The 70633-nt window shown below is 44.7% G+C and overlaps 3 protein-coding genes across 10 annotated transcripts in view; 1 reads left to right on the top strand and 2 right to left on the bottom strand.

The window, feature by feature from the left end:
* The window catches only part of POMT2 (protein O-mannosyltransferase 2), a 39823-nt gene extending 16926 nt beyond the window's left edge, over positions 1-22897 (bottom strand). For 3 of the 5 annotated variants that reach the window (XM_084841706.1, XM_084841721.1, XM_084841713.1), the window contains exons 1-13: positions 22631-22897; positions 20598-20682; positions 18927-19031; positions 17141-17249; positions 15189-15297; positions 13526-13685; positions 11170-11276; positions 9814-9896; positions 5620-5729; positions 3369-3435; positions 1403-1472; positions 867-945; positions 258-409 (exon numbers count right to left, since the gene is read on the bottom strand). In XM_084841706.1, the coding sequence (XP_084697832.1) occupies positions 258-409; positions 867-945; positions 1403-1472; positions 3369-3435; positions 5620-5729; positions 9814-9896; positions 11170-11276; positions 13526-13685; positions 15189-15297; positions 17141-17249; positions 18927-19031; positions 20598-20682; positions 22631-22827 (1433 nt within the window). In that variant the 5' untranslated portion in view covers positions 22828-22897. Of the gene's footprint in view, positions 1-257; positions 410-866; positions 946-1402; positions 1473-3368; positions 3436-5619; positions 5730-9813; positions 9897-11169; positions 11277-13525; positions 13686-15188; positions 15298-17140; positions 17250-18926; positions 19102-20597; positions 20683-22630 lie in introns of those variants that run through there. The other 2 variants (XM_084841737.1, XM_084841729.1) reach the window with 2 other exon arrangements.
* Positions 22898-27054: 4157 nt separating this feature from the next.
* GSTZ1 (glutathione S-transferase zeta 1) lies at positions 27055-51189 on the top strand. Of its 2 annotated transcripts, none has more exons than XM_084841690.1 (9): positions 27055-27224; positions 32115-32166; positions 41755-41822; positions 43652-43732; positions 44140-44265; positions 45823-45898; positions 47141-47193; positions 48734-48783; positions 49520-51189. In XM_084841690.1, exons 1-9 carry the CDS (start codon positions 27204-27206, stop codon positions 49644-49646), a joined length of 654 nt encoding a protein of 217 aa, XP_084697816.1. In that variant the 5' UTR covers positions 27055-27203; the 3' UTR covers positions 49647-51189. The 2 variants fall into 2 exon arrangements, with proteins under 2 accessions (XP_084697816.1, XP_084697821.1); XM_084841695.1 differs by lacking the exon at positions 27055-27224 and adding an exon at positions 31522-31569.
* Positions 51190-51637: 448 nt separating this feature from the next.
* LOC146357169 (uncharacterized) lies at positions 51638-70289 on the bottom strand. Of its 3 annotated transcripts, XR_014788777.1 has the most exons (15): positions 69885-70090; positions 67816-67992; positions 67084-67189; positions 63848-63949; positions 62820-62912; positions 62494-62710; positions 61206-61229; positions 59700-59822; positions 58855-59042; positions 56869-57068; positions 55264-55355; positions 54526-54580; positions 53355-53411; positions 52761-52858; positions 51641-52660 (listed from the first exon to the last, which is right to left on the bottom strand). XR_014788777.1 is itself a non-coding variant. In XM_084841441.1 (13 exons), the coding sequence occupies exons 1-13, from the start codon at positions 70088-70090 to the stop codon at positions 52395-52397; spliced, it is 1854 nt and encodes a 617-aa protein (XP_084697567.1). In that variant the 5' UTR covers positions 70091-70249; the 3' UTR covers positions 51638-52394. The 3 variants fall into 3 exon arrangements, 2 of the variants coding, with proteins under 2 accessions (XP_084697567.1, XP_084697576.1); XM_084841441.1 differs by lacking the exons at positions 53355-53411; positions 62820-62912 and having other exon boundaries at positions 51638-52660; positions 69885-70249; XM_084841450.1 differs by lacking the exons at positions 53355-53411; positions 62820-62912; positions 63848-63949 and having other exon boundaries at positions 51638-52660; positions 69885-70289.
* Between the last annotated feature and the right edge of the window lie 344 nt (positions 70290-70633).

The raw sequence follows: 70633 nt of genomic DNA, 5'->3' as shown, positions 1-70633 counted from the left end.
TAACGATGGTCTTCCGTACTTCCACCACATTATCCCATTCTATGAGAGCTGTAAGGGTCTTTCAGCAGCGCATCTGCTCTCTATTCATGACACAATGTGGCCTGAAATGCACAGTATCGCATATGAGCAGGTGCACATGTGTGCAATCAGGAGCCAAGAGGGATGTGGGTCCTTCCTTTGGCTGGAGGTTGGTCTTGATGGCTTTTCAGCTCCATTAAGCTCTACAATTCCATGAAAAAGGATTTCTGAATACTTACCATTTGGGTAGTGTCTTTCCAGTTGAACCCAAGATGCAGCCTGTAGCCAAGTGAATCAGTCGGATTTGACTACGTAGGACTTTGATACGTTTCCCAGCCTTTCTTCCCACAACCTCAATTCGCCAGATGTCATTGGAGTCCCCAGTTCCATTCTAGGAAACAAACAAGTTCCTGATGCAAACTGAAATTTTTCCAGTGCAAATTACCCTAATTTTCTGAAAAAAATTCCCATTCAAAATCCACTAACTGCAAGCAAGCAAACAAACAAACAAAACAAAGTTAAACAAATTCTGCTTCGATATTCCATGTTTTGGCACTTTTTGTGAATCACCCAGAGAGCTTCGGCTATGGAGCAGTATAGAAATATAATAAATGAAATGAAGATGTGCCACCCTCAGTATTTTCTTTTAATTTTAAGAGTCTCACACTGCATTGTTTTTTTTAAAAAATCTGACTTATACATTCCACCACAACCTCTGTTCTTGAATGAAAAACTACAGATTTTGAACAACTTAAGAGAAAGAAAAATATAAGAGGAGAAATAGTCCCTCACTTTAAAAATATATTTCAAGTGGCAGGCAGAATCAAGTATTCTCCTTGTTCACTTACTATGCCATACCCAGTGACCTGAAGATGCTTTCTTGTCAAGGGGGCTTCATGCTGATGACTGTGCAAGTTTCTAGAAGTCCTAAAGTTAAAATAAAATCAAACTCTTTGATTTTATACATGGAATACTTTAAGATGTGAATAATCTTTGACACAGTTGAATACGATGGCATTATAGGGATGCTTTGCTAAGTGTGTATCCACCAACATGCAATGTATCCACTATTTACAATGAGATATGCATTCCCTCCCATGGTAATAACTTTCAGATAAGTAGCCATTTTGGTCTGTCCCAGAAAAAAACAACAAGCCTTAAAGACTAATGGGAGATCCAATCAAATGTGTGGATATATGAATAGGAATTATTCCACAATAAATGTGAAACTCACAGAAGAGAGTAACTAATAACAGATACTTGTTTCAATGCCTGTTCTAACCAAAGAGTTGTTCTTGGCAGATCTTACTACCATCCTGAACTAGGATTACTAGTTCAGCTCAAATCTAGAGAGCCTTTAACATTCCTTTTATTTCTTACTTACTCTTTGTGTTCCAGACGGATAACATCGCCATGCCTCACAAACTCCACAGGAAAGGAAGGGTCTGAATGATCTAGTGAAACAGAACAGGTCATAGCATGAGATCTGAGGAGAATGGAAAAGATGTAAGAATGCTGATGCAAAATAAACTGGGAAAGCATTATTAAATATATATTATCTTTTTCCTAAACCTATAATTTAGCTCAAGTGCAAAAATACTAAACTGTGCTGATTATTTTGTGATATCATTATGATAAAAAGCTTCTCAAATAGTGAATAACATGTATTGGCACTAGGAGAGCAAGAAAAGTGCTAGCGCATGCAAGTGTTAAAAGAAACACTTTTAATACTAACATCAGTTTCAAGAAAACATTGACTTGGTAACTCAAAACATGCAGGATTCTAAATTGTGGATCACACACCAGCAGGATGAACTCAGAGCTATTTTCAGCACTAATGACAAGTTTCCCTTTGCAAGCTTTAATTTTGATCCAATCAGTCTTTCACTCAGGGTGCTTCCAGATGAGGCTTTTATTGTACAATTGCCCTGGCTGATTTACAGAATTTTACAAGGGGTCCAGAAATATGTGCTTCCATCTGTGACCCTGCTGTGTTTTCCCACCAATTATTCCATCTTTTTTTTAGCACAAAAAAACAGGTAGAGAAAAACAGAAGAGCTGCACAATGCCTTTTGATTGGTAGCACTAGGAGCCCTCCATCTGGAAGCACCCTTGGACTGATTAAACAACTGCAAACTAGGAACTGAGTTTGTGTTTATGCTTCTATCAAAAAGGATAGATGCACTCTATTTTTTCATTTATTTATTATGATCTGTAAATATGTTAATCATCTGGTAAATTGGCAAAGGTGCAGTCAGCAGACATGAATCTGGACATATTGCAGGGAAGTAGAAAGCTCTGACTGCATTACAGGATTAGATCAGCAGAGACTACATTTTATTTTACAGTCTAGAATGGGATAGCCTTGCTTGCCATTGTCTGAAGACACCACCCAAATGTTTATCCAACTCCAACGCATTGCCACCGCCAGCACATACCACCAAAACAGGAAAACACTCTGAAACCTGCCTCTCACTTCTACCAGACTCTTCAAAAAGTGTGCAACCCCCTTTAAGCCTCTGCTGTGAAAGTAAACAGAACTGGGAGGACAGGAGCATGATTTCTAGCTCATCAAATTGCTGTGCAATGGCCCCCAAACAAAGAACTAGGCCTCCTATCATATAATTGAAAGGGATCTTGGAGGTCATCGAGCCAAACCTCTGGCTCAGTGCAGGATCTGCAATACAGGATGTACCTACAGCCTTCGCTGAGATGGCTATCTAACTTCCACTTAGAATACCTCCAGCAAAGGAGAGCCCACTGTTTCCTGAGGCAGTGGTTCCAATGCCAAACAGATCTTACCAATAGGAAGTTTCTCCTAATGTTTAGCTGAAAACTGCTTCCCTACAATTTCTACCCATTGGCTCTAGTCCCATGCCCCTTGGACCAACAGTGAACAAGTCTGCCCTATCTTCTGGATGACAACCCTTCAGATATTTGAAGACCACTGTCATGTTTTCCCCCAGTCTTGTCTTCTCTTCTCTAGGCTAAACATGGTTAGCTCTTTCACCTGTTCCTCCTCAGACCTGATTTCCATTCCCCGCGCCATCCAGTCACCATCCCCTGGAGAGGCTCCAGTTTGTGAATATTTTTTCTTAAAATGTGACACCCAAAACTGGACGCTCTTGCAGGGGTACAAGCACACACCACTTTATAGAATGGGGGAAGGAGAACCATGTGTGCTGCCTTGAGTTCCTTGGAGGAGAAGTGGGATACAAATGTAACAAATAAAGACTCAGGGTAACACTACAGATGTAGAAAAGAAACCACAAATCCTGGGGAAAGATACCATTTTTCTTGAAGAAGGAACAAAGAAGTTACATAATCCGCTTGGCTTGTCCTCATTTTACCTGTGATCAGGTTGTGTTTCTTTATAATCCACAAGTTATTCAAGTCCTTGTGTAAGTATGCAGTGACCTAGGAACACATAGGAGTCATTGCATTTCATCCCTTCAAGCATCTTAGGGTCTAGTTATCAACAATAAGTCACACTTTCTGCATCCACTCCTGACAAATACCATGTTGTACATTTCTGAAAGAACCAGGTTTGTAGCTGATGTTTAGCAAACAAATTAAACTACAGTTTATTTTTATTGATAGCAGCATAGTTGCTGCTTTTTTATTTACTGCATTTAAACTATGTTTTTCTTAGTGTTAAGTACACTTGTATTGCTATTTTCCAAAGAAGTCAGCCAAATAGAAATCATCCATTTTTCAATACATTGAAGAACTAAGATGTATCATTGGCCTCATGGATGTTACTTTCACCCCATAACTGACAATTCAATGATACTTCTTACAGGGTCAAGGTGTTTTGTGGTTTAAATTGTTGTATACTGCCTTGGGAGGGTTTTCTTTAAAAGGTGGCTTATACATCTTTTAAATACATGAACAAATAAACAATCACTACTATACATACACACAGTTTTAGCTATTCTTTAACATTTGTATTTTTCAAAATAGAAGACACAAACAGAAGTGAACATAGACAGTGCCTTAATTTTTGATGTAAGACTATTCTTATGTTATAGTAAGAACTTAATAGTACCAGAACTTAAAGAGTATTTAGAAAGGGGCTGCGCATCTGCCCCTACAGCTCTTTCAGGCTGTAGTTATTCTTTTCTAACTATAGGTTTTTACATCACTGTGTTGCACAAACGAACATGATACAAAACAATATTTACAATCACCTCTGATAAAGTCAGCTGCATCTGAATTGGGGTATGGAACCGGAAATCTACACTGAGACATTTTAAAGTAACACCCATGCTCATTACATATCCTCATCCCAAACTATACTGGCCTTACAGCAGTAAGTGCTCATTAATTACTACTGTGATTTTTATGGCAGTTTTCTAAGATTTCATCCTGCAACGTAGACCCCCCTGGGCCGCTGCCATACAAAGGAAGTGCTTACCCCGAAGACTTATCAAAGGTTGTGTGAACTCCACCAGCACCTTACATAAGCTAGTGGTGCTAAAAACAGCCCTCCTAGATTAAAGCAAAGACATATCTGGTCCGGTAAATGGTTTCCCACAGTGGCCAACCAGAAGCCCCTGGGAAGCCCGCGAGCAGGACAGTGCAGCTATAGCCCTCTCCAACTGTTGTTCCACAGCAGCTGGTATTCAGAGGTATGCTGACTCAGATCCTGAAGGTACTACATAGCCATCATGACTAGTATCCACTGATAATACTAATACACCTCTTAAAATATCACAGAAGCTTTCAGCCTGCAAATATTGAATAAATACCCACAGCAGTGAGAAAGTAATGAAGTAACATGAAACAATTGCTCCTATTGGAGGACATCTGGCAACTCAAACTGCAGAGGCCTCAGACAGGGTTTGACTTATCAGCATTCTAGGAGTATTTCTGCAAGGCACTCCTGTGTCTGAAACTGTAACACAGGAAGAGCTTATATACCTGACATCATCAAAAGCAGAAGAGCATTTAAACCTATCCCATATTTTAGTAACATTAAGGTACAATCCTATGGGTTGCGCTCCCAATAGAAAAGAGGGCTCTGAGTTCGGGGCCCTCCGCCTATCCTATGCCCTCCCAGAAAGACCCAGGCAGGATGAGAGGAGGATGGGGGTGATTTTGCCTCTGTTCTTCCATTTAAAATGCAAAATGCAGCTAGACAGGCCTCTGAGCCTATCTAGCTAACTTACCTTTCAGTGGATGGCGGGCGGGAGGAGAAAGCCCATAGCATATTGTGTATCGCAGCCTCTTCCCTCCCACCCACCAGCATGCCCCCTTTTCACCCTCTCCGACTTCTCTTACAAGGTCACAGTTGTGACCTCAAACAGATCCACGAACAGATTTGAAGATTTGTCTACAGAAGCGGAGGAGGTGATCCACAGCTTACTATGGCACCCCAGATGCTGCCTAAGGTCCACAGGACTGCTCTGTTAGGTTGCAATCCTATGCATGTTTAGACAGAAAAAAGTCCTACAACTCCCAGCATTCCCCAGCAAGCATGGATGGCTGGAGAATGCTGGGAGTTATAGGACTTTTTGTCTAAACGTGCATAGAATTGTGTCCTTAATGACTTACAGAAACACCAGCAAAACACCAGTGGCATTCTAACAATTCACTGACCTGCTGCTGCCGTGCACCCATGCCCTCAGGATACAGATGCCAGTGCGAATGAAGATATCCACCTGCCATACGAAGGTTCTTCATTGTTATCACAGAGCCATATGCTAAATCTAAGGAAGAGAACAGTGGCTTGAGACAGCTTACTTTAAAAGGTCATATCACAGCTATGGTTTTGCTACACTGTAACCTAAATGGAAATCTTTATACTGGCACCTCTTTATAAAAGCACTCACATAAAGCCACCCCCGCATGGAAGGGATGGTCAGTTATTATCATGGCTGAGATTCTAGTGTGGTGTGAAACTACTGCCCCCACAGGATCACTATGTGGTTGCCAGGATGGTTTGGTGTGAGTGCAGCTATCCTTCCTTACCCCACATTGCCTTGCATTAAACCAATTGTAGTTTCACTGAGAAACCTGTACGAGGGTCAAGAAGCAACAGTAAGAACCAGACATGGAACAACCGATTCAAAATTGGGAAACGAGTACGACAAGGCTGCATATTGTCGCCCTGCTTATTTAACTTATATGCAGAGTACATCATGAGAAATGCCAGGTTGGATGAATCAAAGTTGGAATTAAGATTGCCGGGAGAATTCTCAACAACCTCAAATACGCAGACGATACCACCTTAATGGCAGAAAGCGAAGAGGATCTCAAGAGCCTCTGGTTGAGGGTGAAAATGGAGAGTGCACAAGCTGGTTTGAAACTCAACATTAAAAAAACGAAGATCATGGCATGTGGCCCCATCACTTCCTGGCATATAGAAGGGGAAGAAATGGAAGCAGTGACAGATTTTATTTTCTTGGGCTCCAAGATCACCGCAGACGGTGACTGTAGCCATGAAATTAAAAGACGCTTGCTCCTTGGGAGGAAAGCTATGGCAAACCTAGACAGCATAGCAGAGACATCACCTTGCCGACAAAGGTCTATATAATCAAAGCTATGGTTTTCCCAGTAGCAACGTATGGCTGTGAGAGCTGGACTATAAGGAAGGCTGAGCGCCAAAGAATTGATGCTTTTGAACTGTGGTGCTGGAGAAGACTCTTACGAGTCCCCTGGACTGCAAGAAGGTCCAATCAGTCAATCCTAAAGGAAATCAACCCTGACTGCTCATTGGAAGGACAGATACTGAAGCTGAAGCTCAAATATTTTGGCCACCAAATGCGAACAGAAAAGTCACTGGAAAAGACCCTGATGCTGAGAAAGATTGAAGGCAAAAGGTGAAGGGGACGGCAGAGGATGAGATGGCTAGATAGCATCACCGACGCAATGAATATGAACGTGAGCACACTCCGGGAGAGAGCAGAGGACAGGAAGGCGTGGCGTGCTATGGTCCATGGGGTCACGAAGAGTCGGACTTGACTCAACGACTGAACAACAAGAACAGTTTCACTTACAATTCATCACAAAATCCACTGCGAAATCAAAAATCCAATAGAATCAATGTTACTTCTATTCTAAGCCAAGGGTGCAGAACTGTTTTAGGAGTAAGGCCAGACTGTCCCCCATGCCACGGGTTGGATGATGTCAGGGTGTGTGGCCCGCCCTGATGTCATCCCTCTTTTTTGGTGGTAGAATCTGAGTTTGGGACTTGCCCATGCACGGGAATGAGTGGCCACTCTTTCTCCCTAAGTGGATGAGTCCCAATCCCTACCGTTTCTCATCCCCACTGCTACTCCTGACATTGGGGGTCCTAACCCCTGCCACTGGACATCCGTACTGCTATCTCCAATCTGAGATTGAAGTCAACAGAAGGGATCCTGCTGCTGGCATGCATCCGCAGATTGGGGTGTCCTGCAAGCCAGATTAAGCCCGCAGGCTGGAGGTTCTGCATCCCTGTTCTAAACTACTAAATCTGAATTTTAAAAATTAGGTGGGGATTCAAATAAGGAGAGATCAAGAACCCAGCAAAAAACGCTGACGGAGTCTATAATAATAAAAGAGGATGCATGTCTGTCTGTCAGTGCCATTGCACCAAGATCGTGAAGCCTAGTCACCAGAAACTCACCATACGTAGTAAGGGGACCCTAGGGGTGTGCACCTGGGGGTTATTTGATTTTTAAAACATATTAATTAATTTTAATGTGTATTTGAAGCATGCAGTACCATCCTCAGTGACTAGGTGGCAGACTTCACTAACTGCTTTACAGTCGATCTAGTTTGAAGCCAGGGAGAGTATAGTCTAAGGGACAGAGTTATACAGCTGGCCCCTCCCCATTGTTGTACAGCAGCCTACCCCCCTCAGGGGCATGGAGCCCCCTCTTTCAGGAACCTATGGGGTGCACCGCACTAAGGGTGCCAGTGGGCACAGCTTCACTCATATGGAGCAGGAACAGTGTCTTCCTCTGACAGCTACATAAGTTTACTTGAAGGCTTCACTGTATCAAACTAAGGGCTACTCCAATCTATGCAAAACTGGGCCTGTCTACCCAGTCCTTTAGGTCTAGGGTGGTAAGAGCATTTTTCAAATATATGCCTCTTTATTTATTAAGTGAAATAATACCATGTGTTTTAAGAGACAGGGCCAGCTTTTCTTGGAAAAATACCAGAAACCGACACACTGCACCTGCCCCCGAATATTCCTACTGATTTCTGCAGATTTCAAATCACATGTTTCTTATTCATTTAAGATATTTTGTTTTTCCTTCCTGCTGTGAGAAAGAATCAAATAACTACAGAAGAAACACTCTGACTGCACATCCTCAGCTCATAGACTGAAGTGGAGGAGGTGCAGTGACAACATGCTATGCCTCCAAGCATCACTGCCTCTCTGCACTCCCATCTTTGCCACCCAGGTACAGCAGGGATCCCAATTTCCCCAGCACTCTGCTAACGGTGCTGCAAAAAGAGAGCTCCAAGCTGCCTCAAGTTAAACAACCAAGCACAATTTCAGCATATTTCAATGAAGAGGGTTCAGGTAACATCTGTTAGTAACAACCTCATGAGAAGAAGCCCTCTATCAAAGTCTCTCCCTACTATATTGAAGCACAAGTTGGGAGGCCAGTAGTTTGATACTACTGATTAATGGTAACACATTGAATGTTTTCAGCCCCAGCCTGCTAGTTTAGTAGTTTAAGATGTTCTTCAGGATGGTGCTTAGGACGGAACTAATTTTAATCCAATATTAGAAATGTGTAATTAAAACTTACCTATTTATTTATTTATTTATTAAATTTATTAACCGCCCATCTGGCTGGTCACCCAGCCACTCTGGGCGATGTACAACATATAATAAAACAGTTTAAAACAATAAAATTCTACAATAAAAACATTTTCTAAAATACCCTAACCCACCCCAAATGCCTGCCCGAACAACCACGTTTTTAATGCACGGCGGAAGCTCATTAAAGAGGGGGCATGACGGAGTTCCTTAGGGAGGGAGTTCCACAGAGTGGGGGCCACCACAGAAAAGGCCCTCTCCCTTGTCCCCACCAGCCTAGCTGTCCTGGCTGATGGGACAGAGAGAAGGCCATCCGAGGCTGATCTTGTTAAGCGGCCTGTCTGGTGTTGCTGGAGGTGCTCCTTAAGATAGGCTGGGCCGGAACCTTATAGGGTTTTAAAGGTCAAAACCAACACCCTGAATTTGGCCCGGAAAACAACTGGTAACCAATGCAACTCCTTCAGCACTGGAGTGATGTGATCTTGCCGGCGGCTGCCTTTAATCAGGTGAGCAGCCGCGTTCTGTACCAGCTGCAGCTTCCAAACCATCTTCAAGGGTAACCCCACGTAGAGCGCATTACAGTAGTCTAAACGAGAGGAGACCAGGGCATCTACTACCAATGGGAGCAGATGGTCGGGAAGGAAGGGGTGCAGCCGTGCTGTCCGGCTCACAGCGGACACCTGAGCCTCCATGGACAGCTGGGAGTCCAAAATGACCCCCAGGCTGCAGACCTTACTTAATTTTCTATTTTATATAAAACTATATATAAAAGCATAATATATGGTTCCATTATACTTATGCTCAGTTCTGCACTGCCCACTGCCAACCCACCAGTGACAAAGATCAACATTTTTAGAAATAATTTCCGAACACATTAAAGAGCCAAAAAACATATGACAAAAGCTTTCTGTTCTTTCAGCTTTCACTCCCTCATATGTTCTTTAATACAAAGGAGAGTTTTGTTTGATTAGATACAGGGTTCTCTTGATGGAGCTCACTAGAGCTGTTCCCTCAAGGATCTAGATACTCACACTCTGGAACAGATACATTATGAAGGTTGTTCCCAATCAGCCGGGACTGAAATCCAGAACTGAAAAAGCCATCGCCAGGCCCACTGAAAAAGAACAAAGTATATGCAAATTATGTCTGTATGGAGACAAATGGACAGGGTTTTAGGCACACAATTTAATAAGAAGGGAACATAAAAACACTGGCGTGTAAACACACAGGAATGATGTTCTCAATTTACTGAGATGCCCAGAAGGAGCTGGATTGTTTGGCTGACACACATGCAACTTTTAGCAGCCTTTGGATTTATAAACTAGGTGATCAGTTGTGCCCATCTACAATATAAGTGAACAGTCCTGGTAAAAGCCTGATTTTCAATAAGACATACTCCAACCTTTGCTTGAATATTCCGTACAAATATATTTATGTGTGCACCTCAAGCTTGCATTCTGACTTTTGCAGAATTAGAACCCTACTGCAAAACAGAAGAAGTCACTTTATTTCACTACTGGAGTTAATTGGTTTCACATATGAGACAGATCTAGGCAGTAAATAAGAATACTGTAGATTTCTGGTAGTTCTTAACATTTTTGGAGGTCAGTCATGTGAAACTGACATGATAAATCTCAAAACCAGTCAAGTACCTTGGCTAATAACACCACTTTGAATCTTATTTGAAAAGTGTGGTATATAATTTCATAAACTAACCAAATGTTATTTTTGTTTCCATAATTTCTTAGGAAAAGACAATTTACCACAGCAGATGGGCAAATGTCCAAAACAAAGTCATGACATAATCATGCCTGACATTTACTATAGGTTTCACGGCTAATCAAATACCTTTGATCAATGAAGAGACAACTATCATGTGTGAAGACAAAAAATTGACAGGGATGATGAGTATCCAATATATGAGTTGATATTGCCACCTACCTATACAGAGCTGGGAATGGCATCTAGAAATAGATGTCCCTAAACCAGATATTACAATGATTTGCCTAAAAAAAGCTAACTATTAGAACTATGGCTCAGTTCAGACATCATACAAAACCATACCATAGTTTAGAGCTGCTTGTCTTCTTTCATTTTCCAGAGCCAAAGCAACAGCTATAATTATGATTCCGCAGTTGAGACATTGTACCAAACCATAGTTAGCAGTAACCACAAGTTGCAGCTTCTTCAAACCCTGGTTGGCAATTCTGGTTCACTGGCCCATTGCTAATCATGGTTAGTCAACTCAAACATTACACTTAAATTAAAAGCTTCCTGAACCATGGCTTGGTATGACGTTTGAACTAAGCCAATATCGTAATCTTAACAACAAGTGAGGTACAAGAGTTTCTCAAATGCATATTTCCTTTTTGAGAGGGAAGAGATACCTTCTATTTAACACTGCAAAATGAACAGCAAACATAGCCGTGTAGAGGGCAAGTGGCAGCATGATGAGGCAGAGTACACGAGCCAGGAAGTGCTTCCCTAGAGTGACCTGCAGCAAACAATTCAGAACAGTTGCAGCAACTTCTATGGAGGATTTTTATCAGGGCAAATTCTGTATACACACCCCCAGAGCACACACAACCAAGTAAGTCACAAGTGTAGATGCTTACGTATTTAAGCAAAAAACAAAACAAACTGTTCCTGTATTATCATCATTAGTTTATTAATTTGCTGTCTTTCCATGGTAAACCATACTTCAAGCAGCTCACAATAAATCTGACCAGAATACAATAATAAAAGCCATATAACATCTCAAAAACTATTTGATGAGAAGATAACAGAAAACCTTTTTGGAAACTGGATTCAGTGACCAAGTCTCCCCAAAATCATGTTCATGATAGCTATCTTAAGGTTTAGTGCAGTCCTCATCAATCCAATGTCAAGGATTTTAATTCTTTCAGGCTGCAATCCTAAATACACCTACTAGGGAGTAAGCTCCATTGAAGACAGGGAATTAGGCTGCAATCCTATGCATAGTTACCTGGGAAAAGTCCCATTGAAGGCTATATGTCTTACTTCTTAGTAGATATGTATAGGGTTGCAGTATTACATCCAAGTAAACTTTCATAAGATAGTGCTGTCAGGCTCAATCCTCTGTGCATTTTCCTGGGAGTAAGCCTCATTGAACACAGTGAACTTACTTCTGAGGCTGCAAGGCTAGAGCACACTTACTTGAAAGTAAGTTCCACTGAAACTAATAGACCATATTTCCAAGTAATTCTGTTTAGGACAGATGTAAGACAAGCTGTAGAGAAAAACCAAAACAGGCTCATCAAGTTTTTGCTCACCTAAAAGCTTCAGGAAATGCAGCTCTGGACTTCTTCAAAACTCCAAAGACTACAACATTACCAGCAGCTTGCAAAGTCACCTCTGTATTATACGATGGAAACACACGGAATCCAGTTCTATGTACATTAACTTCGAAGTAAGCTCCATTGTGTTCAGTGGGGATTACTGTCAAGTGACTGTGTATGGAGTGCAGCCCTAGCCCCCTGTTTCCCATTCATTCTTTGACTCTGCAAAACTGTATTGTTATTGTCAATGTAAACCTTTCTTCCTGGAGTTATCCAACCATATATGATTGATGAAGGGTTGGCAACCAGTTAGTTATTCCAACAATTCCTCTTCAGGAGTTAGCACATTTCCTTGCATATTGTAAGACTCAAGTAGATTTGCTGGCAATGGTACAACTGAAATTGCTTTGTAGCCATCTGTAGACAGGAGGCTTAAGGAAGATGGATTTGTCCTATTTCAAATGCAATTAACTGACTTTGACATTAGAAGCAGCTCTTTTCAGAAGCTGTAGCACCACATCTTTGCACTACACTTATTTTAATCAGGAAAAATAAATCTCACTGCAGAGAGAAGAAAGCCATGTTTATCAAATATAAAAGGAACAGAAACAGTAGGGAGAATAAATTGGATTTTGAAACTTCAAACAGTCTGAGAAGTCAACCACAGAAGAATGATAGCACCTTTAAGAAAGTCTTCAATGAACAGCATTGTGGCTGACTACAAAGCCCCTTTCCTTGCTGTTAATGAGGTACAAATTCAATAACATTTATTGCCAAGGTCAGCATGTATTATATTTGATGCCACCTAAATACTGGCTACAAATAATTTTAGCCCCTTCTAAAAATCAACAGCTACCATGACAAATTATTTGAAGTTTGGGGAAAAAAAATCTTCTTTGTGAAAAAAATAAATTGCAATTTTCTTCAGAAAAGTAGCTCAACCTGCAGAGGCTGCAAAACCCATCAGACACAGCTCTAAGCCAGTAACCTGCAATGATGCACTGTACACCAAAATCCAATTTGTAGCCTATGACCTGTATCGCTTCACTGAAGGTCAACACAACTGCAGCCTTCCCCACATCACAGAGCATTAGATACAGCAAATCAAAGGCCTCTAACCAGCAGCATTTGCTCATACAAAACCTATTTACAGAACTCTACAGTGTATGCTTAATTTCTAGCTGCTCGATGGCAATACTAGAAGGAACAGTAGAGTCTAAGGTGAAATTAAACTGACTCATGGGGCAACAGTCACTTTGAATTATCTTTAGCGTCCCTTTACAATGGAATGCAGATCGTTTCACAGGCAGCTCTCAAATACATGTTAAGAAGACCATATGGCCATGATCATTATTTGAGAACCATTGGCTGGAGCAGGTACAATGCTTTCGTGACTTTTTCTTCCCACAAACACAAAAAGCTAATCAAAATTATAGACACTCACCAGTGAGAGACTCAGGTCTCCCAGCAGTTCCCAAAGATCACAGATAGTGTTCAGTCCAACTAGGAGGACTACAAAAAGGCCAACAAATTTCACCCCCATTGCACCAGCAAGATTTATCCCAGTCAAACACAGCCAGAACCACCAGGGGGCAGAAAAGGACCTGAAAAACATATTTTTGTGGAAACCATAAATTTTTGAAAGGAGCTCTATAGATTAAACCTAAAGCAGAATATACCATATACCTGGGGATTCCAATGTGGTGCCTGTGGGCAACAATGTGCCTATGGATACCTCTTGGTGAGTGCTAGGCGCCCTGCCCCCCCCCCCCATTTTTATTTTGTTTCTTAGGATTTTTTTTAAAATAATCATTTTTAACTGGGAGGCTGGCATGCTGCAAAGCAAAAGGCTGCCCTCTAGCACCATCTTTGTTTGGGTTCAAAAGAGTGGTTTTGTGTTTTAGAGCCTAGAACACCCCCTCCCTTGAACTTAGGTTCTAGGTTTTCTCTTTTAGTCTCACCAGTTTGCCTCCTGGGCAATTAGTGTTTTCTCAACGGCCATGCCCACCATGGCAGCCAATTTATAAATGGGCAAGCCCCATGCCCATGGCAGACATTTTATGAAACCACCCACAACACTGTCAAAATTTCAAATGTGCCCACCAACCCAAAAAGGTTGGAGACCCCTGCTCTATACCTAAAGCTTCTCTGACAAAGAAACAAAGCACTCTGGGTAATGGGCTATATATTAATGATCCTTTAGGAACTACAGAGGAAGAACTATCATCAACATACAACAAAGGATGAATGTATGAATTGCTCAAAAGGAATAAAGCTAGGTTCTAGAACAGCCTTTCCCAACCCAGGGTCTCTACAGATCTTTTGGACTCTAACTCCCATCAGTTCCAGGCAGCAGGGCCTATTGTCAGGGATGATGGGAGCTGTAGTCCAAAACATCTAGAAGGACTGAGTTTGGGGAAGGCTGTTCTAGAAGGTGGACTTCGCTCCTTGAGGAGCATGAGACCTCTCTAGAATATGAAAAGCAAGTTGATTTGATGAGAATATCTAAGCTTCATCACACTATGGAGAGGCTTGGATAATCACTAAGGAAGTAACAAGGAATATGCTTGTCCGGGAAGCAGAGATTTCTCTCCAAATGTAAAGAAGGCAAGAGAATGCTCCTCTACATCTAAAATGGTTTCAGGATTATTTCATCTAGTGTTGAGCTGCTAATCTCTGCACTTTGGACTGGGAGACTGCTGTTGCACTCACGTCCTGCTTGTGGGCTTCCCATGGTCATCTGCTTGGACACTGTGGGAACAGAATGCTGGACTTGATAAGCCTAAGGTCTGAGACAGCAGGGCTTTTCTTACAATTAAAGTATTGTGCAATTAAACAATGCTGGGAGATCTTATGTGTTCTATCATCCGGTATGTTCGCCTTTTTAGCTGCTGTTTTACATGCCATATATTATGCGCTTTGGGTTGTTAAGTTTTTATTACGGATTTTTTTGTTATTTTAGCTGCTTTATGATGTATTGTAAGCTGCCCTGAGGGCTTCTTGAAGCCATGTTGGCTATAAACAAATAAAAATAAGATTAATCTTCCAACACAGGAGTGAAGAGCCACATGTCCAAATCATGTGACCATCAACTGCTGCCATCTTACCTGTTCGCACAGGAATTATACTTGACCATACTGAGTACAGCTCCCATGAGAAAGAACATCAGAATGGGGTCAAGTAGAATGTATTGAGAGAGAGTAATAAACCCTGTGTCTGAAAAATAAGACAAGGCTGTATCAGTTTTTGTTCCAAAAACCGCCAAGTAGTTCTTTCAACACTTAGTTAAGCATACTGAATCCTGGAAATAAGAGCACATCAAAATGATTCAACCCACAAGGAAAAAAATATTAAGGAGTTTTTTGAAGACTGGTTTTAAAGGCCAAATTCTTTACAACTGTCATCAGCCCTTGCCAGCAGAGCCAATTGTGAGAGATGATGGGAGCTGTAGGCCAAAACAACTGGAGGGCAACAAATTGCCCAACCCTTGTTTAGAGTCCACTGTGAGTCTAAAGAGCAAAGTATGAATCATCATATAAACTCAAACAACCTGGACAAATCATTGTTCAAACTTGATTCCCACATGGAAGCTTCAGTTGTTGCCCAAATCAGTCCCCACCCAAATTCCACCAATAGCTTCTTGGGGGTGATGGTTGCCTATGAGCATTGCTGTATAATATGCCACAGGTACTTGCATTTCAGTACTAACTGAAGTCCCATCTACACCCTGTGCAATTTCAAAGATTGTTTTTGCCTTTCAAATACACTACATTTCTACAAAGGTCAGCATTTCTTCATGGGTTCCCCTCTGAAATTTAAACTTACGAGGCAGCAACTCTGGTGCTCTCACTTGTTCTACCCAAACTGTTCCCCCTCACATACACTTTTCTTTCATTGTCAGAGATACTATTCACCAGAGATACCTCGCAGACATGCAACCTGGGATCCTTGGCTCCTCCCCTCAAATCTAGGTCATTCCCAACTTACCCAAGTTCTTCCCCTCCCTTTCTACATCTAAAACTCTCATCTCTGTGACATGCTCCTTGCTCATCTTTTGTCCTGCCATCTTTGCTTTCCAGATAATTCAGAAAGCCTCTGCTTAAAAAGAGGTAGATTGTTTTCTTAAAAAATGATTTGTTCCCTTGCCAGTAAGATGTAGAATGACAAACAAAAATAGAACTTCTCGCTCTTGAAACAACCTTTGGTTCCTAGGTAGGTCGTTTATACGTTAGAAAAAGCAGCTTTATTTTTTTACACACATTTTTTTTCTTCTTTTACATGCTTTCAGCACTCTCTGAAGTGGCCTAATCACATACAATTTATTTAACAGCATTTCGATACCACCCACTAACAATACATCATCCAGGCACTGTACAGAGTGGAGAGAGAGAGAAAGAGAAAGAGGTTAGTGTAAAGCAGCACAACAGCAAAGCAGCAAGGAGGCTCTGGATCCACTGTGGATGAAGTCAGTCTTAAAGTAAAATATATAAGAAAGATAGAAAGACTAACAACAGAGTATTCAAACAACACATTTAAGCTAAACATTTTGGCTTCCACCCTCAGTAGCTGTGCTGTTAAAAACGCAGCACAGCTACTGATGAGGGTGGAAGCAAAAACATTTAGCTGAAATATATTTTTTGAATACTCTGTTAACACTAACACATGTTTTAAAACTGAAAAGCCTGGGAAAATAAAAAGGTATTTTCTCCCTGCCAGGGAAAAGACCACAAGGGCAAGCTTCTCTGTGGAGGGCATTCCACAATTGGAGTGCCAGGACTGGAAAGGCCCTCCCCTCATGAAAACCCTCTGAGTTTATTACGATGCCTATTCTCAAAAAAGAAAACTGAAGTAATCAGGCTTGATCAAGTACTCCTCACAAGTCCATGTCTGAGCAAGGATCTGAACACTGCTAAAGATTCAAGACCAAAACACACAGGATCTTCTAGGATAGAAAAGACCATAACCAACTAACTTATCCTAAAGCCCGATTCCCTTAGTGATCTTTATTACCCTACAGGGAAAGCTGGGAAAACACTCTTTGCCACATGAAGATACTTACCAAAAATCAGAATGGCAGCTGTGAGCATTGCTGCAGGCAACGATTTGGACAGTTCCAGCACCGTGAGGTAGGAGAAAGGGATCAGGAATGAACCAAGGAATGCACAGAACTGAACAGAGAGAGGAGAAACAACTCTTCACAAGGTGGCAATGACACATATGCCCTTTGCAATCTTCTTATGCTTTTCTGTTACACAGCCATAAAAGCACACAAAACTAACCATGTAATGCACAAGCCAGTCCACTGAGTATTCTCAAGCAAAGGGTGAAAAAGTGACAGCCACCCTCATGATATAGTAGCCTTCCCCAACTTGGTACCATCCAGACTACAACTCCCAGCATGTCCCAGCCAACCATGCTGACTGGGGGATGCTGGGAGTTGTAGTCCAACACACCTGGGGGCACCAGGTTGGAGAAGGCTGCTGTATAGCCACTTTCAAAAGAGGTAAAACTGACAAAGTCACAAATCTGATTCATCCCCCCACCATCCATCCTCATTCCCACCCAAAGAATTTTCTGCTAACCTAACAGCTTCCATTAGCCCATAAAGCAAGGAGATGATATAACTGTCCACAGCTCAATCCATATTATCCGATATTTATTATTTATTTGTTACATTTATACCCCACCCTTTTTCCCCTTAAGGAACCCAAGGCTGCATACATAATCCTCCTCCTCTCCATTTTATCCTCACAAAAACAACCCTGTGAGGTAGGGTGGGCTGAGAGTCTGTGACTGGCCCAAAGTCACCCAGTGAGCTTCCATGGCCAAGTGGGGACTAGAACACAGATCTCCCAACTCCCAGTCTAGCACTCTAGCCACTACACCACACTGGCTACACTAGATATGAATAGGCTCCCACCTATATCCTTTCCCCTTATTCTCAACACCCTCACCAAGGGCAATTTGCTCCCACACCCACTATGACTCCAGGTTCTGTCACACTTCATCACATACTGTTGCTGGATTCTTCTTCTCCCTTTCTTTCCTTTACCTCACGTATGCCCACCTTCTGACAATGAATTCCATTTGTCAACTCTAACTTTCTTCACCCCACCATAGCACTGCTAACATACAAGTGTCCCAAGGCGTACAGGTCAAAACTGCTAGTGGCAATATCATTGAGGGCACAGGGAAGACACAGCTGTACACTGAAATTAGCAGGTGCTGACAGAGACTGGAGTGCTGCCATAGGGAGACCGGTTCCCTCTGCATTGCAGGGCTAACTGAAGTTATAGTTTTCATCTGCCATAGGACAACTGCAGGACATTCCAAATAGCCTTTTCATCCCTTTTCCCCACTCATTCCTACCAATTTTTAACTCTCTCTTAAATTTTGGCTAGAAAGTAGATTTCATTTTAACAACCATAAAAACTATATAAGTACACCTTTAGAAATGAAATGGGCTTAGAGTAAATAATCAAAGCCCATTCTTAAAAGCTAAAGTTCTACTAAGAATGTATTTGCTGGTGGAACGGGGGTGGGTGAGGGGAGAGGTGATTTTTGCCAAGTGCCCCCACTGCTCCGAGGGTCCCCCAACGCTCCACAGCATATTTTCAGGGGGCATAGGGGGCTGCAAGAGAAGAGGGGAATCAATAAAAATTGACTCTTTCCCCATTCTGCCAGCAGGATCAGAAGCCTTCCACATATCAAAGGCGCCTTTCTGTCCACGGGAGGCAAATTTTGGATTCAATCCAATATTTATTGGAAGCAAAGAGGAAAGGGAAAGCCCTACATCTTCTCCAGAGATGGGCTTTGGTTGTTTAGGGAGGTCCATACAATCTTACCCCTCTCATGCCTACGTAGTTATGTTGTTCATATTTGTCCCCCGGCTTCTGGAAAGGAAATGTACCATTGTAGCCACTCAGGTAGCCAGCAAGTCCTATCAACATCTAGGGAGGGAAGAAGAACGACCTTAGACAAGCAGAAGAAGATGCAGAAGTTTAGCAGATCAAATCAGTGCTGTAGAAAGAGACATCATTTATCTTTAGAATTGATAGTTTGTTGTTTGAACGTGTGTGTATGTATGTGAGTATGTGCGCACGCACACACACACACACACACACACACCAATCATCTGGGCATTTATTCATTAATCCATTTATTTAATATACTTGTTATACTGCTGTTCTTCAGCTCCATGCAGCCCAGGAGAAGACCCAGCTGCAAATATTTGTGGAGGCAGATTTGAATCTAGGCAAGCTCAAAGGGAGGCTGTGCCAACCTTGAATTGGAGCTGCTCTCATTCAAGCAGAGTTGCTCACATCTTTTAGCACCTCCATTTTGAATAATGGAACTCCATTTTGTTCCATGTCTAACAATAATACAAATAGAAGAGCCGATAAAAATTCCAGCATTCAAACAAATAATCCAGTAGATCTGAGCAAATAAAACACCCTCCACTTGGTGCTAAAAAGAAAATAGCACCAGGCCAGCCTCTCTTGGGACAGAGATCCAAAGACAAAAAGATCTCTGATGTTCTCTCTGATGTTAGGGGGACCCAGAGAGGAGTCTCTGTGGACATGTTAATGTTTGGGCAGGTGTATCCAGAAAAGGGTGGTCCTTTAAGTATCCAGGTCCCAAGCCACAAAGCTTTAAAAATTAAAACAGCACTTTGAATTGTGCTTGGAAATGGAATAGGAGTCAGTATAGCTGTTTTAAAGCTTGCAAGATATGATCCCTTCTTCCATCACTAGTCAGCAATCTAAACAGAATATTTTGAGCCAACTGCAGTTTCAAAACAGTCTTCAAAGGCAGCCTCAAGTATAACACATTGCAGTAGTCTAAACAAACTGTTCCTGGGACATGGATAACTGTGGTCACGCTATCTTTGACCAAGAGGGGCTGCAACTGGGGCATATATAGAAGCCACTCATTTATTACTCACACTAGTAAGCTTTTCTTGCCTAATTAGGGCCAAATCACCTGTAGGCTATGCTTTAATTCAAAGCTAAACTTTGGCAACACAGATAATAGATGGCTTTATAAAGGTATGCGATACATTAATAGAGCATGCATCTAATAGTGGCTATTGGCCATGACTGCCAAAAATGAAACCTCCATGTTTAGAAGCAATATACCTTTCATTATCAGATGCTAGAGAAAAGTAATGAGAGACAGTTATCACGATCATGCCCTCCTTATAGCTCCTCATGGGCATCTGGCCAACCACAGTAAGAAGACTGCTTGCCCAGAAGGATCTTTTCTCTGAACCAGCAAAGTGGTTCTTATATTCAAGCTAAGACTGAAAGCAGCAGCTGGCCTACAGTCCTAGATGACCTGAATTTGCATTTAGAAAGATAGTTATACACCAACAGTAACTTCAAAGGTATTTCCATGGAAGTATTCATAATGCTTACTGGAGGTGGAATTATACTAGGATGAAAGTGTTTTGCAGTCAAGCGACTTTATTGGATCCCCAAATGTGTAAGCATTGATAAGCTGTGTAAGCTGTTTACCTTCCCCAGAGGTGGATGGACATCAAAGAAAAAGGTCCGGTTAATGTAATAGCTTCCCATCTTTCCAAAATGTGTTTCATCCCAACTATAAAAAGGAAAAAAAGTGTCACTTAACTACTCTTTAGCCTCAATCTTTGCCATTTCCAGTTTCTCAGTTTGATGAATTCTAAACAGATCTGCATATAGTTCAAGGCTGCAAAGCAGAAACCTTCTTTATTTAATGGGATCTCTTTCCATAAATATAACACCACACCTACTGGACAGAGACTGGCTAGAGACTTCTCTTAGACAGCAATAAAGGATATATGATCTGTATGGTCCTTTAATAATCCAGGTCGCCATTTTTAAACATATTTACATACTTTTATTGTATAGTTTTCAGTTATACTTCCTTGAAAGTGGGCTGCAAACTGAAGCATGTTTAAAACCTATAAACTCACCTTAGCTGTGTTTATGAAGCTGGCACCATGTTTATAAGAAGAAAAATGTGACTGTTTTTTAAAAGATTAATGAACTGAGACTATATAGACATCCATCATTCCTAAATACAAAAAAATAATCTGTACAGATGCATGGGAGGCTGCTGTAGACTAACATTTAGGGTCATAGTTTTTGCAGCCTACTCCTATCTACTCAAGGAATGCACAAGCATGAGAGGATTGAAACTGAGTAGTGCTGCACCAGGGCTTCATTTCCACTTCGCACCACTATAGCCAAACCCATCACCACCAGCAAACCGCAGTGAAAGGAACTTAGGGAATTCAGCTTCTAGCTGCCCAGTCTCACACAGCTAGGTGCACCTATGCCTATTCTTAGGCATGCATAACTCTACGTAAGATCAGGTTGTTACTTACAAGGACACATTTCTGAATAAACATGGTTTGGACTGGGCTAAAAGTAGTCAGTAATGAACTAGTTTGCAGGAGTGGCCACAACAGTTAGCATGCTATGACAGCAAGAACAGGGTCACAACTTGCACCTGTGTAAGACCATGCCTCAAAAAGTAAATGCCCACTTATAACACAAGACCATCCTCAACACACAATTCCCTAGGACAAACTTGTGCACACATACCCCACAACTTATATCCATATCTCCTCAAAAAACACCCCATCCAAGCACTAGCATAAGGGAAGCAGGACAGATAATAAGATGCCAACACACTGATACAGATTAGAGATATCCATAGACCTAAGATGCCTAACTGAGCAACCACTTTTTCATTTTGTCACATTTTGTTTTATATTCTTGTGTGTCCTCCCAATAGTTCTGAGATAGAGCAGTTTTCTCAACGTACCCAATGAGTTTGACACTTGAGACTTAAATATCAATTTCTCACATTCAAGCCAATACTTGTCCATTGCACCATATTGGCTTAAATTCATTCCACTATATATTTAATGAGGTTGCTGGTTTAACCAGGAGCACACCAATGTAGTTAGGCAGATGGGGTTCTCCTGCTGTCTAGCTGAACAATTTAGCTAGATGAGAAAAGAAGGTCTGGGAATGTGATGATCGCGATTCAGAAATATTATGAAGTCATATACACTTGAGCTTTGATTAGAAAGATACGATTCATGGGGTTCATGCTCTCTTACCCCACTGTTTAGTATTTTGTTCTATAGACCTATGTAGTATGGATTTGCACGGGCGTGTATATATATACTGTATGCAACAGATATGTGTGCAGAGCATTGGACTAGGACTGAGACCAAAGTTCAAATCCATACGCAACCATAAAGCTCACTGAGTGACTTTGCTAACCTACCTCACAAGGTTGTTGTGATTACAGAAATGGAGGGGAGGCTCATATATGTGGAGGAAAGGTGGGATAAAAATGTACTATTTACTTCTCGGAGGCAAAAGAAAACCCTCCCAAGGCAGCTTAAAAAAATATGTACCTACCGACCGAGAATAAATTTTACTGCATCCGATGCTCTAGTCTAGCCCAGGAAAACTCCTCTCATGGACAAGCCTTGCCTCCCCCAAACTAAGCCCCGCCCTCGTCACCATGGCACCCCACATCCCCATACCAGATGTGCGGCGGCTCCCGCAAGCGGTAGAAACGGGTTGCGAAGCTTAGGAAAGCAACGAGGCCGAGCGGGCTCCAGAACCAGCCAGGACTGCGGGGGGCGGAGGGGGGCAGCGCGGGGCCGCTCGCCAGCCTGAGGGTCCTCCTCTGCCGCAGGCCCAGCACGGCCGGGCAGTTCTTGTTCGCCGCCAGTGGCATTCGCGCCCTGACGGGACGCGCCTCCTGCCGGCACCCCTACTCTGTGCGCAATGCCCCACGGGAAGTTGAGTCCCCGTTCGGAAGGCATGATGGGCAAGAGAGCATGGCGCTCCTCATCACGTCAGTGAGTGGTGCTGGGAGGGGGAGACTAAGGGGCTTCCACGGCATTGTGGGAAGTGTAGTTCTTGAGACGTAGCCGTGCGCACCTGAAAGGAACAGTGTAGTGCAATTCTTCCGAGAATGTTTGCTAGTCAGAAATAAGTCCCACTGAGGCTTCCTCCTTATTAAGTGTGCTTATGGTGCAATCCTATACATGTTTAGACAGACAGAAGTCATACGACTCCCAGCATGCCCCAGGCAGTCTTTTTTTTCTGTTTAAATATGCACAGGATCACATCCTTAGCGCCTTTTCTTCTGTCCTACTACATTCACGCTTGATTCATAACTGGCAAATAGAGGGAGAAAATGTGGAGGCAGTGACAGACTTTGTCTTTCTAGGTGCAAAGATTACTGCAGACGCTGACTGCAGCCAGGAAATCAGAAGACGTTTACTTCTCGGGAGGAGAGCAATGACAAAACTTGATAAAATAGTGAAGAGCAGAGACATCACACTGACAACAAAGGTCCGCACAGTGAGAGCAATGGTCTTCCCCATAGTAACCTATGGCTGCGAGAGCTGGACCATAAGGAAGGCTGAGCGAAGGAAGATAGATGCTTTTGAATTGTGGTGCTGGAGGAAAATTGTGAGTGTGCCTTGGACTGCAAGAAGATCAAACCAGTCCATACTCCAGGAAATCAAGCCAGACTGCTCACTTGAGGGCATGATATTAAAGGCAAAACTGAAGTACTTTGGCCACATCATGAGAAGACACGTTACCCTGGAGAAGATGCTGATGCTAGGGAAAGTGGAAGGCAAAAGGAAGAGGGGCCGACCAAGGGCAAGATGGATGGATGATATTCTGGAGGTGACGGACTCGACCTTGGGGGAGCTGAGGGTGGCGACAGCCGACAGGAAGCTCTGGCGTGGGCTGGTCCATGAAGTCATGAAGAGTCAGAAGCGACTGACCGAATAAACAACACCACCACATTCACACAAGCTTCCACCCGAAAGCTCCCTATGGTCATTTGTTTACCCACAGCACGTAGGATGGAAGTACCTCTTCCCTTGCTGCTGCATCTCACTCTCTGCCTCTATAAGCACTGTAAATTCAAAAAGCAGGCAAGCAACATCTTTTATATGTCTGTCATAGGACTGGCTGGGGGGTGCTGGGAGTTGTAGTTCAACACCAGCAGGTGTTGAACACCTGGAGAGCACCAGGTTGGAAAAGGCTGCTCCCAGAAAGATAGACCTTGTCTTTCTCCAATTGCTTGGTTTTCTGCCAAGTCTAGCTCTCACAGAGGTTTGTAAAATAAAGAAGATAGATAGATAGATAGATAGATAGATAGATAGATTCATACTGTTATGTGCCAAAGAAGGTGCCATTGTCCTTGCTAAGATTTTCTGTTCTGGCATTTGAGTAAGGGTTCAGTTGGGTTAAATATATTTAATAGGGAACCACTCCATTTCCCATCACCTGAGCTCCCTCAAGATACCCAGAACCCACAAAGCACAGTCTTTTCCATTATCTGGAGATTTCTGGTGTAGAAAGCTATCCATATTTCTTACATGCATTGTTGCTGTTGTTCAGTCGTTCAGTCATGTCTGACTCTTCGTGACCCCATGGACCATAGCACGCCAGGCCTTCCTGTCCTCCGCTCTCTCCCGGAGCGTGCTCAAGTTCATATTCATTGCATCGGTGATGCTATCTAGCCATCTCATCCTCTGCCGCCCCCTTCTCCTTTTGCCTTCCATCTTTCCCAGCATCAGGGTCTTCTCCAGTGACTTTTCTCTTTGCATTAGGTGGCCAAAATATTTGACCTTCAGCTTCAGTATCTGTCCTTCCAATGAGCAGTCAGGGTTGATTTCCATACACACATACAATTTCCTTTCAGCATTCTAGCTTAGTCATAATTCTTTCAGACCAACTTACTAGAGAATATAGTCAGAGGCCGGGTACATTTTCCCCTTTTTCTTTCACTGTAGTCTTTTGAATCCCTTCTCAGTTTCTTTTGGTCTTTGTCTTTCTAATCTTCACACTGTCCTTGGGTGCCAGTCCATAGAAGAATGACCTAGATAGAAAAGCACTGTCTGTGCTGACCTTGTAAGTGACATCATAATACTGGCTTCTGACAGACAAGCTGACATCTCTGAAACACTATCCAAGGGTTACCTCTTCAAGAAGCCATAAACTTGGCTAAAGGACCACCACTGTACCTTTCAGACTTTCTAACATTTACACATACAAGTTCATGCTAAAACCAGGGCTAGCACATCTATTTGAAGAAAATTAATTCACTAATTTAAATCTCACAGATCCATAGAGCTCCTGCTCCCACTCTTTCACAGCAACCCAAGCCACTTTGGGAGGCTGATCTGGCTGAGAAGTGTGATAAAGATATAAGAAATTAAAACAAATGGGTAAAGCTGGGTAGCTGCAAAACTTGTTGACATGTTGGTGGGCCTCTTCATTTCCCACCTGCCTCACAGAATAGTTAAATGTGACGTGACATTTTTATTGAACCAACTTGGTGGTGATGCAAATTAACTAGATGCAGAAAGTTCTGAACCACTTAGCAAAGTGGAGTCTAGAACAGCTATCTCTCTCGCGCGCGCACTGTGGCAGAAGATAGGAGTTCAAAGAGAATGCCCCATCATATCAAGACCCCAGCAGGATGAGACAAGACCGCAGCCCCTCTTCTCTTCTCTTCTCTTCTCTTCTCTTCTCTTCCCACCAGGGAGCTGGTTGAAAGGGAGTAGGGAGCTTCCAAATATTTTGTGTGCTAATATTTGGAGTACAAGAGTGAGAACTGAAAAATTATTGCTGGGAGCAATGTTAGAGATCATTTACACTTCCTGAGGGAAGAACCTCTTCTGTAATGCTGTGGTTTGAATAAAGGAGGCTTCATTTCACCCAACCTTTTTCTAGGCTAGAATGCCATTGTCAGAACAAATAGAACTGTATTTCGACTTTACTGTAGCATAAGTTTTCTGTATCTGACCAAGTAAGCTCTGGCACATGAAAGCTTATGTCCACTAAGGTCACAATCTTACGCATGTTTAGACCAGGGGCAACCCATCCATACAGGCGAACTAGGCAGCCACCTAGGGCGCCAAGTTAAGCGGGGCAGCAAATTCTAGGGAAAAATACAAATTAAAAAAATACTGTGGTGTGAGCAAGGGACTGACTGGGGACGGTGGGACTAACTCAGGCTGCCAGCCCGCCCGTCTGCCTGCCTTTGGGACCTGGTCCTCCCTCAGGCAACAAGGGATATCCTCCTCCTCTGCTGCTGCTCCCCCCCTCCCCCAATGGCTTCCTTTGCCCTCAGAGGGCTGAGCCTGGCAGGGCCTTGCTGGCCATGTTACCTGGAGGATGCAACCGGGACCCTTCTTCCAGGGACCTTTCTTCCAGGGCTGTGCTGCTCTCCTTTGTTGTTTGTATCAGACCCTGTGTTTTATTATAAATGATACTATTTAGGGGGTTGGACTCGATGGCCTTGTAGGCCCCTTCCAACCCTATTATTCTGTGCTTCTATGATTCTGCTTCTGAAGATGTGGGGGGTGGGTTGCCTCTTCATTAAACAGAAAATAGGGGCAATATGTTTCCCAGTTTACTAAAAACCTCAGCCTAGATCTACCCTTGGGGGTGGGGGCACGGATTTTGTGGCCCGCCTAGGGAGGCAGTTGCCTGCAGAGTCTAGGGCTGCCCCTGGTTTAGGCAGAAAAAAAGTCATACATCTACCAGCATTCCTCCAGCCAGCCATGCTGACTGGGACATGCTGGGAACTGCTGGACTTCTTTTCTGTCTTAATATGTGTAGGATTGCGCTTAATTTATTAGCCTTGGAGATGTCTCAGGACTCTTTGTTGTTTTTGGTGCAACAGGCTGACACAAGCTACCTCTCTAAAATTTGAATTTTAGATCTGCTTTTAGTACGTTTTCTGTTTTGAATTCTTGCTTGCCACCTTGATCCTAAGGAATGGAATAGGTCAGATGGCCAATTCATTAAAAAGATGCCGTCCCCTACTTGATCTTTCTCATCGCAACTAACGAAGGAAGTTTTAAAACTGGAGAAAAGAGCTGAAACTACAACTCCCAGAATCCCAACAACTCACGGAGAAGCGTCCCCCTCTCAAACAAGGTCTCCATTCATGACTGGCCAGCGCGGAACCAGAGGACGCGGGCTGCAACTTAAAACTATAGCCAGTGTCCGCTTGTAAAAGGAGTCCAGCTCTGCACGTCAAAGGGAACGACGCGGAACAAAGGGGGAGCGCGCGGGATGTGTGCCGCGTTAGCGAAGGTATTTGCTATTACAACAATGCGGAGAGAAAGAGCTTTCTCTCTAGCTGTACATATAAAAGAAGACGCCGTTTCTGTTGCTTTTTCGTGTTGCTTTTGGGGATACCCCCCCTCCCCCTTTTACGTCTGGCTGCAGTTTGAGGCTTAAGTGGTAGTTACAGCCGCTTTTCTGACGGAAGTTTAGTTTAATGCCGATTTTAAAGCCCTTTTGGGCATGACAGCTTTCCCCCTGCAGCCGAAAAAACTGATTGAAAAACTGGGGCAGCAGGTAGAGGCTGCGATCTCGCCTTCTGAACAATCAGTGAAGCACCATGAGAAACAAATCTTATGTATTCAGGCAGTGGTGTAGTGGAGGCAGGGCTCGCAGGGATGCAGCCCCCGCACCTTTTCATTAGCAGGGACTCTGATGTCATCTGCCACCCCCCTCAGAATTCCCTGCTCCTTCTGAGCTTAGCTGCGATCCTCACTGTAGCTGTGGGGAGAATGAATTTTCCAAGCAATATCTTGTTCCATGTTGGAATGCAAAGTATTTGGGATAACTTGGTCTACAATGGGCAATTAAGACCTATTCGCTTTACCAAAGATGTGCTCCTGGTGGAGATGAAAACTCCTAGAACTGGGTTGTTGATATGGATCGACACAGCTGCCTGAAATTTTTGGACTGCCCTTGGAGACTGTCACAGTGAGCTCCTGCATTTCCAAATTTACCACTACACCACTGTGTGTGTGTGTGTGTGTGTAGTTCAATCCAGCTGGGTGTGTGGACGTTTCTGTTGGAGGGGGAGGGGAGAGATATAATGAAGGAGCTTAGGGAAGGCTAATGGGTAATGTTGGGGTGCTAAGGGAGTGTGCAAGGGGGTGTTTAAATGAGAAGGGATCTGTCCATGAGGGCTGAGCTGAGAGGGTGAAGCTTTCATAGAGTATCATATTTTGAAAACCTAAAATATTTGTGTTTGAGTGAGTGGAAAAGATGTTAACACCCCTGCATTTTTTCTCAGACGTCCAATTGAAATACCCCTGCCTTACTCTCAACTGCACTATTTTTGGATCCCAGTTGAAGGCTGTATATCTTACAAGGTTGTACAGTCTTAGAAGGGGGCCTGGCTGTGATGGTGATGAAGGGACCCTGCACTTCTGAATTTGCCACTACACTACTGTATTCAGGTTTATTAAACTGGAATCACCCTGAGCTCATGCAGAGGGCCTTTTCCACACCCCTGAATAATGACATCCTAGCCCAGCCTTCCCCACCCAGGCACTGTCCAGATGTGTTGGACTACAGTGCCCACATCCTCAGCTGGCCGGGGGTTGTGGGAACTGTAGTCCAACACATCTGGAAGCTCCCATTGGGGAAGGCAACCCTAACACTACATATGCAGTGCTAAGGAGTGGGGTTTTGAGGGTACATATTATGGTTTCCCAGCAGCCTTGGGGACCTGCCCCACCATCTCTCTTTTTAGAAATTAATCAATGGTAGTTTATAAATTATTGGTCAGATGGATGACCTTAAATACAAAAGCCTTTTCCTACTGCTGATAAGCAGCGAGTGCAGATGGCAGTGGCCTTCAGTGCTCCTTTTTTCGGCGGAGAAAGGCTGGATATAATTCCTGCCAGAGCCTTGTGTTGGCATTCTCTGAAATTTCCTGAGGGGGTCACTGGTGGGACACTTCCACCCTTTTTCAAGCCAAGTATTTTTATGGTATTTCCTCATAAACAAACGGTACAAATGTTTTTGTCCATTATGAATGAGGATAACTATGCCATTAAACACTCTTAGCCACAGGCTGTATTTCTCTGTGATAATATCATAATATCATAAAAGCAGCAACAGTCTGGGGAAATCCAGAATAGCAGAGCTTGTTTGTTTTTAATTATAATGATTGACAACCTTAAAAGGACTATGCATTTATGCATGCTGTGCTGTACAAAATCTGCAGTCTCTAATGCAGTTTGATTTTCTCTCTCAGAATCTGAGCTTTTGGCTGCCATCACTTTGCCACGTTGCACACATTATCTCACTGCACTCAGGTATACCATTGAAAGCCACATTGAACATTAAACATAGTGAGATTTATGTTTTGAGTACAGGATTGTGATGTACAAAGTTTCTGGCTCTCATGGTGCCAGAGCAAAGTTTTAATATATGCAGCTAGTGGGTGTTTTTTAAATTTATTTCAGTGATACAAATTACTTACAACAAATACCCAAAATAACAACAACAACAACAGAAACAAAAGAGAAAAAGAAAAGAAAAAGGAGGAAAACAAAACCACAAAAAAACTAACATACACACAGGATGCTTCTACTATCTGTTACAACATTAAATAATGGGTTATATCAGGAATCATTGCCATTTAGGCTATACAATAAAAATATCAAATCTTAAAATCTATTAATTGTGTATGTACTACTTCCTTGATGACAAATCTGTCAGTATGTCTTTCCAGTACTTCAATTGATGCTCTGGAGGATTATATAAGGAGTTTTCTGTATTTATAAACAAGAAAAAGGGAACCAAGTTTCTTCAAAATTGTTCATATATCTTTCTTTGTTCACATATCTTACATGTTTAAGGGAGCAATCCGATGTGGGCCAATGGTCGCTCCCTCACTCAGCTTTCGAGGCTAGAGAGCCGACTTCGGCTGTCTAGCTGTGGGACCTCAGAGTGAGGGAAGCGACAGCTGGACAACACACAGGATGTGTCATACCAGCATTTCTGACCTCCCCACCCCTGGGAAAACCCCACTTTCGCCACTCTGCACTACTCTTACAAGTGCGGAACGCGGGGCTGATCCATGCTGCCTACAAGGCAGCATGGGAGGGGGAGGGGGTCAGTCCTCCGGGAACTGACCACGGAGCGTGGGCTCCGAGGTCAGTTCCCAGAAACCGACCTATGGCCACCTAGCCACTAACTAGCGGACATAGGATTGCGCCCTTAATTTACTTGTCAGTTTTTCTCATAAAGATGTTGTCCAGTCTCTATTTAACCATTTACGCTCTGTAGGACCATTTAAATTTTTTCCATCGTTGAGCAATTTCAGATCTAGCTAGTGGGTGTTGACGGCACAGTCACCAAAGAGGGCTACTGGTTGTTAGAAGGTGTCTCAAGCATTGTGGGTGAGGAAATCAATACAATTTTAAAAAAACCAAAATGGGCAGAGTTTCAGTACCATGTGGAGTTCCCACCCTGGCCCAACCCTTGCTATCAAACCCATATCCCCTTTCCCCACAACCCAATCTGAATCTAAAGCAGGGCCGAGGAACCTCAGGCCTGAAGGCCAAACTTGGCCTGCCTGGCGTCCCAGTTGTGCCCTCTGGGGGTTCCCCAGATGGCCTCACCCCTTTTTCCCTACCCCCAATTGTTCTGTGGTTTCCTAGGTTTTGTGATGTTTTTCCCGCATTCTACAAAGTCGAAAGGCCTCTCCTAAGGCTTAGCTATTGGCAATAAGAGTTTTAAGCTAAAATATGCTGGTAATTTGGCCTCACCCCTTTTGCCTTTGACCCCTCCCACCACTGCAGTGTGGCTCCCAAGAGGTTCTCAAAAATTGAATTCAGCACTCAGTCTGAAAGAGATTTTGCCAGGATTGGAGGCAGTTTGCCTCTGAACGCCAGCTGCTGCTGAAGCACTACAGGAGAGGGCTGTTGCCCCTATATCCTGTTTTTGGGCTTCCCAAGAACATCTCCTTGGTCACTACAGGGAACGCCTAGCTAGGCTTTTGGTCTGATTCAGCAGGTCCTTGGTCTTTATTCTCCAGCCCTTGCAAAAATATCCTGAATCTTGTGAAACCCCAAATATCGTAACTGGAACAAACTGTGTCAATGTAGTGCACTTCTGAATACAGGGATCCAGATTTAAGTGCATGCAGCTGGGCTGGTGGAAGCAGACCTCCCTGCCCCTCCTCCCCATAGCAGTCCCCTGAAAATGCTACAGAGTGGGCAGGACGGTGGTGGATTTTGCTGAATGAGGTGGAGGGGGGTGTTGACTGTGGAAATCTGGTGGAGGCACCTTCTGTGTCCGGTGGAGGCGCCTTCTGTGTCCACAGAAGGCAGTACCTGGGTCCAATTCACCATATTCATAATTTGCATTTATTTAATGCATAATCATTTTGTGCAATGACTGTAATCTCTCTCTCCCTCCTCCCCCCATCTGAGCTTGAAAATGCTGAGGAATGAGATCCTGGTCATTCTCTTGCTCTGAAAACTAAAGGGTGGGATTATGAAGCTTCTTTGATTGGCTGCAAGGGAGGTTCCTCCCTCTTCTTCCCCACACCAAGTCCAATGCACTCTGAAATAGCTTTCATTCTGAGGATACTGCATGCACAGACAGCATGGAGACTACCAAAAAGGTGAGAGGATAGTGGGGTTTTGATAGCTGAGGAGCTGTTTTCTTAACATTGCCTTTCGTAAGGAAAAAAGGCAATTGCCTTTTCGTAAGGAGCTGCTTTCGTAACATTGCCTTTCGTAAGGAGCTGCTTTCGTAATATTGGGTGTCTTTTACCACATATTTCCACGCTGTACTCCTTTGGAGCAGTAGCTGCAAGTCTTAGAACATGGTCTTTCTGGCCTTCGCTGAAAGTTTCAAAAGAGAACTTCCCACTGATATCTGTGTGGGATTTGGCTGAAGCGGTGGCAATGGTGGAAAATGCCAGTGTTTCAAAATAACTCATCGACATGTCTGAAACCGGTCCTGCCTAAATTGTGCCCTTTGTCAAGCGAGTCAATTCCATTTTAAGTAGAATAGAATGAAAAGTTGGAATGCTGCCTTTACCTTAAAAAAAAGAAGCAGCAGCATGTTGCTTTCGTTGTATATAGTATTTGTAATTTGATGTTACTGAGTCTGCAACAATTGCAACTGTATTTCCCCCTCGTTTTTTTCTCTCTCCCCCTACAGCCGGTTCTTTATACCTATTTCAGAAGTTCCTGCTCCTGGAGAGTTCGAATTGGTAAGGAAAGTCATTGAATCCTATTCCATAGGATGCTGCCATTTCAGAGTCTTTCTGTGTGAAAGACTCTGAAATGGTAGCATTATTTTCGCATGTATTCACCCAAACGCAGTTAATTAGTGATCGATTAAATCGCAGAGTAGGAAAACGTATAACTGAAAAGATCAGCCATTTCTGGGGATTGGCAGTGCAATCCTATGCATGTCTTCTCAGAAGTAAATTTTGCTAAATTCAGTGGGGCTTACTCCCAGGTAACTGTGCACGTAGGATTGCAGCTTGAGGTGCCTCTTCTTTACTTTGGGGAATGGGAACAAATATCAGAGTTAGTTTGGGGTGGGAGGTAGAAAGCTGCTGGGTTTAGAGGACAGCTAGGACCAATTTATACATTAAAACATGGAAATGTCATGCAACCTGTGTGCAGATTGTCATGTGCCAGTATGACAATTTCACTCTTGAGTACAAGCACTGGAAGGCTGCAGTTAGCTACAGCCCATATATCCACCATGTGTAACCATCATACCTGATTATTTACACTCAAGGTGCAAGTTAATACCTTTGCAGAACTATGTTCCCAAATGTTTGTGATACATACCACATTCCTATTTTGTTACAGAGGCTCTCAAAAGTTTTGGTAGTCTTAATGGTTTTTGTGTGGTTGGTTTTCTCTTTGGCTTATCCTCTTTTTATCCCAGCTCCCAGATTAATTAGAGACATGTTTTCTAAAATTAAAAATTTGCACAATCCAAATGTTTGCAGTTGCTGCATTCTTTACATTCACACTGGGATGAAAGGAATCCTGGGAAACGTTGGTTTTAAGACTTCTGTCAGATGAAGCAGTAACCTAATAGAATCTAGTAAAGATTAACACCTAGCCTAGTAGAGGGGTTTAGATCACACAGCCAAATGGAATATTGAGAAGAACTTGTATTCAGGTTCTTGGACAGGTTATTTGTCTTTTAGGGCACAAATCTTATGCCTGTTTAGACAGAAAATAGTCCTGCAACTCCCAGCATTCCCCAGCCAGGGAGATTCCCCAGTCTAACCATGCATAGGATTGAGCCTTTACCCTCACCAGATGCTCTTCTGGGAATGGAGAGATACAGATTGAATAAAAAGGATAGAAGCAGGCCGGCTCTGCGTGGATCTTCAGTATGCTTCAAGGTAGGATTGCACCTTTAGACTGTGAGTATTACTACATGAGCGATTTATTGCACGCTTGTGATTGGCCACTCACAGAAGTTTGTGGGTCCTTTACATGACATCATCAACCTCCAGGATGTCTCCCAAGCTTTCCCCCCTTTATCCTGCTTTCAAAAAAATGGGAGATAAAGCAACAAGGGACGTTAATCCATTCTATTGGCTGTGTGTAATGATGGCAAAGCGTTATTATCACAGTGCCATCTAGCGCTGTAAAATGAAACATAGAACTTGCTGAGGATGGACTTTCCTCTATTCAAACCACATGTCCGCCCTTGTAAATGACCCAGTCATAATCCGGCAAAGAATCCAGAAGCAGAAAGCCCCAGTAAGGATGCAGGATTTCAGCCTCGTGTGATGAACCTCTATGTCCAGTGAAAAGGAATTCTACTACTACTATTATTATTATTATTATTATTATATTTATACCCTACCTTTTCCCCAGTACTGGGACCCAAGGCTGCTTACAAACATTAAAACATATACAATTAAAACATATGAAAATATACAAAAGTTAAAATATAATTAAACAACAATACAATTAAAATTATATTAAAACATTAAAATAGCATTTTAATTTGTTTATTTGTTTGTTTATTTATTTATTAAATTTATTAATCACCCATCTGGCTGGTCACCCAGCCACTCTGGGCAATGTACAACATATAATAAAACAGTTTAAAACAATAAAATTCTACAATAAAAACATTTTCTAAAATACCCTAACCCACCCCAAATGCCTACCTGAACAACCACGTTTTTAATGCACGGCGGAAGCTCATTAAAGAGGGGGCATGACGGAGTTCCTTAGGGAGGGAGTTCCACAGAGTGGGGGCCATCACAGAAAAGGCCCTCTCCCTCATCCCCACCAGACTAGCTGTCCTGGCTGATGGGACAGAGAGAAGGCCATCCGAGGCTGATCTTGTTAAGCGGCCTGTCTGGTGTTGCTGGAGGCGCTCCTTATGATAGGCTGGGCCGGAACCTTAAGGGTTTTAAAGGTCAAAACCAACACCTTGAATTTGGCCTGGAAAACAACTGGTAACTAGTGCAACTCCTTCAGCACTGGAGTGATGTGATCTTGCCGGCGGCTGCCTTTAATCAGGCGAGCCGCAGCGTTCTGTACCAGCTGCAGCTTCCAAACCGTCTTCAAGGGTAACCCCACATAGAGCGCATTACAGTAGCCTAAACGAGAGGAGACCAGGGCATGTACTACTGATGGGAGCAGCTGGTCGGGAAGGAAGGGGCGCAGCTGCCATATCAGATGGAGTTGATACAGTGCTGTCCGGATCACAGCTGACACCTGAGCCTCCATGGACAGCTGGGAGTCCAAAATGACCCCCAGGCTGCGGACCTGGGTAGCCGTATCCCATTCAACACCAGGTCAACATCTCCCAGCCTCCTCTTGTCTCCCACCAAAAGTACCTTGGTCTTGTCAGGGTCAGCTTCAGCTTATTCCTCCCCATCCAGCCACTCACCGTCTCCAGACATTTGGACAGGGATTCTATGGCCAACTTTGGTGAAGATTTGAACGAGAGGTAGAGCTGCGTGTCATCCGCATACTGATGACACCGCACCCCAAACCTCCTGATGATAGCCCCCAGCGGCTTCACATAGATGTTAAATAGCATCGGGGAGAGGATGGAACCCTGTGGCACCCCACAAGTGAGTGGCCACGGGTCCGAAACCTCCTCTCCCAGTGCTACCCTCTGGTACCTGCCGGAGAGGAAGGACCAGAACCACTGCAATACGGTGTCTCCAATGCCCAACCCCTCCAGGCGGTCCAGGAGGATACCGTGGTCAGTGGTATCAAAAGCCGCTGAGAGATCGAGGAGAACAAGGAAGGAGCATTCACCCCTATCCAGAGACCTATTTTAAAACAACATTTTAGCAGCTTACCCCCAGGTTCCAACTATGTCCCAAAGGTCTGCTGGAACAAGAATGTTTTAGCCTGCCTCTGGAAACACATCAAGGAGGGAGCCATCCTAGCCTCGCTGGGAAGGGTGTTCCACAGCCATGGGGCAGCCACTGAGAAGGCCCTCTCCCAGGTTCCCACCAAACGTGCCTGTGACAGTGGTGGGACTGAGAGAAGGGCCTCCACAGAAGGTCTCAGGACACGGGCAGGTTCATAAGGGAGGATATGGTCTTTCAGATAACCTGGACCAGAGCCGTATAGGGCTTTATAGGTCATAGCCAGCACTTTGAATTGTGCCCAGAAACAGATTGGAAGCCAGTGAAGCTGTTTTAACAAGGGAGTTGTATGCTCCCTGTAGCCAGCCCCAGTCAACAGTCTGGCAGCAGCTCTTTGGACCAACTGCAGTTTCCAAACACTCTTCTGAGGCAGCCCCATGTAGAGCACGTTGCAGTAATCCAAACGGGATGTAACTAAGGCATGTGTCACTGTGGCCAGTTCAGACATCTCCAGGAAAGGGTGCAGTTGGCGCACTAGTTTTAACTGTGCAAAAGCACTCCTGGCCACCACTGAAACCTGAGCATGTAGGCTTAGGGCTGAATCCAGGAGCACCCCCAAGCTGCAAATCTGAGTCTTCAGGGGGAGTGCAACCCCATCCATCACAGGCTGAATCCCTATTCCCTGATCTGCCTTTCGACTGACCGGGAGCAGCTCTGTCTTGTCTGGATTAAGTTTCAGTTTGTTCTCCCTCATCCAGTCCATTACTGATGCCAAACACTGGTTAAGGACAGAAAGAGCTTCCTTCAAATCTGGTGGAAAGGAGTAGTAGAGCTGGGTGTCATCAGCATATTGGTGGCACCGAACTCCAAAACTCCAGACAACCTCTCCCAGCGGTTTCATGTAGACATTAAATAGCATGGAAAAACTTCCTGACTGTTAGAGCAATACAACAATGGAACCAATTACCTAGGGAGGTGGTGGGCTCTCCCATACTGGAGGCATTCAAGAGGAGGCTGGACAGCCATCTGTCGAGGATGCTCTGACTTGGATTCCTGCATTGAGCAGGGGGTTGGACTCGATGGTCTTGTAGGCCCCTTTCAACCCTACTATTCTATGATTCTATGGGGGACAGAACAGAACCCTGAGGGACCCCACAAGCTAATGGCCATGGAGTCGAACAGGCATCCCCCAACACCACCTTCTGAGTTCGCCCCCCTAGGAAGGAATGGAGCCACTGTAAAACTGTACCTCCAAGTCCCATCCCAGTGAGGCATCCCAGAAGAATACCATGGTTGATGGTATCGAACGCCGCTGAGAGGTCCAGCAGAACTAACAGGGACACATTCCCTCTGTCCAGTTCCTGGCATAGGTCATCCACCAAGGTGACCAAAGCTGTCTCCGTCCCATACCCAGGCCTGAAACCAGATTGAAATGGATCAAGATAATCCATTTCATTCAGGAACCCCTGGAGTTGGGAGGCCACCACATGCTCTAATACGCTTCTATCATCACTGAGCAACTATTGAGAATCTCTCAACAGATGTGCCTCACACAGGCTTGGCACATAGATGGACTATGGTATAGTCCTAGAGTGCTCCATGATAGGACTCACAGGTGAAGTCTAGTCTGTTCAGAACGTCGTAGTTCATATGCAGCACCTTGAATTGTGCACCTTGAATACAGAAAAGGCCAGTACAGTCTCTGGAACGTGGATATCATGAGCTCTTTGCAAGCTACCTTGGTAAGAGTTGGGCCATCATTTACTGTGCTAATTGCAGGTTGCAAACAGACCAACTTTCCCCAAGTGAAAGAAACAAACGTGCACAAACTGCTCCCATCATATCTAGTTTGCTCCTGAAAGCCATGGTCTATTTCAGTCTTCCTCAACCTGGTGCCCTCCAGATGTGTTGGACTGCAACTCCCATCATTCCCAACCAATACGATCAAAGGCCATGCTGGCTGGGAATACTGGGAGTTGCAGTCCAACACATCTGGAGGACATCAAATTGGGGAAGGCTGAAATAGACAATGACCTTCAAGAGCAAATTAGGGGCTACATCGCACAGGCGGAGAATTCCTCATCAATGCCGGTTCTTTCCCCTTCCGGTATCATTGCAAGCCTGGGTCGTTCTCTTTAGATGGCTGTCCCCGTCACATTATTTTTCATTCCTTCTCAGAGGGGTGGTGATGCCGCTCAGGGTGTAGTGATAATTCCTCCCTGGTTCCTGCCCCTTTCCCTCCCCTTGCATGTTACTGGTGGATGGGGACTGACACATGGTAAGTCTGCAACCCTCAGCACACTTACTTGGGAGTAAACCCCATTGAACTTAATGGGGTGCTCGGAATCAACAGAGGACATTGATTCTGAGCTTGGTGGGATGGAGGATCAGATCTGTCTCCCTTTGTTGCAGGGAGGCATTTTTCCCTCTTCTCCCTCCAATCGAGAAATGTGCTCAAGCATTTACATGGCAGACACATGGTTTGAGAGTAATACACTTCTTTGGCGCCATCTGGTGCCACTGTTGCTGAGCAGGCAGTGTGCTGCACTGCGGCCAGGATTTGGGCAGTTTGGCAGGGGGGTCGCCTTGAAGCAAAGGGGGAAATCGCCACTGGGGGGAGGGTTGGGCGTAGATCTTTCCTTCCTCAGCAAGACTTGAGCAGAGGTAGGAGTTGCCCTCAAAGCATATGCCCTCCCTTCCTTGCAAGGATGGGAGAGAGCACAAGCCCTCGTGCCTGTCAAATCTGCCTGGTCTCCTTCCATGCAACCCTGCTCAGGACCTTCCAAGTGCGACACGCCCCGCAACCCCTTCTCAATGCCTTCGTCATCCTTAGCGCACCCCCAACAACTGAAAAAAAAATGCCCACAGCCAGTTTCTTCCGCTATTGGAGAAGTTCATGGGGAGGTCATGCCGCCCCTGTTCCATGGGCTGGAAAAAATACATTTTTTGCATTTGGGGAAAACATGGGATAGGCTGGGGGACATGGCGGGAGATGTCCTGGAGGGTAATGGCGTCATCTAAAGAGCCCGCAAAATCCAAGAGACAGAGCCATCTCAATAGCAGAATAAAAACTCCATGTGAAGAAGCCCTAGATGTGATGGGAGCAGCCATGTTCGTTTCTTCCCTTGCCTACCCCATTCACATATAAAATGAGGGAGATGTCTAATTTTTACCTCCCAAAAAAGGTGCATGTGGGATAAGGGGAGCTGGATCCTGCCTGCTTCCATGCAGAGCCGGTGTCAGCACCTGGCACCCTTGGCCAGGAGCCAGGGCCCAAGGATCCCAAGTGATGTTAGTCCGCCACCCCACAGCAGGCAGCGGTGTTTGGGAACCATCCATCATTTTATATTTCCCACAATTCCCTGGAGCAACATTACATCAGGCAGTGTGGAAAATACAAAATTTAATTTAATTAAAATTTAATTAAAACATTTCTATCCCACCCTACATCATTAACAGTATAAAACAATAAATAATTTAAACAGCTAGAACATATTAAACCATGGACAAGCTAATAAAAATTACATGCTGAGGTTAGCGAGGGATGCTAAAAGCAACAAAAAGGCTTTCTTCAAATACATATATAGTAAAAGACAGGGGAAATAAATGGTGGTTCAGCTATTAAATAAGGATGGCAAAATGATAACAGATGACAAAGAAAAGGCAGAGGTGCTCAATTCCTACATTGGCTCAGTCCTTTCCCAGAAGAGGGTCTATGAGCCCCCTGGCAAAGGCGAAGTACAGGTTGAAGGGGCAGGATTGCAGCTTGATATTGATAGACATATGGTCAAGGAACACCTAATTACCTTGAATGAGTTCAAATCTTCAGGGCCAGATGAACTGCATCCTAGAGTAATAAAGGAACTGGCAGAAGAACTCTCAGAACCACTATTATCTTTGAGCAATCATGGAGGATGGGTGAAGTGCCAGATGCCTGCGGGAGGGCTAATGTTGTCCGTATCTTCAAAAAGGGTAAAAAGGTGGAACCTGGGAACTACAGAGCAGTCAGTCTGACATCAATCTCTGGGAAAATTCTGGAGCAGATTATAAAGCAATCTGTCTGGAAGCACCTTGAAAACAATGCAGTGATTACTCGAAGCCAACATGGATTTGTCAAGAACAAATCCTGCCAGACGAATCTGATCTCATTTTTTGATCAAGTAACCTCCCTTGTGGACTGTGGGAATGCTGTGGACAATATACCTCGACTTCAGCAAAGCTTTCGACAAAGTGCCCCATGATATCCTGATGAGCAAACTAGCTCAAAGTGGGCTAGATGAAACAATGATCCGGTGGATCCACAGTTGGCTACAGAATCAGACTCAAAGAGTACTTATCAACTGGGGAGACAAGCAAGCAGGGTACCACAGGGCTCAGTCCTGGGCCCAGTGCTGTTCAACATTTTGATTAATGACTTGGAGGAGGAGGTGCAGGGAATGCTGATCAAATGTGCAGATGACACAAAATTGAGCGGGGTAGCTAATACCTTGGAAGACAGAACAAAATTCAAAGTGATCTTGATAGACTGGAGCACTGGGCAGAAAACAACAGAATGAAACTTAATAGGGATAAATGCCAAGTTCTGCACCTAGGGAAAAGAAACCAAATGCACAGTTACAAGATGGGGGATACATGGCTCAACAATACTACAAGCGAGAAGGATCTTGGAATTGTTGTAGATCACAAGCTGAATATGAGCCAACAATGTGATGTGGCTGCAAAAAAGGCAAATGCTCTTTTGGGCTGCATTAATAGAAGTATAGCTTCCAAATCCCAGGAAGTACTAGTTCCCCTCTACTCAGTACTGGTTAGGCCTCATCTGGAGTACTGTGTCCAGTTCTGGGAACCACACTTTAAGAAGGATGCAAACAAACTGGAGAGGGTTCAGAGGAGGGCAAGAAAGATGATCAGTGGACTGGAAACAAAGCCCTATGAAGAGAGACTGAAAGAACTGGGCATGTTTAGCCTTGAGAAGACTGAGGGGAGATATGATCGCGCTCTTCAAGTACTTGAAAGCTTGTCACAGAGAGGAAGGCCAGGATCTCTTCCCGATCATCCCAGAATGCAGGACACGGAATAATGGGCTCAAGTTCCAGGAAGCCAGATTTCAGCTGAACATCAGGAAAAACGTCCTGACTGTGAGAGCAATAGGACAATGGAACCAATTACCTAGGGAGGTGGTGGGCTCTCCCACACTAGAGGCATTCAAGACGAGTCTGGACAGCCATCTGTCAGGGATGCTCTGACTTGGATTCCTGCATTGAGCAGGGGGGTGGATTTGATGGTCTTATAGGCCCCTTCCAACCCTACCATTCTATGATTCTATGAATTAAAATCTAAAACAATAAAATAGGTTTAAACAGTGTGCTACTTTATGGAATTCATTTAGCCCTCAAAGGCTTAGGTAAAAAGCCATGTTTTTATTTGGCGCCAAAATGAGAAACAATGTCTGCACCAATCGGGCCTCCAAGAGGAGGGCATTCCACAAAATAGTTGTCAGGGGCTCACAGATTTCCAGGGGGGCACCTTCCCAAGACCCCTGTGGAACCGCCCTGACCCCCATGCTTTGTTAGTGAAGACACATTTCTCCCCAGGCCTTGGATCACATCCAGGATGGGAGCAAGGCTGGGAGAAAAGTGCCTGCAGGAAGTGTGAGGAGGCATGGTGGGGAGGAGCCAGCTCCCTTCACCCACGCTTACCTTTGGTTGGAAGGTTAGATACTCCACCACCTCTCCCACTCCCTGCTATGTACATAAACAGGGCAGACACATTAACAAGAAATGTGTCTTCCGGTGGTGTCATGGAGCCAGAGCTCACAGGGATGCACTGCCGGCACTTTTTCATTAGCAGGGACTCTGATGTCATCTGCCACCCCACCCCCCCTCAGAATTCCCGGTTCCCTCTGAGCTTAGCTGTAATCGCCACAGTAGCTGAGGGAGAAATGCATTTTCCCAGCAACAATATATTGTTCCTTGTTTTGATGTAAAGTATTTTGGGGTGGCCTGATCTTGAATGTGCAGTTAAGGCCTATTAGCTTTATGAAAGACCTGCTCCTAGGAGATGAAAATTGTTGATATGGATCAACAGAAGTGCCTGAAATTTTGGACTTTCCTTGGGGGTGTGACTATGGTACTGTCATGATGAGTGCTTGCAGTGCAAAATTTACCATTACACCACTGGTGTCTTCCTCTCCTTCAAATCTAGTTTGGCCCTCGATGCGTAAGGTAAATTAGCTGTACTGTGCAGAAACTACTGCAGTTGCTTTTAGTATCAGTGAGCCCGTTTCCCTCAGAAATGAAGTCTTGGTTTTCATTATTGTTTGCTTTTGAATACTTCTTAAACCCATAACAATCTTGTGAAGTTATCGTACAGATTTTTATTGTTTTGCTGTGCTGTTCTATACTGCTGCAGAAGGGTAGTTTCTAAAAATATATAAATAAGTAAATATGGGAGTAGGTAACTGTGTCACCTTCCTCTTGGCAGCGCTCGCTCTGAAGGGAATTTCCTATGATCAAGCACCAGTGAATCTTGTGAAAGATGGAGGGCAGCAGGTAAGGTACCAAACTGCATTCAGTTTTGTACAGCAGGAAAGATGGGACCCATGTGAAGCCTAGGATTGCTAGGATCAGAAGACATTGCAAGGAATTTCACATCTCTTCCCTCAGACAGCTTCATGGGGCGTGGGATCTAACAGAGGTGTACAAAATTATGCATGGTGTGGAGGAAGTGAATAGGGAGACATTTTTCTCCCTCTCTCATAATACTGGAACCTGGGGTCATCCCATGAAGCTGATTGGTGGGAGATTTGGGACAGATAAAAGGCAGGACTTCTTCACACAGCACATAGTGAGCTGTGGAATTCACTACCACAAAATGTAGTGACGGCCACCAATTTGGATGGCTTTAAAAGGGAGATAGACAAATTCCTGGAGAAGGCTATCAATGGCTACCAGTCGTGATGGCTATATGCCACCTTCAGTATTAGAGGCAGTATGCCTATGTACACCAGTTGCTGGGGAACATGGGTGGGAGGGTGCTGTTGGACTCACGTCTTGCTTGAGGGTTTCCCATGGGCAGCTGGTTGGCCACTGTGTGAACAGAATGCTGGACGAGATGGACCCTTGGTCTGATCCAGCATGGCTCTTCTTATGTTCTATCTGTAAAGCTGATGGCTTTTGAAACAACAGGTCTTTGTCTCTTAAAGGCTAACTGTCTGACTCCTTTAAGTCCTTCGAGTCTTAAAAGAATATGAAAACAGACTGGTAGCATTTCCCCTCGTGTGCCTCTGAATACCAGTTACTGACATGTAACAGCCGGAGAGGGCTAGTACCATCATGTCCTGTTTATGGGCTTCTTATCGTAGGCATCTATCTGCATGACAACAGTGGGAAACGGGATGTTGGAGTAGATGTGCCTTTGGTCTGACCTAGCAGAGCTCTATGTATGTGATTAATGAGTGCAAAGCAAGCCGCGCAAGACAGGTCTGCTTTGCAGTCGTTAGCATCAGTTTGGGGGGTACAGGTCCCCCCTCCGACACCTGTCATTGTGTGTCTTCATTGCACCAGGAGGCAAAATCAGTGCTGTCCCAGTCTTTGTGCACTGTCGGTGGTGACAGTGAGAGGACCTTCTCTGACTAGTACCTTGAAGCATGCTGAGGACCACGCAGAGCAAGCCTGCATTTTTCTTTTTTATTTGATCTGTATCCCTCCACCCCCAGATGGCCAACTGGTGAGGCTAGAGGCTCAATCCTATGCATGCTTAGACAGAAAAAAGTCCTACAAGTCCTGTGCTGGCTGGGGAATGCTGGGAGTTGTGGGACTTTTTTCTATCAAAACATGCATAGGATTATGCCCTAAAAGACAAATAACCTGTCTAAGAACCTGAGTACAAGACCAAGGTGGCGTCTGAGCCTCAAATGCCAAACCAAATAGTAGCCCACCAATCCAGGAAGATTGGAGACTGCTGGTGTGTGTGTGGGAGGGAGGGAGGGGTGGAGGGAGGGAGGGAGGGGCATCCCATGAGCAAAAGGAACTACTGAGTTACTACTATACATTGATCAAAAATGAAAGCATGTGGTGTCTGTCTGTGAGCTGTGCATTGGAAGAGGAACTATGTTCTAGGGGTCTCTGGCGGGCCACATAGAGAAGACAGAACATTCTTATTAGTGAAACTCAGAAGAGAGTGCGTTGGCTGCAGTGCTATTTGTGACCATGATGGTGTAGGGGAGACATCCAGCTATGTGAATGGGGTAACAAAAGTATCGGCCCATATTCGCTTGAGACATGAGCTTGGAAGGCCTTTCCTTCATGGGGAAAGCCTTGCTCTTCTGCAGCTCCAGTACAAGTACCCAAGTGCCTTAGGCGCACTCTTGTCTCCACAGCTGTCTTCTGAGTTCCAGACTGTGAATCCAATGCAGCAAGTCCCAGCCCTCAAAATTGACGGCATCACCCTCTCGCAGTCGGTAAGCAATTTCTATTAATTATTTACTTGGTTCTGCTGCCCAGACTTTGAACTCTAAATTGAGTAGCCAGTGCTTGGGATTTGTTGGCAGGAAAGCCATTATGGGTGGAGTAGGAACAGGTAACAGTCCTTCAGAGGAGACTTCGTTGAGGTGGGATTCACTGCATCTCCTCTGACTTAAAAAGCATGGCTTGCTATGTAAGATCCCACCAAGGCGTGCCACATGGCTGATTCTCAGGCATGGGATTCACTGTTTACACAGTATACACTGCCCCCACTGAAAACATTTGCTCAGGATTAGCTTAAGCCAGCCAGAACTGGTTTCCTTGACCTGCATCAGGGAACTGCCTTCCCCCTTTTATCAACTTCCCAGAATCATTCTAGACAAAATGTCTCTGCTTTTTGCAGCTGGCCATAATAGAATATCTGGAGGAGACACGACCAACCCCTAGGATCCTGCCTCAAGATCCAAAGAGGAGGGCCCAAGTCCGGATGATCTCGGATCACATTACTTCTGGAATTCAACCCTTGCAGGTAATTAACCTATTGTGCAGACTGTTCCCCCATCCTCAACACAGTATCCTATGCTGCTGCTGCATCTCTGCTAGTTGTGTTGCACCAGCAGAACGGACTGCTAGCACACCAAGAACTAGCACTTTCTGAAATAACCCCAGAAACGGATGGAAACACTCATTTCCAGAACAGGTCAGCAGAGGTCCCTTCTGTGATTTCTGCTGACCTGCCCCATTCCGGAAACAAGCGTTTCCATTGTTTCTAGTTGTTTCAGGAACTGCTCGTTGTCCGTTCCGCTAGTATGGGGGCATGGTAGGATACTGCCCAGTGACTGCAAATAACTCCAGGAAGATGAAAACAGTTCTTGCACAGAGCACATAAGGTTGCCAATAATCCCTGTTCTCTCCATACTGTGTTTGTGCTGCCGCTCAGTACCCCTGGTTCCAGAGGTCCAAAGCTTTGGGAAAGGAGGAAGTCAGGGCCTTGGAGAAACTGTGAAACTAGGAACTTGGTTTACAGAGAGATTTTGTTGACCTACCCTAGACAAAACTCACTCTTTCTCCTGCAGTCTTGGTGCAGTGGATTTGCCCAGCTGCCAAGGGGCAATTATTATTGGCCACGGGTAACCTAGGGTGCTTCCAGACGGAGGACTCCTGGCACTACCAGTCAGAAGGCATTGTGCAGCTATTCCATCCTTTTTTTCCCTTGATTTTTGTTTTGTTTTGCGGTAATAAAAAGATGGGAAAATATAGCGGGAAACAGAAGAGGGTAATGAGTGGAAGATGACGTCTCTGGACCCCCTGTAAAGTTGCATGGATAAGGCAGGGTGATAGCATGATAAAAGCCCCATCTGGAAGCACCTCCTCGTGACTGCTAATCACAAGGTTATGCTATGCACAAAATAGCATGTTAGAAGTGAAACTGTTGAAAAATAGGCTAGGGTCGAAGAGCCTGTTGCTCCACATCTTTGCTGTTGCTTCAGCCCTCACTCATTTCCAAATATGCCTTCTGTTTAAAAAATGAGTTGTCAAAAGGGACCTAAGAAATCAGCACTACACCCCAGGGCTTGTTGGGATGGATTGAAATGAATGGGACTTAAGTTAGTCATTACTAACTTCAGTCCCATGCGTTTCAGTGGATCTACTCTACATAGGCCTAACATCAGGTACAACCTGTTGTCTCTACAGCACGGCTCTGGAAAAAGTGTTGTCTGCAAGGATGACTCCAAGGGGAGAGCAGGGTCTCTCTCCCACCTTTAAGGCATGGCATATTCAGGTTCTATATTGTAGGAATGGGGAACCGCCATGGACTACAGGTCCCATAATCTCCAACTATTGGCCAGGCTGGCTAAGGCTGATGGGGACTGGAGTCCAACAACTTCTGGAGGACCACAGCTTCCCCACTCATGCTATATAGCATGGACTAAATAATTGCTCCTTTGTTAACCACCTTTGTGTGCCTTTCATTCTCCCAAACTCGTTTTTCTGCAGTTTTCCTGGACTGCCTCTTATATGTAGCCATAGTTAAGTTTCACACTGAGAGACAATCTAACCTGCAGACTATTCCTCCATTTCTCAGAACCTGATCGTCCTGCAGCAAGTGGGAGAAAAGAAGCTCGAGTGGGCTCAGCACTATATTTCTCGTGGCTTCAAAGGTGAGTCCCAGGGTGACATTTTTAGCCAGATGTAAGTCATCTGCTAACAGGGCAGGAGATTTTTGGGAAAGGTCTGTCCCCTCATCTTTGTATTGCACTGGCAACTATCGGTGGAAGAGTTAAGCTGAATGGGACCCCTCAAGAACCTTGTGGAGAAAAGAAATACAGGGATTCCTCATAGGCCCTTCCCTGAGACAAACAGCCAACGGACACTGATCTTCAGGAAGTATTGAGGCCTGGTCTACACATGTAAGCAGACTGAGTTGGTAGAATAGGGAGGCTGTAGAGTTAATTATACCATTTTGGATTGCAGATGGGGTTGTGTCACTTTGGAATGCCCCCATGAAGACGGCTCCCTGCGAGTTAAAAAAAAAGAGTAAAGGAAGTAGAAAATGTACAGTCCAGCCTGCTCCATACTGTGGTAGCATTCTACTTGCACCAAGGCTTTTAAATAGGAGAACGTTAAAGAAATATGATACCCCTCCCATCTGCATTCTGAAGTGGCACAATCCACTCCACCGTGTCAGGAGTCTTCATTCTATTGCATGTGTGTGATCCAGGCCACAGTTTGGAATGAATCTGAAACACGCTTGAACATGCAGCTGCTCTTAAGGTCAGATGTTTAGCAGCAAACGCAGGATTTGTTATTCCATATTTGCATGTGATGTACAAAGCTGGGGGAAGGGGCTGTTTTTTCTTCACAGGGAGAAGCTGTGGGGGAGGAGTACTTAACCCTTTCCTCTGCCACTGCTTTTCCTCTGCAACCATTCACTCCTGCCACATTTTCATGTTTGGCTGAAGGAAATGCTGCAGGTGGAGGAAGGGTTAAGCACACCCTTTTCACCCACTTTACACACTGGAGGCAAACATGGAATTGGGAATTCTGTTGGCCATCAAACATCTGACACTGCCTTGTCCTTTTCTCTCGTAATACTAGAACTTGGGGTCATCCAATGAAGCTGAATAGCAGGAGATGCAAAACAGGCCAAAGGAAGTACTTCAGTGGGTTTACTCTAAGTAGGACTAACACTGGATACAACCCATAATCTCTATAGAACGTCTCTGAAAAACTGTTGTTTGCAGCGATGATTCCAAAGGGGTGCAGGTTCTCCCACAAATACTTCCCTCTCCCCCAGCTTTAAGGCATAGTATGGAAGATAGCTGCCCTATCTGTCCATGAAAGCCCTACACTGAAAGAAAGTTCCTGATTTCCGACAATGGTACCCCTTCCTTTTCCTGCAGCTCTGGAGCAGATCCTGCGGGAAACAGCTGGCTGCTACTGCGTAGGGAATGAGGTAAGGCAAGCTAAGGCTTCTGATCACCAAGAGAACCAGAATGAATAAGGTTTGGGTAACCAGAATGCGCACAAGGAGATTCGCAGATTTCACAGCTCCAGGAAGGCAAGGAATCTCTTGTCAGTGCAGAGACCCAGTGTGCAGCTATCCATATTTGCAACCAAAAAGGATTTATATACTCAGATGGTAAACTGATGGCGGACTTATTCCCTCCAACTGATCTTCGTCATTCCTGTTGGTATACAAGCTGAAATATCTACAACCAAAGGATTTGTGCCTGTAGTTCTGAGCAGTTTTATTTGATCAAGTTTTACGATTCAGTGTCACTCAGTTGTAAAATAACAGAATGACTAGTAATGGTACTTAAATAACTACCTCCAGATTCTTTCTTCCCTTCTCTGCCTCCCTGTACCCCAACTTCCCAGCCATTTTTGGAATCTAGAACCAGGGTTACCATTAATTTATCCTCTTATCAGGGTACAGCAGAGTTAAATGAAGCAATTGCACCACCTGCTGGAGATGGTGATTTGACGGTCGTTACTGAATGCTGCTGAGTGATGTATTTGAGGTTGTAACGGCTCTGGAGAAGGTGCAAGTACTTGTTAAAAGGGCTTTACAGGCTGCTGACAACATGAGGGCAACCCTCACAAGAGGCAATTAATTTAATGCAAAAATGTTGTATACGAAAGCAACAATGATTAAACAAAGTCCAGATAGGTCTCAAAATACACCCTCATACATCGTAAGTACCAGGTTGCCATAAATGAGCTAGACTCCATCTTCAGCTAGGAAACATGCAGCACAGTCCTGTGGACGTCTCCTCAGTACATCCCACTGAATTCAATTAAACTTACACCCAGGTAAGTGTGTAAGTTTGCAGACTTAAAAGACCCTCTTCTCCCACATGATCCTGCCAGTCCACATGGGTCAGCTGAGGCAGCCTTGGTTGTTCTTAACTGCTTCTCCTGTCCTTGTGCTTAATTTTGATTGATGGTTTTAAAATTAATAGCTGCCTTGGGCATTCCAATTTGAAACGGAAAGGTGGGATATAAATGTCTTAGATAATAAATAAAACTAAATCCACCTGTCGTTCAGGAGGTGGGCTGCAAAAACTGCGTTCAACTGTTTGTTGACCTTCTTAGCAATATGTGGAGTACAAATTAATTGTGATGGGTTTCAGTCCACTTTGGGGCATTTTGTTTTTAAAACTGGTATTTTTGTACACAGCATTTTTTCTTCATTAATAGGTCTGCCATATTCCCCTACTCTTTTTCATCAGTATTATTAACATAGAACATTAAAAGTGCTGAGTGCTTTGCCTTCCATAGGTGATGTAAGACGTTGGACAGATGGGGAAAGAGAGTTAGAAAGATTTGTCAGTCCCTAAGAAGAGATTTCATCCATATTAAAGGTCTTTACTACCATTTAATTTTTGTAAAACATCATCATTATATGATCCTCTATGGGCTGAAATGTGATGGCAAGTCTTCAACAGAACGGCTCTTGCACTGCCTTGACACTTTTCTCTGCTTTCCTGTAGGTGACTATGGCTGACCTGTGCTTGGTCCCCCAAGTGTACAATGCTGAGAGGTAAGCTGTTTGGCTCAGTAGGGCAACTGGTGCAATCCCAGAGGCTGGGTTGATGGCCACATCTTCTGTGGGGGCTATTTTTTGATAGTGCCCACAGCAGTTCCTCTTCCCACATGTGCCCATGGGTCCAAAAAGGTTGGGGATCTCTGCTCTATCACCTCTGTGTTCAGCATACCATTTGTGCTAAATAAGCCTCCAAGCCAAGATGGGAGAGCTGGGAGTGCTTGGTTTTAAAGGAGTGTCTTTGCAGCCTGAAAAATGGTGTGATATTTTAAGAGGTGTATTAGTACAACCTATCGCCACTAGTCATGATGGCTATATTCTATCTCCAGGATAAAAGGCAGCATGCCTCTGACTCTGGTTGCTGAGGGGAAACAGTGGGAGAGGGCTATTGCCCTGCTCATGACCTTCCCATGGGTATCTGGGAAACAGAACACTGGACTACATAAGCCTTTGGTCTGAAGCAGCCAGCTCTTCTTATGTTCTGAATTGTTTGACCAAGAGCTGACTTCACTGGAACAGGGCTACAGGCCTTGTGGTATTGCTAACAGCGACTAGCATGGCGTTCCGGGGTTTCTGGAAGGATTCCTTCCTAGCCCTACCCAGTGATGCTGGGGATTGAACCTGGGACCTTTTGCCTGCAAACCAGGTGCTCTGCCTTGGAGCTACAGCCCCTCCCATACTCCTACATTAATTATAACTGGCTTCATGTCTAACTCTTAACTTCTCTTAACAGATATAAAGTGGATCTTTCTCCATACCCCACAATAAGCAAGATCAACAAAGCTCTCCTGGAGTTAGAAGCATTCCAAACAAGTCATCCATCTCGGCAGCCAGATACACCTTCAGAACTAAAAGCCTAAAACTGCCCCGTTTTCTTACTGTAGAGGAATTTAGCAAAGTTTACACAGAAAGGGACTCCCCTGTAGAACCTGCTAGGAGGGAATCTAAACCTGCCACCTTCTGAAAAGATAAGACAAGAGGGAGACACACTGCTGTAGCATAGCATGGAACTGCAGGAAAGAGTTAAACTGGGCCTGTGCCCTTGATCATGTTTGACAACTGTAAATGCCACCATGAAGCAGATTAAAAGGGAAAGAGCTTGTGAGTGTTCTGTGTAAGAGCTGGATTGATACTATGTTGCTTGCTGGCAAAAATGTAATCCTGTAGCCACACTGCATCCAAAGAGTGCTTCTGGATGAACAGCGCATAGCACTGACAATCAGAAGAAATCATGCAGCTATTCTGTCTTTCCCTCCTTAATGGATTTTCTGTGGTAAGAAAAGAGATGGAAGACGTGGTAGAAGAATACAGGAGGGTTACAAATGGAAGACAACTATGTCTGGACTCCCCCCACCCACTGCCATAAAAGCCTAATCTAGAAGCACCCAAACTTAAACAAAATGGAAAAGTGGCATCACATATACTTGTAAATCAGGGGTGGGCAGTTTTGGTGACTCTGGGGGACAATTTCAAACCCCACCCCACCCCAGAGTTAAAACCTCCATTATACACCACCAAATTTTGGCGACAGCAGCAAAACGATCGGTTTTGTTTTAAAACTAAATGTGGCTGTTTAAAGCCAAACAATTCAGCAGCAAATAGATTTTTTTGCCACTGCAACAGCAAACGGGTGCAGCAGGGGCTGCAGTTAAGACTGGAGAGGGGTGCATGCTGCCCACCCACTGTAAATAAAAACTGATTGTGTTTGAGAAGGATCTGGCACAAGTCAAAAGCTTGCACACTTCTACACTAATGATAGTTGGTCCCATAAATGATACTGTGCTTGTTTCATATATTTTCTTTTCTGGGACCAGGACAACAGGAGCTATTCCCAATCTTGTTGCTCTACAGTATCCATCAGTGAATCAGCCAACACACCTGTATCGCAGAACTACTGATGTGGAGGGGGCTTTACAATGTTTTCAACAGCAGCTCAGGCTGCAAACAAAAATGTGTTTTTCTTTTATTTTGAGGCCCAATCTAGATAGCCTTTATCTCATCAAATGCCTGGGCCCAGCCTCACATTTGCCAAGGTAACACGGAATGAGAGGGGATATTTACAGGTGAGGAGTCATGGGTAGGAGATACTTAGCCCTTCTTTGCCAGATTCTGCTGTGCAAACCCCTCATCCACCTGAAGCTAAACTTTTTTCCAAGCAGGCCCCCAGATGGAAGGAAGTTAAAAACTATGAGAGGTGGCACTTTTGGGAAAGAATTGGTGGGCAAGGGAGGGCATTCAAAACCCCAACTTTCCCTAATACACAAGTCAAAAGCTTGGTCCTAATGCCTTAAAAAGCTGGCATCTGGATTATTTCACCTTCCCATTTGCCTTTGTCTCACCTTGTGCATGAAGAACCATTGTTGTTCATACAGCAAAGAAATAAAGCTAACAGTCTTTTGTGTGGAAGAAAACTGCTAAGATGCATAATAGTGAGGAGATCCATGGGATCAGAGCTACTAGATTAGGAGCTAAAGAAACCCCTGCCAGCAAGATTAAGCCTGCAGGCCATGAGTTGCCTATCCCTTTTCATACTCTCCCAGTATAGCAAAGTGGTAATGGCAGAGGGAGTTGATGCAATAAACTGGCAGGAATTAGAAATCTGAACCTCAAAGGGGTTGCCATTTTTCCTGAGGGAGGCAAGCACACACATCTCCAAAGTGTTAATTAGAGCTGTGTATAATCTGCCTTTAATCATCATTCTGCACCTGAAAAAGGAATAATAGATCTCCTGACCTGTATAAGCCATGCAAAAGTACATAATTTCTATGGGGCTGGGAATGCAATTGCTTCTCTTCTTATCACCACCCAAGGCTCACACTCAACAAACAAATTAGGAACAACCAAGCCAGATGCTGATAGTCAAGACTCCTGCACATATATGCTTTATTACACAATTTGGGTTCCGAGGGTTTTTTCAGGAGGTGGGGGGAGGTGTTGCTCAAAACATGGACAGCACTGGACAAACCAATGGGATGGGGAGTTAGAAACAGCAACACAATACACTGGTAAGCAAACTGGAGCAAGAAGGTACAAGACACATACTGGGGGAATCTAAGCCTAAGGTAAGTATTTTGCAGCTATCACAAGTACTGAAACCCAACCTAGAGACCCCCTGGAGTTGTCAACTTTCTACAGTATTCAGCCACTCATTCTCAGGGAGTTTCCAACATTTCCCCTCCACTAACAAGATAAGCTACAAAGTGAACACACAGGTCCTCAGGATTCAACTGAGGAGTTACAAGACTGGATATTGGGCTTTAGAATATGCCACAATCGCAGCCTTATGGCTTCCTAGACCCATGATTAGGGCATGTCACAGATGGAACAACAGTAGAGGGTTCAAGGGCAGCAATATTGAAGGCACCGCCCAAAAAAGAAGGGAAAAAAGGAAGACTATGACAAAACAAATACCAAAGTGAAAATCAGCTGCAATCTGTGCCTGACCTCTTGGCAACCCACTTTGTGTCTCCAACAAGGGATCAAAGCAGCAAAGCCTTCAGGAAAGTAGTCCTATCTTGACAATCCCTGTTCTCATTGACATGCTTGTACTCCTTCACCTTTTTTCCTTTTGACATCCAGTCTTTCCGCTGCTCCCCCCTTCTGTGATCCTAGTATAAAACTCCCAGTGGCTCAGGCTGGACCTGAGAAGCCCCTATCATCTCCTGAAGGTCCAGCTGGAGTTTGTTTGTACTGCTGTAGAATTTGCCAGCCCGGTCTGAGCCCCCAAAGACCAGCACCATGCACAGGTTGTGCTTGCCCTGGCTCTCCTTATCCACGTCTGTCAGGTGAGTATAAGTCAAGTTGAGTAGTGTGTGGCCAGCCCGGGGCACGGAGCAAAGGTCCCCATTCTTGACTGTGCTCCAAGTCAAGGTATCTGCAATGCAAAAATGGAATAAAATAAAGGTGTCGGATGCTGGCAAACCTCTTCTACGGCTTGAGGGAGCTCTGCTGGCAACAGGACTGCAGGGACTTACCCAGATGGAAAGTGAACGCATCACGAAAGGCTCCTTTGGCATTGCATCCCCCACTGATCAGCACTTTCTGATCTGAGACTGGGATGGCAGCATGGAAGCTAGAAGTAGAAGAGGCCAGCTTAAGAGTCAACTCAAGCTGAACTAGGGAGCATGTCAACCTTGTCAAACACAGTGACCAGGTTTGCACAACCAGCAGACAGTTAACAAGCCATGGTGGTTTGTTAACTATGCTGCGTGTGCCGGTCATATGCCCGGGGGATTTGCATAATTAGCCTTGGTAACCAACGGGCTGTTGTAGGGTTCTGGATGGCTAGTTACCTACAGCAACAAGCCACCTAGTCGGGATCGCATGACATGACAAGCCACACTGCTGAGGCTAATCATGCAAATCCCCCTAGTATGTGACCAAAATGTGCAGTGTATTTAACAAGCCACCGTGGCTTGTAAACTGCCTGCCAATCATGCAAACCGGGCCAGAGTCACTCATGCGCCAGCACCACTTCCTGCCCTGCCCTCTGGGATTATCTTATCTTCTGCTCAGCAGTAATGCCCTTATCCCGGCCCCTGTTCCCTTAAAAGATATTGTGCACCTACCACTGAGTTCTGCAGACTTCTCAGGAATCCACTGCATTACATCATCATAAGAAAAGGCTTTGGCCAGGACCAGGGCACCCATGGAGCAGCAGAGAAAAATGTGGAAGCAGGTGAAGAGGAGGAAACGGCTCAGTGGGTCTTGTGTGGCTCACAGGCTACATACAGGGATGCTTTTTAGAGCAGGGATGCAGAACTTCAGGCCCAGGGGCCAAATCCAGTTCTCCTGGGGTCCCAACCTGGCCCTCCATGGTTCCCCAGCTGGCCCCACGCTCTTTCCCCCAATCACTGGTTTCCTGGCTTTTGTGCAGATTCCACCCCACCCCCACCCCCACCCCACACACAAAATTCTAAAAGGTTGAAATCCCTCTCCTAAGGCTTCCTTACTAGCAGTTAGAGCTATAAACTACAATATGCTGCTACTTTGGCCCCAAACCTTTGCCTTTGGCCCCCTTTTGTGTTCAGTTCCACCCACCACTGGAATGCAGCTTTGGCCTGAGAGAGGTTCTGGACCCCTGTGTTAGAATAAAAGTTCACCTCTGCCCCCACCCCAGCCTACCCTATTTTATCTAGTCTTGCATCATACTCTATCGCCTCCATAGGGATCTTAGATACAGGTAGGTAAATCAACAGCTGCAAATCAATAAATACTTAAGGGTGGAATTTCTCCTTGGCAACTAACAGCCTCTTTCTAAGAACAGCACATCCAGTTTAAAGCTCCATGGCCTGTCTTGGCCAGATCCCAGGCACGGCCATCCATGACTGAGAGCACCAGAGGTGACTGACCCCTATGGCAGGGCACCAGTACCTCAAGTACAGGTGCCAAATCTGGCCTCTGGGGTTCCCCACATAGACACATCCCTGTCCCCTGTCTCCACACCATTTCCTCCGGCCCCACCATGTTTCTCCCATCTACCAGTTGTTTGGTGGTTTCCCAGCTTTTGTGCAGTCTCTTCCCCATTCTCATTAAGAAATGCCTTTCTTAACGCTCAGTTATACTAGCAGTAAGAGCTTTAAGCTACAATATGCTGGTGTTTGGGGCCTTTCCTTTTGCCTTTAGCCACACCCACCACTGGAATGCAGTGTCCAAGAGCTTCTCCAAAATGAAATTGGCTCTGGGTCACTTACACTGTTCATGCAAGAGAGCACATGTAGCCTCACAACCGCATCTTACCTGCGAGCAGAAGGTTGTCCAGGGAGAAAAGGAACCGATGTGTACTCCATAAGAGCTGGAGGAAAGAATAAATGGGAGATATTTGAGATGCCAGGAACTTTTCACAAACACAAAGGTTTTTTAACACCTTAAAGGACTAAAATGTATTATGGCGTAAGTGTTCACAGACTTGAGTCCATTTCATCAGATGCCTGAAGGGTTAACCTCAATTGGCAGGTGTATATGCACATGGGTGCAGAAAGAAGAAATGTAAACAGTGGGGTCAAACAGCAATGAAATGCGCATGCGCCCCCCTACACACATACAGTTCATGCATCTGAGGAAGAAGACTCTAGTCCACAGAAACTTATGCCACAATAATTATGTTAGCCTTTAAGGTGCTACAACTTAACTCTTCATTGGTTCCACTGCACAGGTAACCCTCTGGAAGGGGCTTGCAGACAACCTAAACACACAGCATTTTATTGTATTACAGTACCCCTGTAATCGTACCAGGGCCAACGTTAGGTTATTTTCATTCCCTTCTCCAAAACGTTTCAAAGCAAAGTCACTGCTCACTTACTTTACCCAGAGTTTTCTTCACATTAGTGTGAAATTTCCTATCTTCAGGCAGCTCCCACCTCAGGGTCCTCCTTTATTCCCACAAGGCACATCAGAATACACCTGCCCAAAAGGTGGATTCCAGCTCCATCTAAATCCAGGCAGTGCCTGAGAAGGCAGGCAATGTCCCATTCTTACCCAGATCCAGGATGTGTGTATCATTCAGGTATGTAGAAGTTCTCTGACCCCCAAATATGACCAGCTTGTTCCTCAACAGAGTAGCTGAATGGCTGTGAGACAAGACAGCAAATAAGTACAGAAAAACGAGATATTAGCGTCAGTCTACTTAGCTAAAAATCTTGTTCACATCTTACATTCTATTAGTAGCCCAATGAAGTCACATCAATATTAGCAGGACTTCTGATGGAAAGATGCCAAATATTTGGCCAACTCTAACAATGCCTTAAGAAAATTATGGAGCTCCACTGAAGGATTCTGGGAAACCTGACAGTTCCAATAATAACTTTGAAAACCCAAGATCCTAATATGAGGGGACATCATCCTCAGGACACAGACTGTGAGCCACAAAATGAAGTATTTTACCCGGAGAAATGCACCAAGTGACCTAAAGTATTGCACTGTTGCCTGAGTAGATTCTCCAAGATTTATCTAGGTGAAAAGCAAAGGATATAAATCACCAGAAGGAACAGATTTTTCCCCTTAACATTAACAAAGTGTCATTTAAACATATTCAGGAGCCTGTAATTTGGTCCAGTGAGCTACAGATGAACCTTCTAGCTACAAATACGACATCTACTAATTTAAATACAGAAGCAGTCGCATCTTTTCATTCTTTCGCTAGAGCAGGAGGATTCTGTTACCACACCGGAAGGAATTAGGAAAGGCTTCAGCCAGAACTTCTGTTGCAAAGGTAAGGAAGGAACTACATCAAGAACTGCACAGCATTATCAATATCAGCTTGGATCCTAAAACCCATGAGTGACACTCATGAAAAGGGGCTTTCCCACTTCGCCCTTCCCTGCTGCAGCAGCATCCCACCCCATAGCTGATCCTGAGGGCTGGGGGATACAACACAGGGGGCTGCAGATGGAGGAGGGAGTCTGAGGAAATCACAGACTCCCGGCATGAGTAGAAGTACTCGTACTAGACATATTTGGACCCAAACCATAGTCTTTCCTTCTTCTCCTGAACAGAGCTGGGACATCCTTGCAGTGCAGAGCTATAACAAACTCCAAATTTGGGGGCGGGGGGAGAGATACATGGTTCCAATAATAAGGAATTCCATGGGGAAGGGAGTAGAGATGTGAAGGCTTGGAAAAAACTGGGGAAAAAACTGGGGAAACCCATTTCCCCCTCAATTTTCCAAAAATGGGGGAGGTGAAGTTTCTTTTAAGTTTTCTGGTTTTCTCTCCCCGCACCCCGCCACCAACTCCAGGCCTCCACATCTCTAGAAGGGAGGGAATCAGAGTACATACAAAAGTAAATAAGATTATTTAAAGAACAAGAGCTTTCTGAGGGAGCATCAGCTCAGCTTAAGGCTGAGTTCACACATGGCTGTCTGTCTCCTTAGAATCCCTCAGCACCAATGAGGGGATACCATACAAGGGTTCCCAAAGAAATCACTCATTTATTCACTTCCAGCTGCGTAGAAAAGAAAGAAAAGAGCAAGGGAGACCAGTATCCCACTTTGACCCTGGGTGGGGAAAAGATCAAGAGAACAGCACTGAAACCAACATTCCCCTCCCTAGACCCCTCTGAGATCTGAAAGCAAAGGTGCCTCACCCAAGCCTAGGCAGAGGCTTCTCCCCTTCAACAATGGGTTGGTACCAGATCTCATATTCTGGGTTGAAAATGAAGAGTGCGTTACTGCAGGCTCCCATCTCCAGGGAGGACATTTTAGGGAAAGCTCCTCCAAAGACAAAGAGCTCCTTGCGGTAGATAGTTGCGCTGTGGTAGGCCAGCGTGGGCACTTTCCCCTTCGCCTGAGGAAGAGATCTCCAGTCACAATAGTCTTGGCACGTTAGACTGACTTAGCAGCACTGGGGGCCCTCCTCCTGGTGACATCTCTGAACAGGATTCCTCCAGCTCCTGATGCCTGCCAGACAGAACTCAGATAGGACCTGCTCCAGTGACTCCCCTCTTCACCAGTGATGTAAATGAGGTGTTACTCCACTTTTCTCCACTACTTGAAAACATGATTAAAAAAAAAAAAGTGGACAAGATACAGGGATAGAAAGAAATGCACACACGCACATACACGCGCGCGCGCACACACACACAGTCAGACTTCCTTTGCAGTCAAGCTCTCCAGTCCTATTTCTAGCCAATTACTTTTATTATGCAAACTACAAGCAAACAGGCATTGGCTCAGGCTACAGACAGTATCCCCATATATTCATTAGGGACAGGCTTTTCTAAGAGGCTTTGCATAATACAGGATTGCGAAGACTCTGGGTAGTCACCTGATGTCAGGGTGGAAACTGAGCCCAGAGAGCCTCAGAGCAGTTCAGATTCTGAGGAGGAACAGCAATCCGTGGGAGAGGAGCCAGCTCATCCCTCACAGGCTCAGCACCTGGCAGAGATTCCTCCTGCCAGAATTCCTGAGATAGTGACCCTGGTAGTGAGGGAGTGCGGGAGGGGGGCTTCTTAGATGCTCGACACAGACACAAAGAGGAGCGATGGAGGGCGTGGAAAGGAGGCGTAGCACCCATTTGGCACGCAAGCACCGGCCGCCTCCTATGGACCCAAGGGAAAGAGGGAGGATCTCTCCCTAGCCCATAAGTTCTGGATCTTCAAGTGACTCTCTTTCAAACGGGGATCAACTGCCTACTTGAAGCTTAGGCCACTCTGCTGTTCCTTGCTATAGTCGCTGGTGATTAGCATCTGAAAGAGTAAGTTGTAAAAGGACTAAAGCTTTGAAAAGAATTCCTTTTGTCTGTGTCTTGAGTTGGCTATTGGAATCTACTGAGAGAGGCTGCCAAGGTGCTCCTGACACCTGAGTTAAGACCATAAAATGGAGTTGCTACGAAAAGACAGGTAACCTGTAACTGTAGTTCTTCAAGTGGTCATCTGTGATTTCACATATATGGGCTCTGAACCTGAACAGACCCTCGATTTGGGAAACTTCTATAGTTGAGCAATTTTGGTGAGAACCCTTCCCCCTTTGTCCCAGTACATATGTCCCTAGCGGGTTCCCACTTATTCCCTCAGTTTTCTTTCAACCACCATTGCGCGTGCCTTATTAGGGACACTTCTCTGTCTTTCAGACATCTGAAAGTGTGTTCTTTGCGATTGCCCCTGGCTTCTACAGGCTCCCCTTCCCAACCTGGAGGGCCTACCAAGTCCCACCCTCATGGTGGGTCTTTCCATGGGGTTACCTCCCTGGCTGCAAGCCTCTCAGAATGCCTCATGACCCTGCATTGCTCCTCCCTCTTTATCTGATGCCTAACCCTTGGGTCTCTGATTCCTACCTCCACCTCCTCTTCATTAAGAGCCTACATTCCCACAGGTTCAGAGGGCCCAGCTTGGCTGTCCTCCAAATAATTAGCTGATGGCTGAGCTTCCTCCTTTCTGCCACCATTATTCTCACTGGCCTCCTGCTCCTGCAACCTTGGCACCTCGACAAGGCCTTCCCCCTCCCTCTCCCTGTCTGACTCAGAATCAGTTCTTATGTCTTCTTGGGGCACGTCTGCAGAGGTTCCTGGACCAATCCCCCCTCCCCCCCCTCTTTTCTTTGGTGCCCATTGCTTTGTTTCTCTTGAAACTCACAGACACATGAAACCACTTCCAAGATGCCGTGTCCAGGATATAAATGCTGCCATAACGCTTCCCCTCCCTCATACCCCCAAAGATGTAGATGCGCTTGGTGTCTGGGTCAAAGGTGGCACTGTGACCTCGTGAACATCGTGGCATGGAAACTTGTGTTGGGAAATCCATGGGGAACCAGAAGTCATTGTCTGCGAAATCAGTAGCAGAAGACACGAGATGAGCGAGAGAGACAATACATAAAAATAGCCATAAATATGCTACAGTCTAGATCAGGGGCGCAGAACCTCAGGCCTGGAGGCTAAATCCAGCTCCCTGGGGCCCCGACCCAACCTTCTTGGGGTACTCAAAAGGCACTGCCACCTTATCCTGACCCTCCCCCAACCACTAATACTTTGGTGATTTCCCAGTTTTTATGCATTTTTTTCCCTCATTCGAAAAAGTTGAAACACCTCTCCTAAGGCTTACTTAGTGGCAGTGAGAGCTTCAAGCTAGAATATGCTGGCATTTTTGTGTCTGCCCCTTTTGCCTTTGGCTCTGCTCACCACTGGAATGTGGCTCCCAAGAACGTCTCTGAAATGCAATTCAACCATCAGGCTGAAATAGGCTCTGCACCCTGGTTTAGATTCTAAAGTCACCTTACCTACTGCCAGGACTCAAATGTGGTACAACAGAAGTTAGCGCCAGTCACTTTCAAATTCAAATTGACAGATGTGACAGATGCTCTCTTAACCAGTAGCTTTCCATCTAGAAGCCACTTGCTGATCCCCACTGAGCTTTCCCTCCCATCACTTCTGGACGGACGGACAGGCACACATCCCCCACTGCAAGCATAGAAGCCATCTCACCGATTTCCAGTTTCCAGAGAGCATCCTTGCAAAATTGCTGATTTGTGCCTTCGCCACCAATCAGAACTGCAGTTTCAGGGTCACTCAGGCACATGGCATGACACCACCGAGGGCTTGGACATGCTATAGAGGGCAAGTGGCAGACAGTCAGCAGAACCAGACCATAGAATCCACCTTATTGTGGAGGAAAGTAATTCAGGAGACCTTCTCCCTCAAGCCTAGAATATGAAAGAGCCTGGGTGATTCCCCACAAGATGCTTAGTATGGAATTGCCACAGTTTGTTCACTCATTTTTACAGAGCATCTAAGGGATATCATCGTCAAATGTTTTTTGTCTTGTGTTCATTCCACATTCCTTCCGTCTTTCTTCATGACTGAACAAAAATCTGACTTCTTAATTTTTAAATAGTGCAATCTGTGCAAGTGTAGATTGTCTTAGTGCAGGGAGGGGCACAAGGGAGGACAGGATCTACCTGTAGATGTTGTGGGTGATTTGAAGTAGATCAGCAAGGATTTCTGATCCAACCTGTTTAACAATAGCGGCCACAAAATGACACATTTTGTCATTTGTTGTGTGTTACACACACACACAAAACACAAACACAAATGTACTGCGGAACTGAAGGAAGTTTGGAGAAACCAGGAACTGATTTTTGTGTCAAAGGACTGAGCTCCATTCATTTCTGGTACTGAAAACAAACGCCTAGGCTCAGTATTCTTTCAATCTAACTGTACATTTTTTGCATCAGGCTCTACCTGGTGGACTTCAGAGTTCTAGTAAAAAACAAAGTCAATCCCACAAGCCTGAAGCCTGCCCACTCCTTCCTTAGTGCTTAACTTCCATCTTTTCCTGGAGGTACAGTTTAGATATGCGTAGTGATGTCTCAGGCTTTCACCACACTTTTACTATTACCTTTCCAGACAGCATCATTTTATTAACCCTTTTTTTAAAAAAATCATTCTTTTAATTAGCACTCATGCTGTTTCAGCTATATTTTTTTAAAAGTGCAATATTTACATGAGTGCTTAAATGAAAGAGCATAACAGCATGAGCCTATTTTTTGTTGAAAAAGCCCACCACATCTCCTTTCCATGCCCACCTTTTCAGCATCATGTTTCTTTGCATTTGATCTGAAGATTTCCCAGAACACATTTTCTGACACTTTAAAACTTTTTTTTGCAAGTCCTGAAAGCCATTGCACTTAAAATCAGTAAGTGTTTTAGGGCGCAATCCTATGCATGTTTAGACAGAAAAAAGTCCTACAGTTCCCAGCATTCCCCAGCCAGCCATTATGTTCCATCCTGGCATGGATGGAACATAATGGGATGTACACACACACATACATATGCTATCTGCTCCCCCAACCCCCAAAGCATGGGAAATCAATTGCAATTCCACATGTAGGTTACAGAAGAAGAGCAGTGACTGGGTGGCACCAGGAGCTGCCAGTCTGGAAGCAGCCTGCAAAACTCAACAAAAAGTCCAAGAAAGAAACACTTATTTACCTTGCAGCTCCTTAACCTCTAAGTCTGCAGAGAGGAGAGACAGAAATTATTATGCTAGTGCAATGGTATCTACATACTAGTTTTCAATGCCTGGCGATGGACTTTTATTTTTCTGGTATAATATTTTTCATAAACAAAAGCATCATCCAAAATCAGATGCATGTATTTCAGAATGCACATTCAAGACAAATTAACACAAATCAGGTAGATACTTACATGCAATTCTGAGCACCAAGGGCCATACTACACATTATATTAAACGCATACTTTGGCATTGAATGATTGTTTTTTCCAACTATAAATAGCAGCCCTAGAGAGGCACAATCAGGATTGCAGCATGCAGGCGAGGGGGTGGGGGGTAGATTGACCCTTTCCTACCACACTGTGTTCCCAGTGATAATCACCACTTCCCAAAGCTGGCATTTGGCACTGGAGGGAAGCTGCTACTGGAACCAGGTTTTTGACTGCATAAAATGAGAATTCTGCCCAGGAAGTTAAAAACGAATTGGACCTTGTCTTCATAAAACGAACATCCAAATCTGAGCATCACTGATGTTACTAAGCCTATAACTTGCTGCTAGGTATTTCCCCCAACTCCTATGCAAAACTGGACTATTCTGAATATGCACTGATTAGATGTGGTAGAGTTCAACATGTGCTAAAGTCATCAGTTTGTATCCAATGGCTGCATGAAAGGAAGGCAGCTTCTGCATCTGATCTTTCTCTTCACCTCTTCCCCCTGCAGCTCTCAGTACTCCCTGCAAACCCTCTCCAGACAGCTGGGGGAGGAGCGCTTCCTGAACAGCAGGAACTGTCTTGTACTGGGCTGCAGTGCAACAAGAGAATTGCCAGAAATTGGGCATAGAGATTTTACATCAGCAGGAACTCCCACTAGCACAAGATTTTGGGTGATTCCTCCCTTATATTGCAACCCCAGGCAACACAGCCCCCACTGTTCAGGAAGGGGACCCCACCCTCTGGAGAGGGTTTTCAGGGGGTACAGTGGACTGCAGGGAGAAAGAGAAAGACTGGATGTGGCAGCTGCATTCAACTTGCACAACCACTGGACATATCCCATCATTTGTTTTCTGACATCACTGCAACGTTTCTGAAAGCTGGGCTAAGTGGCAGCACAAGATGGAATGAATTGCAACTTGGGCATTCAACTGGAACACAAACACTCCCCCATATGCCAAAACACTGCACAAATCAACTCCTTCCACAGGTACGACAAGCTAATGTGGTCTTGGAAACAGGCGATAACCCCTAATTCTATAGGCTCATCTACCTTCAGATTCCCGCTGTTCATCAGGTGCCAAAAGTTCAAAGAGAGCCCTCCTGGCCTTATTCAGCTGAATTGGGTTAGGTAGACATGTTTTCTTCCTGGCCTCCTCACATTCTGGTCGTGCAGCAGCTGGTTCTGGCGCAGGAAGCATCAGCAGCTTTTCCACTGGTGGAGAAAACTTCCTTTCAGGCACAACTTCTTTAACAGGCATTGCTGAATTCTGAAAAAATAAATAAATCAGAATTCAGGAGAAAAAAAGCAGAATTACATTGGAAATCATTCAAGATAAATGAATGGGCCGAATGAAAGGAGGCTCCCTAAAGGCATACATTATGGACAGGTCCAGATCTGCCTGGGTTGCCTTGAAGTTTTGCTCCTGCTTTGCACTGCTTGTGAACTTCCCGGAGGCATCTGGTTGGCCACTTTGAGAAGCAGGATGCTGTATTAGATGGACCTTGGTCTGATCCAGTAGGACTCTTCTTATAAAGACAATGCATTTAGGGCAGGGGTGGACCTCTGGCCCCCATGTGACCCTATCCACTTCTGTTGCTCCTGACACTCCCACCGACAAATTCAGCAGCACAGCAGCAACAAAACAAAAAAAACAACCCAAAAGACAAAAAAAAAAAATCAGCAGTTCGCTGCTGAAATTCAGTGACAACCCACTACAGAGTCTCAGAAAGGCCAAAAATTAGGTTGCTCTCTAGCTAATTTTGCCTAAGTTCAGATGACTCTTTTTTTTTGCCACTACCATGTCACCAAATTCAGTAGCAGCAGCAGGAATGCCCACTGGGGTTGTGGGGCAGAGACTGGAAACTGTCCCCTGGACCAGCTAAAGTTGCCTGTCCCTGTCATTTTTGCTGCAAGGAACTCCTAAAAATTCCACTGTGGAAACTTCAGAACTGAACCAGAGTCTTTGGGCAACTGTTCTAGGTCTGTGAACTGGAGCCATCCTACACATTAGAGACTGAGGAGGCTGAATTCTGAAAGGTTCCACTTCACTGTGTAGGTGCAGGGTTATATTTTTGCATGCTCTCCAACACTGGAAAACATGAATACACACCAGTTTTGCATGTAGAGACAAGCCCATAAGGCAAAAAAAAAAAAATTCACTTCATGCTCTCACTGATGTGTTAAGGAATGTGGGGGAGCATTAAAAAGATATTACACCTCCATCCCCCCACCCCAGACACACACCTGCAGTCTGAAATAATGCAGTCCAGAATTCTACCACCTGTGTAACTTGTAGACTGGCTGCTGATTGGTCATGTCCTAGAGGTTAACTATTTATATAGGAGATGTAAATAGAATGAAAAAAGGCTGTCATCAGAAGATGACTCCAGGACATAAAGCCTACCTCAGAGGGCTCATCCAAACCCTGGATGGTATCTTCTGGAAGAACAGGTGACTGAACGGGTTCCAAAGCCTGAAATGGGCGAGTGGGGGTGCTGTTGAGCAACTAAGAAGGAGATGCAAACATGAGAATGCCAGTTTCAAACTGACCCAACATGGAATGCACAAATGAGGGGTCGTTATCAGGGCCGACGTCAAGAGTAGGCACGGTTGGGCACTGCCAGGGCCGACGTCAAGAGTAGGCATGGTTGGGCACCTGCTGAGAGCCCACATGCCAAGAGGGGCCCACTGACAAGAGCCCCCTGAAGTTGCTCCTTCTCTTCACCATTGGAATCTGCTTATTCACCTCCCTCTCTCTGGCCTAGACGGTAGTGCTGGTGGCGGTGAGGAGGAGCAGTAGATGCCACTGCATTCTTGCTTGCTGGCTGTCTGTCAAGCAAACAAGTGGTAGCAATGATGAGAAAGAGAATGAGGAGCAATAGCACTGGTGACAATGCTGGTGAGAAGGTAGACTCACTGAAGGAGGGTGTCTTGCCCAAACAAACCTGGCGCTGATACTGGCTCCTATAATGGTGGTTACTGACTGGGGGAGGTATGGCGCTGAGGGTTTGATAGGCCAGGTAAGAGGAAGAGCAATTAGACATCTTACACCTATCCCTCCCCCAATCAGATGGATCATAATTGCCTTACCATTTTGCCCTCAGGTTTGTTGAATAATTGGCTCAGTCTGTTATAAAATATCCTTTATACATGATTTAGCTGCGAACAACAAAGTTGACCTGGCTTGTATTACTGAGACCTAGGTAAGGAGGTGGGGTGGGGGGAGTTGGCCTCTCCCAGCTGTGCCCTCCTGGGTACTCACTTCAGCACTATGTGATGCATCTGGCAAGACTCTTGTATCAACCTGCCTAATAGGCTACCTTCCAAGTATTTATCCGAAGTAGAGTTATTGGTCCTCCACATTTTTCTCATAAGCAGTAACTTTCCTAAGCTATGATTTTTATAAAGAAACACATGACATATCATCATATGAAGTTTGAACCAGTTTGACTCTAGCAAGGCATTATAACAGAAGCATTTGAGCTGACATACTATGACTTTTCACTGACCTAGGAACCTGCTATGGGAAAAGGCTAAATTTTACCAGCTGAACGCCGGAAAGGCCAGCAGATTCTTGAGATAAGGAAGTTGGGGGAAAAGATAACTGCTTACTGATCAAGTCCATGTGTGCAGCTTATGAGGCAAAAGAGTCAAAATAACATATTGTAAGAAGTAAACAGGACCTACGAAAGAGAAGCAGGCGGCATCCTGTTTGGAGAACTTAAGGAAATGCACTCAGAAAAACTGACAAGATATGAAATTAATATATTACCACAAATTATAGCTGGGAACTTTGGAAAAAATAATAATTGTTAGAGAAACTCTGTTTCGTGGAAAACACATCTAAGCAAATTGATAAGACAATATGAGAGCCAAAGCACAGGGACTCCAGGACATGCCATGCCATCTTTCCTCATGAAAGTCCAAAACAACTGTCTCAGATTGACATCTCTGCTCCATTTTGCTCCCAGCTCAGAACTCTTATTGGGTGAGAAACTTTAATCTTTAAAGAGGTATGCTCCTAGAACTGAACTTGGAATGCTTTTAAAATGTGTTTTGTTTGTAACAATGATGTATTTTGTGTTTGGTCTGTGCTCTTATATCAAATGTGAATCATGTAGAAACTGCTTCAGTTTTTAAAGTAAAAAATGAAAAGACACAACTGATCTCAGAGTCCTCTGTTTAAGAACTCTGCGTGTTAATACCAGGAATTCTTAAACTTACATTTCCCTGGTAACACTTTATTCCTGGAATATAGTGTGGGATACGTTGCCTGCTGATCCATGATCCAACTAAATACAAAAATCCCATATCAGAAAATCCCCAGACAAGGACAAATTTGTCTGTCACAACTAAAACAGACTTGAGGGCCAGGGAGAGGGCAGCATTTTGCCGATTTGGAACTCCCTCTCCAGCCTTCCTGTCCATTTGAGGGCCAGTGTGGATTGGCTGCATCTGGTGCTGGGAGCCCAAGACATATTAGTAATTCAGCCAGTGCACTACCCACCCTGCTGCCCATCAGTCTCCCTCCATGAGCTGATGGAGGCAGTCTTAGATTTAGTGATAATTCCCTTGTTGCAAATTGTTGCAACAAATTGTTGTTGCATGCTTGCAAGACATTTGGATGGCTAACATGCTTGAATTTGCCATGATCTAGACACCACTGTTAATGCAGATCAGTAGATGATTGATCCAGGGCACCATCTCATCCATTTGTTGGATGACATTCAGTTTTTAGGGGCTGAGGATGTGAACAAAGTGCTTGGCCAAGTCCAGCCAACCACTTGAAGGCTCACCTCTTGTCCCTCTTGGTTTATTGCATGTAGCAGAGAGGGAATGACTGGCTGGGTCCAGGAGGTAGTAAATTCCTTATTGAGAAATGGGGCGGTCCCAGCCTCCTTAAAGGAAGCAGTAGCATGACCTCTCCTTAAAAAACTTTCTTTGGACCCAGAAGACTTGAACAACCACAGATCAGTGGCCAACACCCCCTTCCCAGGCAAAGTGCTCAAGTGAGTGGGTGCTAACCAACTCCAGGTACTCTTGGATGAAACTCATTTTCTAGATCCATTTCAACTGGAGTTTAGGCCTCGTTTTGGCACAGAACCTGCCTTGGTTGCCCTTTGGGATGACCTTTGCTGGGAGAGAGACATGGAGAATAAATAGGGTTGTATTCCCCTGGACTTCTCAATGGCTTTCAACATCATCAACTTACGGTATCCTTCTTATCTGGAGAGGATATCCGGTTTAGGCATGGGTGGCATTGCTCTTCAGTGGCTCTGCTCGTACTGACAGTTGTCTCCAGAAGGTGGTGCTGGGGGATTTCTGTTTGACTCTGAGGTATTACTTGGGCAAACCCAACAGAAACCATGGTTCATACCAAGAACCATCAGAACCAGGTCTAGAAAGGTGCTTATCAGTGCCTCCAAAATAACTGGGACAGAAGAAGACTAAAATTTTAGATAAGGCGATCAATGGAGAATTGTTTCCATCACTGATGACAGTAACATGGCAAGGATGGATGCTGCTATGAGAACATTCACTTTCAGATTTGAGTATATACATGGTGCAAGTTTAAAATGAATCCACAAAGTACCAGTGGTGAGCCCAGAAATGAGATGTCAGGATAGAAAGTTTTCTTACCTGTTCCTTGACAGTCAGGAGAAGCTTAATGGGATTACCACTCTCTGCCTGCTTAAACGAAGCCAGCAGAACATCCACCCTCCAGTCACCTTCCCACACCAAACACCTGATTGAGTAAACACACAGACACAACTCACTATTTCTTTCCCTAGTCACCCAGGGAAGGTCTCATGACAATAGCACAAGGGGTGGGAAACCTCTTTCAGCCAACAGCCAAATTCAATTTCAGAGAAACTCTTGGGGGTCACATTCTAGTGGTGGGTGGGACCAAAGGCAAAGGGGGTAGGGCCAACATCCCCAAATACCAGCAGATTGTAGGTTAAAACTCTTCCTGCCAGTAACAAAGCTTTAGGAGAGGCATTTCAACATTTTAGAATGAGGAAGAAACTGCACAAGAACCAGGAAACCACCAAATGATTGGCAGTTAGGGAAAGGGGGCATCACCAGGCAATGGGGCATGGCCATTTAGGGAGACTCAGAGAGACGGATTGGGACTGCAGGATTGCCAGATTTGACCTCTAGGCCTGAATAGCAGATCACATGTTGATCCCTGAAGACCCAAGTTCTGATCCAGCCTCTGCTATAAACAAACTGGCTAATCCTGAGCACATTCCCTGCCTTTGAAACAGGCATTTAAAAACCCTCACAATATGATTGGGAAGCATCTAGTATTCCAACAGCACCATAATACTGGCAGCAAACTCCATTAAGTATCCAGATTCTAGAATTAACCTCGCTTCAGGTCCCAGCTTGCCAATTCTTTGCGGCTTAACATCTGGATTCACTAGTATCTCCACGGTGATGCTTGTCTTCTGAGAACAGTGGCTCCAGTCACCCAAGCCAAAGATCACGAACTGTTTTGGCAGTGGAAGTGGCAAGCGAGTCTGGTAACATTTCTGATGGCATTTGCTTAGAGAGGACAGAAAATATAGTCATTTCAGCTGGGGAGATATTAAAGAGAGGAGCATAGTGATGAAAAAAATCTAAATAAAAAGACTAGAATTCTCCCCCCCCCCCCCGCAAGTAGACAAAAGAAATGGACAGAGGTTTAAAAAACAAGAAATGAAATACAACAAGCGTATTTTCTAAGGGTCACTAGAGAAATTCTCTGCTAACAAAGCCATATGTTCTGTACAAGTCCAAAGTTAGTTACTACAGTTTGTCAACAACAGTTGGTCTGATAAAATAAGTGACCTATGCTATGTGGGAAGTAGATTTTTTTTAAGCAGGGGCTTCTCACTTTCCCAGCTTCCTTTGAAAGTCTCGTACCAGGAAGATTGCATAAGTTAGAAATGGCTCTCCTTTGCAGTAATGGTATATACATAGGCTAATACAGTCCTTATTTACAGGAACAGTCTATATTGTCAGATATGGGCCCATTTTGCATTTGGGGTGATTCTGTGGATGCTTTTTAATTATTTTTTTAAGCAGACACATGTGTACTAAAGTGTACACATGGCTTCCCTTCCATTTTTACCCCCACACTTGCCTATCCAGACAGTAAGCGTTGCTGAGTGAGCTTACTTTGTGGCTATCCTGTGAAAAGGACAACCAGATCCACTGTGAAATTAGACATTCTGTTGGATATTTGAAGGTAAAAAGAATTGAAAAGCAAGATAAAAGTTTTTCATTATTCTTCCCACCTCCAGGGTTATGATCAACTTTTTTAACACCTGGGTTCATAAGCTAAGTGCAGTAGAAGCTTTTGCAGAATACATAAGGTTAAGAAGAGCATTCACCAGCGTAGGATTGTGGTGGGGTATGCCAAGGCTTGGGGCAGGGGGGAAGAATTGGGGTAGCCAAGTACAACCTGTGTCCTTCTTTTCATTTGGGAGATTGTGGAAGATATGCAACGCACACACAGAGAGGTTGCCAACTGACCTGAAAAAGCAGCCTTTCCCACTCATGTACCTTTAAGAACAGCTTAACATGCAGAAACCAACAGGCGAAGCTTTTCAGAGCATATATTGTTTGTATTATATCTTATTCTTTTTAAGAATTAGCATTATATTTTGTAATCCGCCCAGAGAATGCCTGTTACTGGGCAGCTTAAAAATATAATGAAGTATTTATTGATTTAATTTATTCCATTATTAACATGTATATACTGCCTCATGTGCTAAAAAGCCATCAAGGCGGCGTACAACAGTTTAAAACAATAAAACTCAACAACAAAAAACATTAAATATAGTAAAAACAGTAAAACATTGAAAACCACACATTTTAAAAGGCTAAATTAAAAGGATGTATATTTACACCCTTTCTCAAGGCCAAGAGAGTGGGGGACCACCAGTAACTCTTGAAGGAGTGCGTACCATAGTTTGGGGGCAATACAGGAGAAAGTAAGGGCACAATCCTATGCACGTTTAGACAGAAAAATGTCCTACAACTCCTAGCAGTCGTCAGCCAGCAGGGCTCTCTGGGGCATGTTGGGAGTTGTAGGACTTTTTTTTTTTTCTGTCTAAACATTGCATCCTACGGAAACATAATCGTTTACAAACGTCGGCACAACATGCTGCTGCTAAAGGCACAGCTACGGTGGTTGGTTACAAAGTTGGCAACCCTAACCCCCACGCAGACACTGTGCAAATAGCGTCCTACGTGGAAACGACAAAATAGAATTGTCTGGGTCGGTGGAAATAGGGGATTGGCGGTGCTTGATAGTGAGGCCTATCCGGTCATGTTTCCCGCCTAAATTCAATCTCCTGCCTGCTTTCCCGCTGTTCACCCTCCTCCGCGTCGGGAAAACAGGCGCGCCCGCCTCTCAACGCAGCCAGCCCGCCCGCCCGCAGAGGCGTCACCTGCTAATGAGCTGCCGGGGCGGCTCGTTCAGAGACCAGAGAACGTAGAAGTCGAGCTTGTCTCCCGCCGGGGCGGAATCAGTCCCTCGGGGCTGCTGGGCTGCGGCAGCCTCCTGCTGCCACAGGCCTCCAGGGGTCCAGCTCCATCGACGGCGGGGAGTTCTCAACCCATCTGCAGCCAGGAAACTGGAAGTATCCGAGAGCATTGCCAGGAGATCAGGGCTTTAAGGTCCAGAGGCTCTCTAGGTTCGGGGGTATAGCAGACAATTGACCCAGGGCGACACGAACAGGGAAATTTGTGCGCCAGCAGAAAGAACCTTCTCGGGCCCCTATCCGGGCGTATCGTTTCCAAACGTAGACGCGTCGCGGCTTAAACCTGCTTCGAAACTCTCCTGCACCACTTCTAATCGCAGATGCGTGGTACCAGGGTTTAATTGCTAAGACAGGAAACCTAGATACTTTGTAGCTGCTCAGAGGATCTCTATATTGCCTCACACATTCTGGGGGCTGAGCTCTGGAATCAAACGGCCTTCTGATCTCTGTTTGAAGAAGCCCTTTATCAACTGCAGGTGTGACAAGGCCTGCTTATGGCTCATTTACTTCAAGGTAGAGCCGGCTGGTTTAGCGACAAACCAGAGAGCATAAACTCCGCCCTAGCTGGAAAACCGAGCGGGAGGAAGCCTCGCCTGTTTCTTTCACACATTGCTTACAGCACAACACGTGTAAAACTCTCAGCACAGGCAACGGCG

Source organism: Heloderma suspectum, chromosome 1 (genome assembly GCF_057233095.1).
Source record: "Heloderma suspectum isolate Gila_16-S chromosome 1, 16-S_ref, whole genome shotgun sequence".
Lineage (NCBI taxonomy): Eukaryota > Metazoa > Chordata > Lepidosauria > Squamata > Helodermatidae > Heloderma > Heloderma suspectum.
The sequence above is the reverse complement of the archived record's forward strand: the minus strand, read 5'-3'. Positions and strand labels throughout refer to the sequence as shown.

Bases quoted from the DNA above. Each gene is read 5' to 3' on its own strand.
- GSTZ1 (XM_084841690.1), top strand. From the start codon at position 27,204: ATGTGTGCCGCGTTAGCGAAG. The intron at 43,733-44,139 runs GTAAGCAATTTC...TGCTTTTTGCAG, and splicing joins GCATCACCCTCTCGCAGTCG to CTGGCCATAATAGAATATCT. The intron at 44,266-45,822 runs GTAATTAACCTA...TCCATTTCTCAG, and splicing joins CTGGAATTCAACCCTTGCAG to AACCTGATCGTCCTGCAGCA.
- LOC146357169 (XM_084841441.1), bottom strand. From the start codon at position 70,090: ATGCTCTCGGATACTTCCAGTTTCCTGGCTGCAGATGGGTTGAGAACT. The intron at 62,711-63,847 runs GTAGGCTTTATG...TTATTTTTTCAG, and splicing joins GTTTGGATGAGCCCTCTGAG to AATTCAGCAATGCCTGTTAA. The intron at 54,581-55,263 runs GTAAGAATGGGA...TCTTTCCTCCAG, and splicing joins TACACACATCCTGGATCTGG to CTCTTATGGAGTACACATCG.